Here is a 71,585-nt window from a genome sequence, read left to right on the forward strand (position 1 = left end):
TAAAAGTAGATCGGCCCAATGAGATCATGAAAGCAGAATTCTGCAGATTATATTTTATGTATCACTATTTATGTATATAGGTCATGTAATAAACAATATTATACTCATTGCTGGTCATTGTTGTGTATATCGCTCATTCTGGCTGGAAGGGTGTGGCTACAAGGTCACACGCACACCGCGTCACTTCCATTTGTACGGAAGACGTCAACACTACGTATTGCCCAACGAACAATTTTTTTTAGATTGGTTAATGTGGGCCATGATTTCGACAAACGAACGCCTCTCGGTCGTCGGATGACCGATCAGTTAATTTTCTAATCGTGTATTCCCACCTTAACAAAGGGGATGAGGGGGCGGAGGAAGCGAGAGTAAAGCTGGCCATACACGTGTAGATTTTCGTTCAAGAATTTTCATTTCAAGAATATTTGTTTGATTTTCTAATCTTTAGTGGGGTCAATTCGATGTTTGTTTTCGACCGCAGTGATGGGAAAATTCGAAGGGGCAGGAAGGAAAACTTTTCTCGATTAAACAAATTTTCGGCCAGTATAGGTGGTTATCATTCAGAAATGACATTCATTTTAAACTCAAATGTTAAAAGCAAAAAAGACAATTTTCGAATGACATTCGTCGATTCACCGAATGTTCAAAGAATTTTCGTACGACTTTTTGTACGAATATTCTCGTCCAAAAATGTACACGTGTATGGCCAGCTTAAGGAAGGGGAAGAAAGAGGGGTTAACAGAAGAGAGTAAAAAAGGGGAGTAGGGGGGTAGTGGGAGAGTAAAAAGGGCGGTCAATGGGGACGCATATAAGCAGGAAGGGGGGGGGTTGGCGGAGTAAGGGGGATGTATATAAACTCTTAGATTGTAAGCTCCTAGGATCAGGGCCCTCCTAACCCTCTTGTATTGAACTGTATTGTTGCTGTATTGTCTCCCGTTATATTGTAAAGCGCTGAGCAAACTGTTGGCGCCATAAATCCTGTATAATAATAATAATAATAATAATAATAAATCCTGTATAATAATAATATACAAATCCTGTATAAGAATAATATATAAATCCTGTATAATAATAATAATAATATATAAATCCTGTATAATAATAATATATAAATCCTGTATAATAATAATAATATATAAATCCTGTATAATAATAATAATAATAATAATATATCAATCCTGTATAATAATAATAATAATAATATATCAATCCTGTATAATAATAATAATAATAATAATATATAAATCCTGTATTATAATAATAATAATAATAATAATATATAAATCCTGTATAATAATAATAATATATAAATCCTGTATAATAATAATAATAATAATAATATATAAATCCTGTATAATAATAATATATAAATCCTGTATAATAATAACAATAATAATAATAATATAAATCCTGTATAATAATAATAACCAGCCAACGAGTAATAATGGAGACAGAATTATAATCACACAGGAAGGAGACAGAATGTAGCAGAGGTTGTCTGGTTATCAGTCAAGGGGGGGGAATCAACTCTTCCAGTTGCTGCTCTAGCTGCCAGTGGCATGGAAAGGGTCAATATGACACTGTCTGCGACTCTTGGAAAAACAAAGTTTATTGTTCTTAGTGATGGAAATTGCTATGAGTCATATTGATAGAATATCAGCGGAATTACTGCTCTGTTACATCAGACTGACAGCCATAGCCCCGCCCCCTTCCCATCCACCAATGCCATACACTGGTATAATGTCAACAAAGTTACTTCTTTGTTACATCAGACTGACAACCATAGCCCCTCCCCCTTCTTATTTACCCAATGATAGACAGGTCTTATGCTGGTCACGTATTGGTCATATACTGGTCAAGTTGTGGTCATATGCTGGTATTATACTGGTGTTCAGGTACAGGTCATGTACTAGCCATGTGCTGGTCATATACTGATCATGTACTGCTACTGCTCAAGTACTGGTCATCAACTGGTCATGTACTGGTAATATATTGGTCTTTTACTGGTTGGATACCGGTCATGATGTACTAGTTGGAAACTGGTCATTTACTGGTTGAATACTGGTCATGTATTGGTCATTTAGTAGTTTGATACTGGTCATGTATTGGTCATTTAGTTAGATACTGGTCGTGTATTGGTCATTTAGTAGTTAGATACTGGTCATGTATTGGTCATTTAGTAGTTGGATACTGGTCATGTATTGGTCATTTAGTAGTTGGATACTGGTCATGTATTGGTCATTTAGTAGTTGGATACTGGTCGTGTATTGGTCATTTAGTTAGATACTGGTCATGTATTGGTCATTTAGTAGTTGGATACTGGTCGTGTGTTGGTCATTTAGTAGTTGGATACTGGTCGTATATTGGTCATTTAGTAGTTGGATACTGGTTGTGTATTGGTCATTTAGTTAGATACTGGTCGTGTATTGGTCATTTAGTAGTTGGATACTGGTCGTGTATTGGTCATTTAGTTAGATACTGATCGTGTATTGGTCATTTAGTAGTTGGATACTGGTCGTGTATTGGTCATTTAGTAGTTGGATACTGGTCGTGTATTGGTCAGTTAGTAGTTGGATACTGGTCGTGTATTGGTCAGTTAGTAGTTGGATACTGGTCGTGTATTGGTCATTTAGCAGTTAGTGCTGAAGAAGTGCACACTCACCAGAACGCACAGGTATATGAGCGTTTTAAATATAGATTCCCCTTAGAATCATCAGCTGGACACGATATGATGGTGTGACAGCCTCCTTCCAGAGCTCCTAGATGTTTCTCTGTAGTCCCTTGGTAGGTGACCTGCGGACTTCTCCTTAAGATTTGTATACGATTCTTACCCCGCAGAGAGATGAGTGACTAAAATGGATACTCCCCAAGGGAGTCAAAACAAAACGTATCCATAGTGTAGTAGGTCATTTAAAAGAATTTATTGAAATCTCAGCAGTCCGTGTACACGGCAGTGTATAAACAATGTGGACTAACTGTCCAATGGTAAAGATGGCCGCCGGAGCTCCACGATGCTCCGGCGGTATGACGTCACGGCGTTCCTGGCTCCTCCTACGCGTTTCGTGCACACGCACGTCGTCTGGGGGGATTTGCCACTTCACACTCAGCCCTCAGTGCTCCCAGCCCCGTCTCTCCTCCCTCTGTGTACACAGAGGGAGGAGAGACGGGGCTGGGAGCACTGAGGGCTGAGTGTGAAGTGGCAAATCCCCCCAGACGACGTGCGTGTGCACGAAACGCGTAGGAGGAGCCAGGAACGCCGTGACGTCATACCGCCGGAGCATCGTGGAGCTCCGGCGGCCATCTTTACCATTGGACGGTTAGTCCACATTGTTTATACACTGCCGTGTACACGGACTGCTGAGATTTCAATAAATTCTTTTAAATGACCTACTACACTATGGATACGTTTTGTTTTGACTCCCTTGGGGAGTATCCATTTTAGTCACTCATCTCTCTGCGGGGTAAGAATCGTATACAAATCTTAAGGAGAAGTCCGCAGGTCACCTACCAAGGGACTACAGAGAAACATCTAGGAGCTCTGGAAGGAGGCTGTCACACCATCATATCGTGTCCAGCTGATGATTCTAAGGGGAATCTATATTTAAAACGCTCATATACCTGTGCGTTCTGGTGAGTGTGCACTTCTTCAGCACTATTTTGCACAACGCCTGATCACCAGGAGGATACGAAATAGAGGAGAGCACTAAAGTCACCCATTTTTATGAACTGTTATATTTGTTCAGTTATCTAATATTGATTCTTTGATTTATTCAATAATATGTTCTAGTTTATAGCGCTGCATCTTTTGATTTACATTGTTTTGAGGGTGTATGGTACCTAATGTTCAGCTGCTATTCCATAGATGCGCTCGTATTTATTCTTTTTGAGTAGTTGGACACTGGTCGGGTATTGGTCATTTAGTAGTTGGATACTGGTCATGTTTTGGTCATTTAGCAGTTGGATACTGGTCGTGTATTGGTAGGGTTGCCACCTCATCCCTCTAAAACCGAACACATTAATTACACAGGTTCTGAGGCTAATTTAATGGATATAAGCCACTAAGTGAGTTAAATTACCACCTCGGTTTTAAAGGGATGACATGGTAACCCTATGTATTGGTCAGTTAGTAGTTGGATACTGGTCGTGTATTGGTCATTTAGCAGTTTGACACTGGTCGTGTATTGGTCATTTAGTAGTTGGATACTGGTCGTGTATTGGTCATTTATTAGTTGGATGCTGGTCATGTCACAGCAGTGAAGGTGAATGGAAATACCCGGAAGATACAGTGGATATAAAAAGTCTACACACCCCTGTAAAAATTTCAGGTTTCTGTGATGTAAAAACAATGAGACAAAGAAAATAATTTCAGAACTTTTTCCACCTTTAATGTGACCTATAAACTGTACAACTCAATTGAAAAACAAACTGAAATATTTTAGGGGGGAGTAAACATCAAAAAACTAAAATAATGCGGTTACAATAGTGTGCACACCCTCTTATAACTGGGGATGTAGCTGTGTTCAGAATTAAGCAATCACATTCAAAAGCATGCTAAATAGGAGTTGTGACGGAACGCGGCGTCCGACCCCCGCCCTTTTAACCAACTTGTGACCGAAGGACTAGCCGATCTCGCACCACGCTGTCACTTGCGTAATAATGCCACTCTCAGCTGTGCCCTGCACAATGATTTTCCAGCTCACGGGACTACAATCTACGTGCCAGCAGCCTGAGAGCGATTGTTACTGGGTCAGATTAATTATGCAATTAACTCTTCACACTGCCACCACCATCTTTTTTACAGAGAAGGAGGAATCTCACAAATCTTAGCAGTAACACTATGATTTTAGCATAAGCGTCTGTAATACACACTGTCACCGCAGACAGGGATATTCAGAGGGTTATTACATACAAGAGCACTCTTCAAGAGACAGGGATTCTTTAGCTTGCATTAAAAACTTTAGAGACAGTTTCAACACTTTTCAAAATAGGATTTATTACTAAAAAGGTCAAAATGGTGCAATTAAAATATTTACAGAAAAAGAAGTTACAAAGATATAAAGAGAACAATAAAACAACAGAGAAATAAAAGAAAGGTGTCCTTGGTTTAAGCAGAGTCCAATTGTCAGAACAAAAAGTTTGCTTGGCTCTCAAGTCTGTGAGATATTTCCTGATTGATCTTAAATGAGAGTTGTCTTTTCTCCAGCCTGTCAGTCTTTTTCTATCATATTAAAGGGGTGTCGTCTGAGAACAAATGACCAATCATCCAGTTTGGGGATGGGGTGCTAGGAGGTAACCAAGTTTATGACCAAGTCGCCTTACAATTTCATACTGTTAATAACCTCCAATAGGTACAGGTAGCATCCTAGAAACTGGCAGATTAATATTCAGAATTATATTTCAAACGCAGGGATACCAAACACAGTGTACCCTTGTCACCCAGGAGGGAAGAGACTACTTCTTCTCTCTTCTAGGTGCTAATATAGTCATGTAAGGCCTTGTTTGACTCATATTAAAATGATCTATCTGAATATATACCTAATAATAATGTGCCCAGGTCCTGCTGAACTTTATGAATTGTAAGAAAAATGTCTAGTGGAATGTATGTGTTATGGCACGCTCTAGCCCTAATGGCCTAACATGTCATGACTGACTGAGTTATTGTTTTACGATCGGGCAGAGGAAAGTGGTTTTCAAAGCAGACCCCTTGCACCAGACTAATTAGCGGTTTACAGCCCTGGAGCTTCATCTAGCTGTGTTTTATTTAGGATAAGAGGCCCTTTTGACCTCCGTTCAACTTCCAGCTATAAATTCCATTCAAAAGGGAGGAGGGAGGACAGGAGAGACAACATGGCTGAGACCTAACAAGATGGCTGTCACGTACAGCGTCCATGTCTCTATTGCGCACAATCATCACAGGAGTGACTACACACTTGCCATCATTTAAAGTGCCTCTGATTAACCCCAAATAAAGTTCAGCTGTTCTATTAGGTCTTTCCTGACATTTTCTTAGTCGCATCCTACCTCAAAAGCCATGGTCCGCAGAGAGCTTCCAAAGCATCAGAGGGATATCACTGCTAAAAGGTATCAGTCAGGAGAAGGGTACAAATGAATTTCCAAGGCATTAGATATACCATGGAACACGGTGAAGGCAGTCATCATCAAGTGCAGAAAATATGGCGCAACAGTGACATTACCAAGAACTGGACGTCCCTCCAAAATGGATGAAAATACAAGAAGAAAACTGGTCTGGGAGGCTGCCAAGAGGCCTACAGCAACACTAAAGGAGCTGCAGGAATATCTGGCAAGTCCTGGCTGTGTGGTCCATGTGACAACAATCTCCTGTATTATTCCTATGTCTGGGCTATGGGGTAGAGTGGCAAGACGGAAGCCTTTTCTCACAAAGAAAAACATCCGAGCCCGGCTAAATTTGGTGGAACTTTTTGACCATAATTCCAAAAGATATGTTTGGCACAAAAACAACACTGCACATCACCAGAGGAACACCATACCCACTGTGAAGCACGGTGGTGGCAGCATCATGCTTTGGGGATGTTTTTTTTTAGCTGGAACTGGGGCCTTAGTCAAGGTGGAGGGAATTATGAACAGTTCCAAATACCAGTCAATATCGGCACAAACCCTTCAGGCTTCTGCTAGAAAGCTGAACATGAAGAGGAACTTCATCTTCCAGCATGACAACGACCCAAAGCATACATCCAAATCAACAAAGCAATGGCTTCACCAGAAGAAGATGAAAGTTTTGGCATGGCCCAGCCAGAGCCAGACCTGAATCCGATGAAAAATCTGTGGGGTGATCTGAAGAGGGCTGTGCACAGGAGATGCCCTCGCAATCTGACAGATTTGGAGTGTTTTTTCCAAGGAAAAGCGGGCAAATATTGCCAAGTCAAGATGTGCCATGCTACTAGACTCCTCCCCAAAAAGTGCTGGAATAAAATCAAAAGGGGCTTCAACAAAGGATTAGTGTAAGGGTGTGCACACTTATGCAACTATATTATTTTAGCTTTTTATTTTTACTTCCCTCCATCTAAAAGATTTCAGTTTGTTTTTCAATTGAGTTGCACAGTTGATAGGTCACATTAAAGGTCTCATTTTTTTACATCACAGAAACTGGATATTTTAACAGGGGTGTGTAGACTTTTTATATCCACTGTACATTTCTTCCTGTGTGGACGGCTTCAAGGGACAAATGCAGTGTGACATTCAGGGGCGGACTGACCATTCGAGCACTCGGGCACTGCTCGAGGGCCCGGGGTCAGTAGGGGGCCCTATGACATGCCCCTGGTACCTTTTATAGGCATTTTTGGGTGTGCTTTGAGTGTGGGCAAGGACACAGGGGCCCCATGATCCCCTATTGCCCGGGGGCCCCATGAGTTGTCAGTCCATCCCTGCTGACATCAGAGTTAGACATGTCTGTGATCATTCAGAATAAAGGTGTGATGGTCCATATATTATCCAACCCATTCCCTTCTACAGGAGGAAATCATTCTATGTGCATACTGAGATACAGGGGAACAGTAATGGATGTGACGCAGAGGGAGAAAAGGGTATCATTTTGGTGCACATTGGATTATAAGGGGGACAGTAACACATAGAGAGGGGGAGGAAAGGCATTTGGGGTGCACACTAGGTCATGGGGGGAAAGAAATGGATGTGAAACAGATGGAGGAGGAGGGGAAGGGAAGCCATTCTTGATGCACACTGGTTTATGGGGGACAGTCAGGGATGTGACACAGATGGAGCAAGAGGAAAGTCATTCTGGGTGCATGCTGGGTTAATGGGGGGGGGGCAGTAATGGATATGACACACGGAGGATGGGGGAGGAATCATGGATGCAGTCTAGGTAACTGGGGACTGGGGAGGGGAATCTGGGTACACCCTGGGTTAAGGGGGTACAGTAATAGATGTGACACATGGGGGGAACTAGGAAGTAATTCTGGGTGCACACTGGGTTATGGGCGAACAGTAATGGATGTGACACACGGGGAACTAGGAAGTCATTCTGGGTGCACACTGGGTTATTGGGTGGGAGGACACAGTAATGGATGTGACATACAGAAAGGAAGAGGAAAGTCATTCTGAATGCACACTGGATTATGGGGGGACAGTAATGGATGTGACACACAGGGGGAACTAGGAAGTCATTCTGAGTGCACACTGGATTATGGGGTGGGGGGGACAGTAATGGATGTGGCATACAGAGAGGAGGAGGAAAGTCATTCTGAATGCACACTGGATTATGGGGGTACAGTAATCGATGTGACACACAGGGGGAACTAGGAAGTCATTCTGGGTGCACACTGGGGTATGGGGTGGGGGGACACGGTAATGGATGTGACATACAGAGAGGAGGAGGAAAGTAATTCTGAATGCACACTGGATTATGGGGGAACAGTAATGGATGTGACACACAGGGGGAACTAGGAAGTCATTCTAGGTGCACACTGGGTTATTGGGTGGGGGGACACAGTAATGGATGTGACATACAGAGAGGAGGAAGAAAGTCATTCTAAATACACAGAGGTCATTCTGGATACCGTCTAGGTTACTGGGGGGGGGGGGCAGTAATAGATGTGACACACAGGAAAGATAGGGAAGTCATTATGTGAGCACACTGGGTTATGGTGGTAGAGGACTGGGTTACTTGGGGGACAGTAATAAATATGACACAAGGGAGGATGCGGGAAATCATTCTGGATGCACACTGGGTTATTGGGAGGGGGCAGTGATAAATGTGACACAAAGGGAGGATGGGGGAAGGGATTCTGGGTGCACACTGGGTTATTGGGAGGGGGCAGTGATAAATGTGACACAAAGGGAGGATGGGGGAAGGGATTCTGGGTGCACACAGGGAGGATGGGGGAAGGGATTCTGGGTGCACACTGGGTTATTGGGAGGGGGCAGTGATAAATGTGACACAAAGGGAGGATGGGGGAAGGGATTTTGGGTGCACACTGGGTTATTGGGAGGGGGCAGTGATAAATGTGACACAAAGCGAGGATGGGGGAAGGGATTCTGGGTGCACACTGGGTTATTGGGAGGGGACAGTGATAAATGTGACACAAAGGGAGGATGGGGGAAATCATTCTAGGTGAACACAGAGTTATTGGGAGGGGGCAGCAATACATGTGACACAAAAGGATGGGGGAAGGGATTCTGGGTGCACACTGGGTTAGGGGGGACAGTAATGGATTTGACACAGAGAAGATGGAAGTCATTCTAAGCGCACACTGGGCTATGGGGAGCAGTAACAAATGTGACACATAAAGAGGATGAGGGGAGGGATCTTGGCTTGCTGGGGGGCCGTACTTTGTGCTACACACGTCCAGTCTCCTCCCATCATACCCCGCGTGCCTGATGCAATGGCATGTAGGCGTGGCCCATGTCCCCTCAGTTATGGTGGGCGTGGTTGTTAGACTCCGCGGAAGCACCGGCCGGTTAGGCGGAGCAGTACTGGGGTGGGCGTGGTTATCAGAAAATCCAAACAAGCCAACGGTGTGTTGTTGGTGGGCGGGGTGCTGAGAGCGAAAACCGGTGACTGGTCAATGGGCGGGATCTTTCTGGGAGCGGAGAGCGGTGATTGGCGGAGGGGTGTGACCGGGCCTGCTCGGTATCCCCGGCCGGTGGGTAGCGGGAAGCAGAGGAGAGGATGGAGCCGCGGCTGTTGGAGTTGTTCGGAGGCGGTGGGGGGAGAGGGAAGAGCGGAGCCCGGAGCAAGAAACCCGCCAAGGGCAGGAACCGAGCGGGAGGAGCCGGGGGCAGCAAGAGCCACAACAACCCCCCCTACCTGCCACCTGAGGTAATAATATCGCCAATACCTGTTCCCTGAGGTAACAGCTGCCCCCTGAGGTAATAATAACGCCAATACCTGTCCTCTGAGGTAATAATGCCCCCCATACCCGTCCTCTGAGGTAATAATGCCCCCAATACCTGTCCTCTGAGGTAATAATAACGCCAATACCCGTCCTCTGAGGTAATAATGCCCCCAATACCCGTCCTCTGAGGTAATAATGCCCCCAATACCTGTCCTCTGAGGTAATAATAACGCCAATACCCGTCCTCTGAGGTAATAATGCCCCCAATACCCATCCTCTGAGGTAATAATGCCCCCCATACCCATCCTCTGAGGTAATAATGTCCCCAATACCCGTCCCCTGAGGTAATAATGTCCCCAATACCCGTCCCCTGAGGTAATAATGTCCCCAATACCTGTCCCCTGAGGTAATAATGCCCCCAATACCTGTCCTCTGAGGTAATAATGCCCCCAATACCTGTCCTCTGAGGTAATAATGCCCCCCATACCTGTCCTCTGAGGTAATAATGCCCCCCATACCCGTCCCCTGAGGTAATAATGTCCCCAATACCCGTCCTCTGAGGTAATAATGCCCCCAATACCCGTCCCCTGAGGTAATAACGCCCCCCATACCCGTCCTCTGAGGTAATAACGCCCCCCATACCCGTCCCCTGAGGTAATAACGCCCCCCATACCCGTCCCCTGAGGTAATAACGCCCCCCATACCCGTCCCCTGAGGTAATAACGCCCCCCAATACCTGTCCTCTGAGGTAATAATGCCCCCATACCTGCCCTTTGAGGTAATAATGCCCCCCATACCCGTCCTCTGAAGTAGTAATGCCCCCAGTACCCGTCCCCTGAGGTAATAATGCCCCCCATACCCATCCCCTGAGGTAATAATGCCCCCCATACCCGTCCCCTGAGGTAAAAATGCCCCCCATACCCGTCCCCTGAGGTAGTAATGCCCCCCATACCCGTCCCCTGAGGTAATAATGCCCCCCGAACCCGTCCTCTGAGGTAGTAATGCCCCCCATACCCGTCCTCTGAGGTAGTAATGCCCCCCATACCCGTCCTCTGAGGTAATAATGCCCCCCATACCCGTCCTCTGCGGTAATAATGCCCCCAATACCCGTCCCCTGAGGTAACAAAGCACCCCCGTCCCTTCAGGTAATAATGCCCCCAGTACCTGTCCCCTGAGGTAATAATACCCTCAGTTCCTGTCCCCCGAGGTAATAATACCCTCAGTTCCTGTCCCCCGAGGTAATAATACCCCCAGTACCTGTCCCCTGAGGTAATAATACCCTCAGTTCCTGTCCCCCGAGGTAATAATACCCCCAGTACCTGTCTCCTGAGGTAATAATACCCCCAGTACCTGTCCCCCGAGGTAATAATACCCCCAGTACCTGTCTCCTGAGGTAATAATACCCCCAGTTCTTGTCCCCTGAGGTAATAAGAATACCTTTTAACCTGTCTTCTGAGGTAATAATACCCCCCCCCCCCACACACACACTAGATATGTGGGGTAATAATGCCCCCCTTACTCGGTAATAATACCCCTATAACCTGTTATTTGAGACATTAATACTCCCTACTATTCTTTTGAGTTAGTAATACTACCCCCCCCCCTCCTTAAACACACAAGTTCTGTGGTGTAGTGTTGGCTCTGTGATCAGTGAGAGGTGACAGTGTTGTGTGTGCTGTGTGATCAGTGAGCGGTGACAGTGTTGTGTGTGCTCTGTGATCAGTGAGCGGTGACAGTGTTGTGTTGGCTCTGTGATCAGTGAGCGGTGACAGTGTTGTGTGTGCTCTGTGATCAGTGAGCGGTGACAGTGTTGCGTTGGCTGTGTGATCAGTGAGTGGTGACAGTGTTTCGTTGGCTGTGTGATCAGTGAGCGGTGACAGTGTTTCGTTGGCTGTGTGATCAGTGAGCGCTGACAGTGTTTCGTTGGCTGTGTGATCAGTGAGCGCTGACAGTGTTTTGTTGGCTGTGTGATCAGTGAGCGCTGACAGTGTTGTGTGTGATCAGTGAGCGCTGACAGTGTTGTGTTGGCTGTGTGATCAGTGAGAGGTGACAGTGTTGTGTTGGCTCTGTGATCAGTGAGCGGTGACAGTGTTGTGTTGGCTCTGTGATTTGTGACCGGTGACAGTGTTGTGTGTGCTGTGTGATCAGTGAGCGGTGACAGTGTTTCGTTGGCTGTGTGATCAGTAAGAGGTGACAGTGTTGCGTTGGCTGTGTGATCAGTGAGCGGTGACAGTGTTGCGTTGGCTGTGTGATCAGTGAGCGGTGACAGTGTTTCGTTGGCTGTGTGATCAGTGAGAGGTGACAGTGTTTCGTTGGCTGTGTGATCAGTGAGAGGTGACAGTGTTTCGTTGGCTCTGTGATCTGTGAGCGGTGACAGTGTTGCGTTGGCTGTGTGATCAGTGAGCACTGACAGTGTTGTGTGTGCTGTGTGATCAGTGAGCGGTGACAGTGTTTCGTTGGCTGTGTGATCAGTGAGAGGTGACAGTGTTGCGTTGGCTGTGTGATCAGTGAGCGCTGACAGTGTTGTGTGTGCTGTGTGATCAGTGAGCGGTGACAGTGTTGCGTTGGCTGTGTGATCAGTGAGCGGTGACAGTGTTGCGTTGGCTGTGTGATCAGTGAGCGGTGACAGTGTTGCGTTGGCTGTGTGATCAGTGAGCGGTGACAGTGTTGCGTTGGCTCTGTGATCAGTGAGCGGTGACAGTGTTGCGTTGGCTGTGTGATCAGTGAGCGGTGACAGTGTTGTGTTGGCTCTGTGATCAGTGAGCGGTGACAGTGTTGTGTTGGCTCTGTGATCAATGAGCGGTGACAGTGTTGCGTTGGCTCTGTGATCAGTGAGCGGTGACAGTGTTGCGTTGGCTGTGTGATCAGTGATCGGTGACAGTGTTGCGTTGGCTCTGTGATCAGTGAGCGGTGACAGTGTTGCGTTGGCTGTGTGATCAGTGAGCGGTGACAGTGTTGTGTTGGCTCTGTGATCAGTGAGCGGTGACAGTGTTGTGTTGGCTCTGTGATCAATGAGCGGTGACAGTGTTGCGTTGGCTCTGTGATCAGTGAGCGGTGACAGTGTTGCGTTGGCTGTGTGATCAGTGAGCGGTGACAGTGTTGCGTTGGCTCTGTGATCAGTGAGCGGTGACAGTGTTGTGTTGGCTCTGTGATCAGTGAGCGGTGACAGTGTTGTGTTGGCTCTGTGATCAGTGAGCGGTGACAGTGTTGTGTTGGCTCTGTGAGCGGTGACAGTGTTGTGTTGGCTCTGTGATCAGTGAGCGGTGACAGTGTTGTGTTGGCTCTGTGATCAGTGAGCGGTGACAGTGTTGTGTTGGCTCTGTGAGCGGTGACAGTGTTGTGTTGGCTCTGTGAGCGGTGAGCGGTGACAGTGTTGTGTTGGCTCTGTGATCAGTGAGCGGTGACAGTGTTGTGTTGGCTCTGTGATCAGTGAGCGGTGACAGTGTTGTGTTGGCTCTGTACCAGTGTTTGTGCTGTTTGCTGTGACTCAAATAACTGGGAGATCAGCTGATGGTTGTGTACTCGGGAGACGTGTCCATACTTGTCTGCTGTACAGAATATTTATAGATGGGGCCAGGTCTGTGTGGGTGCTATATATAGATCGCTGTGTGTAAACACTGACTTGCTGGGCATTGCTGGCCATATCAGCGGGCAGAGGAGCTGACAATCTCCTTCCACTGTCTGTACACAGGATGGAGTCGGCAGTCAGAGAGTTAAGTGTCAGACAGGGAACCTGGTGACGTGTCCCCTCCCCCTCCCTCATCTGCCCCACACTGATATCCCAACTGTGCTATTAACCCCTGCCTGTCTACCCTGTATCCCCAGTATTAACCCCTGCCTGTCTACCCTGTATCCCCATCATTAACCCCTGCCTGACACTGATGCCTCCATCATTAACCCCTGCCTGACACTGATGCCTCCATCATTAACCCCTGCCTGACACGGATGTCTCCATCATTAACCCCTGCCTGTCTACCCTGTATCCCCAGCATTAACCCCTGCCTGTCTACCCTGTATCCCCAGCATTAACCCCTGCCTGTCTACCCTGTATCCCCATCATTAACCCCTGCCTGACACTGATGCCTCCATCATTAACCCCTGCCTGACACGGATGTCTCCATCATTAACCCCTGCCTGACACGGATGTCTCCATCATTAACCCCTGGCTGACTTCCTGTCATTGATGTCCCCTTAGTTAACACTGTATGTCAGTAGCCCCATGTGTTCATTTAGGGGTGACATTGGCTCTACTAGGATGTTCCCCGACCCTCAGACAGTATTTGCCCCTTCTGCAGTATTTTGTGACACACCCAGAGGTGGAGCCTTGGTTCCCACCTGTTAACCCCTTCCTGACATATTGATGGTCACGCTGTCATCTCTGGCTCTGCCTGTTTATGGTGTCCAAGATTAACCCCTGCATGACTCACCAGAAACAAGAATGATAATTGTTAATGACTGTAATTCAGGCTCGTTAATTACCACACAGGAAATCCCTGAAGTGACTTGTCATTTGTTGTGAGATTAACCTTTGTGTTGCTGCATGTTGTGAGATTGGTGTTCAGGGGTCTGACTGAGTGTTCTGTTTTGTTTCAGGCAGAGGAAGGGAACATTGAGTATAAGGTTGGTATCTGTACTCCTCCTTCCTAACCTCCCTCCCTCACTGTCTGTCACCTCTGGACCTTCCCCTGTGCCTAGGATACCCATTTCATGTGACTCCTGCTTCCTTACCACCTCATTGTCTCACCTCAGGATTTTCTGCATGCATAGGCTACCCATATGTGACTCATCCTTCATGACCTCCCTCTCTCTGTCACCTCTGGACCTTCCCCTGTGCCTAGGCTGCCCCTATTGTGCATCTCCTGCTTCCTGACTTGACTTCCTCTTTGTGTCACCTCTTGACCTTCTTTTATGCCTAGGCTGTCCATATCATGTGACTCCTCAATCCTAACCACCCTCACTGTCTGTCACCTCTGGACCTTCCCTTGTGCCTAGACTACCTGAATCATGTGACGACTCCTCCCTAACTTCCCTTTCTGTCTGTCACCTCTGGCCCTTCCCATGTGCCTAGGCTATCTGAATCATGTGATACATTGTAAAGCGCTGTGCAAACTGTTGACGCTATATTATTATTATACAGTATTTATAAAGCGCCAACAGTTCGCTCAGCGCTGTACATTACAAAGGTGGACAGAACATGTGACAGAACAATACCAATACAATGCAAAACGTGAGGGGATCAAGGGCCCTGCTCTTTCGAGCTTACAATCTAGGAGGGAGGGGATGGTGGCACAGGAGGAGATAGCTGTGGGGGATGGAGTGGTAGGAAGAGTGGAGGAGGTTGGCAAGTTAGCAAGGGGTGGGGTAGGCTTTCCTGCAGAGGTGGGTTTTCAGGGCGCGCCTAAAGGAGAGGAGAGTAGGTGATAGTCTGATGGGTTGGGGCAGGGAGTTCCAGAGGATGGGTGACACCCTGGAGAAATCCTGGAGGCGGGCATGGGAGGAGGAGACCAGGGAACTAGAGAGAAGGAGGTCTTGTGAGGAGCGGAGTGTGTGTGTTGGGCAGTACTTGGATATTAGGTCAGTGATGTAGTTCGGGGCAGTATGGTGGACGGCTTTGTACGTCAGTGTTAGGATTTTGAATTTGATCCATTGTGCAATCGGAAGCCAGTGGAGGGATTGGCAGAGGGGGGTGGCGGAGATGGAGCGGTTGGAAAGGTGAATGAGTCTGGCAGCCGTATTCAGGATCGACTGAAGCGGGGATAGCCTGTGGCAAGGCAGGCCAGTGAGGAGGGAGTTGCAGTAGTCGAGTCGTGATATGATGAGGGAGTGGATGAGATATGATGAGGGAGTGGATGAGCTGTTTAGTGGTTTCTGGGGTTAGGAACGTGCGGATTTTGGCGATGTTGCGGAGGCGGAGTCTGCACGAGTTTGTTAGTGATTGGACTTGGGGCTGGAAGGATAGGTTGGAGTCCAGAATGACACCAAGTACTCTGGCCTGCGGGGCGGGTTTGATGGTGGCATTGTTGGATGTGATGGAGAAGTCAGTGGGGGGTGGTGTGCAGGCTGGGGGGAAGACTAGGAGCTCGGTTTTGGAGAGGTTCAGTTTAAGGAAGTGGAGCGACATCCAGTCTGATATGTCGCTCAGTAGGTGTGTGATTCGGGCGGAGACCGAGGGGGTGAGGTGGGGGGTTGAGCGAGAGATTTGTGTATCGTCGGCATAGAGGTGGTAGTTGAAGCCGTGAGAGTGTATGAGTTGGCCAAGGGAGGAGGTGTAGATGGAGAAGAGAAGGGGCCCAAGGACGGAACCTTGAGGAACCCCAACAGTGAGGGGGAGGTGGTAGCGTTATAGGTAATGCTGAAGGAACGTTGTGATAGGTAGGACGAGAGCCAGGAGAGAGCGGAATCTCTGAGGCTGAGGGTGTGTAGTTTTTTGAGGAGGAGGGGGTGGTCGCGGAGAGGTCAAGGAGTAGGAGCACTGAGTAGTGGCCATTCGCTTTGGCGTTTAGCAGGTCGTTGGAGAGTTTGAGTAAGGCAGTTTCGGTGGAGTGTAGGGGACGGAAGCCGGACTGTAGGGGATCGAGGAGGTGGTTGTCGTTGAGGTGAGAGCTTAGGCGAGTGTAGACTAAGCGCTCGAGGAGTTTGGATGTGAATGGGAGCAGGGAGATGGATCTGAGGTTGTTCGGGTCATTTGGGTCCAGGGAGGGCTTTTTAAGCTATATAAATCCTGTATAATTCTAAAATAATAATGTGATTCCTCCTTCCTAACCACCCTCGCTGTCTGTCACCTCTGGACCTTCCCTTGTGCCTCGGCTACATGAATCATGTGATTCCTTCTTCCTAACCTCCCTTGCTGACTGTCAGCTTTGGACTTTCTTCTGTGCTTAGGCTGCCCATATCATGTGACTCCTATTTTCTTACCGCGTTGGCTATCTGTCACCTCTGAACTTTCTTCTGTGCTTTGGCTTACCAACTTATGTGACTAATCCTTCCTGACTTGCTTGGCTCTCTGTCACCTCTGGACTTCCTCTCGTGCCTAGGCTGCCCATCTCATGTGACTCCTCCTTCCTGACCCTCTGCCCTGTGTGTCACCTCTGGACCTTTCCCTGTGCCTAGGCTGCCAATATCATGTGACTTCCTTCTTATCACCTAGCTAAAGCTGGTCAACCCATCCCAGTATCGTTTTGAGCATCTGGTGACCCAGATGAAATGGCGGCTGCAGGAAGGTCGTGGGGAGGCGGTATACCAGATTGGCGTTGAGGACAACGGGCTGCTGGTGGGACTGTCCGAGGAGGAAATGAAGGCCTCACTTCACACCTTGCATCGCATGGCTGAGAAGTACTGACCTCTCTGCTATATTTGATATGAATATTCTTGATCTATATTGTGTGAACATGTTCTGCAGCACTGGACAGTATAAGGATGTGTAAGAGCTATAATAACAGTATTGGGGAAGGTGCAGACACCCGTCAGTTCTGTCAAATGCAATGGATCTCAGTAGGACCCTTTCCTCTTGCAGTATTGTGCTTTGCACTCGGAAACAGCCAATGTGTACGCAAACTATCTGCCATTTCTATGGTCCAGTGAACACTGTAGGCAGCCAGGGGAGGGATGGTGCACTGTCTGGAGGATGTCCAGCATTACCAGCCCTTTGCTCCCAAGCCTGATTATCCCTGGCTCTCTCCTTTCATGTATTGTTTTCAGTTCTTTCAAACATATAGGCTCAGCATCACATGTGGGTAGTTTACATTCAAATACAGCCTGCCTAGGTACACCTAGTCTTCTGGACTAATATTCATCCACCAAGTCACTTTGATATTTGCATAAGCCTTCCCAAGAGCAAGCCCACTACTTGCCTCTGGGCTGGGGGTGTTTGGAGGTGTACTGAGGCAGATTGCTGTGATGTTTTTTGGAAACTATGTATGGCTTAGGAGAATCCCACACTCACCACATATACTGTACAATAAGTATTTGCTCAATTCATATGATGGTTCTGCTTTCCTCTTGGCAGCTCTTCCCAAAGCTTGCACCTTGAGGTTTCTCTTCTTTCACAGCAAGACAGGTTCTGTCCCAGTGGAAATTAGAGACTGTCTTCAGTCTCTAATGAGGTGAAATACAATGCTTCTGGTGGACCGAGATCATGTAAGTCTAGGCTTCCAGTCCTGAGGGAGGTCAGGAGCAGCACTTGTTTCCTATTGCAAGGAAGGGGAACATGTTTACTCTAATATAGTGCTTTTGTAATGCTGCCATATTGATTTGTGTGAACGTGAAATGAATAATCTACTTAATCTAGATTTGGAGGGATGGTGAATGTGGACAGGAGTTCTAGAGAAAGGAAGTGACACAAGGGAAGTCCTGTAAGTAGAATGTGGAGGAGGTAGTCTGTGAGAAGAATCTGCATTTCGATAAGGACTAATGAAAAGGCACAATACTGCAAAAGGTTTTAAAGAAGAATTACAGGCATGGTATATATTTACATAGTTATATTGGTCCAGCTTGGACCAGTGTAACTCTGTATACACCATACCTGGCCAATACCCCAGAAGCTGGAAATCCCTGAAGTGGATACCACCACTAAAACCCGGACCCTGCATTCACTATATCTTGTCTCCCACAGAACATGGAAGTGAAATTTATTTTAGTAAATCTAAACTGCTAAATACCTTTTCCCATCAGCAGTTAGAGCAGTCTTGTGACTTCTGTCAGTGTACAGCAGATTACTGGTTAATGGTTGTAGGAGGAGTTTTCTTTCTGCTCTAGCAGGATGCAAAACCCCTGACCCTCTGTCTGGACAGCGCTGATTGGCCCTGTGCTGATTCCATGCACTCTTCCCAAGGGAAAAAAAAACAAAAACATCTAGCAATACACACTAAACTGAGCATGTGCAGAAGGGCTGCGGGTTCAGTCTGCCTTATCAGTGTGAACATTTGAACAAAAGGAGGGGCAGAGAAGACAGGATCAAACAGCCTTTTTACACTGATGAATAAAAACAAACAAGGGCGCACTCTCATCGTGCATTACCGTGGTATAACACGTAATTTATTAAATAGAAAGGATGTATACTCACAAACCAACGTGATAATAGGCAGTATAGGTGATCCACAAAAACAGTCACAATGCAACTGTGTCTAATGATGCGAATAAGCTGACGCGTTTCGGGAGTTAAACCCCCTTCCTCAGAGCTAAGGAAGGGCAGCACCTCTTCGGTTGGCATTTGACAATTCCTTGGCTTGCATGAAGATTGGAGCGCTGGTTTCGTTTGTTTTTCTTTTGGAGCCTTTTTACACAATGCAGAAGATTAACCCCTTAGGTTCCATAGAGAGTATAACAAGCATGCTTTACTGCATATACCGGCTGATTTTACTGTTGTGGGTTTAGTTACCCTTTCAGTGATCTCCACTTGCTTCCAGGTCCTGTATTGTACAGCTGGCCTGGTGAGGTAGATTTCTCAGCAAGGGTGCCATTAAAAGAATGCTTTGCATTTTCTGAATGAATGCAAAGTGTTTGTGGATGAGGTGGTGAGTGAGACTTCACTGTTCCTCCTCTCCACCTCATCAAATCAGAAAAGGCTTTGCATTCATTCAGAAAATGCAAAGTTTTCTCTGAATGGTACCCATGCTGAGCTGCCAACCTTCTGTACTCAGAATGCAGCAGGCCATCCACTTGGCATGAGACCCAGGTAGCTGGTAGGAAATCATTGGAGTAGCAGTGTCTCCTTCAGTGATTTCCAGCTTTTAGGGAAACAGGCCAGATATGGTATATACATAATAGCTACCATGTTCCAAGCTTGACCAACGTAATTGTGTAAAAACTTACCATACCCGGAATTCATCTTTTATGTTGGTCACCAACCAAAACCTTTTTTTTCTGATAGTTTTGGAGAGGGTGGAGACGGTTTTGAGCTCTCTTCCTGTCCTGGGCCGAGTTGTATTCTATCCCGTCTTTCACAGTTTGTGTTGTGATATCCATGTTGCCTCTCTCTGTAGGGTTGGTGCTGATATCACAGTATTACGAGAACGTGAAGTTGATTATGACAATGACTCTCCTAGGAAGATCACAGAGGTTCTGATCCGGAAGGTCCCAGACAACCAACAGGTATGTGCACAGTACAATGACTCTGAGCTTCATCGTGTCTCTGTATCTTGCGGATCTCCACTCACACAGGATAATATACTTTGTTTCCTCAGTTTTTGGACCTGCGAGTCGCTGTCCTGGGAAATGTGGACTCTGGGAAGTCTACTCTACTGGGGGTCCTTACACAGGGGGAGCTGGACAATGGACGGGGCCGGGCCAGGCTCAATCTCTTTCGTCATCTTCATGAGATACAGTCTGGTCGCACATCCAGTATTAGCTTTGAGATCCTTGGATTCAATAGCAAGGGAGAGGTAGGAAGGCAGCAGGAAGGATGCTGGGGGTAAAGTTGTGTAAGGTAGCTGGGGGAGCGGGAGTGATGCTGTGGGAGGAAGTAAAGGGGAATGGGAGAGTTGCTTGGGGGGTGGTGTTGAGGGGAAATGGAAGAGGTGAGGGTGGAATGGGAGAGAAGCCGACGAGGGAGGAGAAGCGAGAGGGAAATGGGAAAAGTTGGTTAGTAGGGTGGGGGGTGCTGGTGTGTATGTTGGGGGGTGAAGAGGAATTGGTGCTGTTGACGAGAGGGAATGGGGTGATGAGGAATGGATAAAAAGGAACGTTGGTGAGAGTTGAGGAATGAAAGCTGCTGGTGGGGGTGAAGAGGAATGGGTACTGAGGAGGGCGGCAGGTTTTTCTGGTTCTGGTGATACAGTAGAAAGTCATGGTTCTCCATGGAGGTTGGTGCATTTATGTAACCAACATGTCTTCTGCCTCCTGTTATCAGGTGGTAAATTACAGCGAGTCTCGTACTGCAGAGCAGATCTGTGAAAGTGCCTCCAAGATGATCACATTCATTGATCTGGCCGGACACCACAAATACTTGAAGACCACCATCTTTGGCCTGACCAGCTACTGCCCAGACTTTGCCATGCTGGTAGTGAGCGCCAACACTGGGATCGGTGAGTGTGTTCTTGGACACCGTATCGGTCCCTGCTGAGCAGACCTTGTTATAATGTACCCTGCCTAATCCCCCAGCAAATGAATTTGTGTGTTTTCAGAGAAGGGTACTCAGGGATGTGGACATTTTTGAAAAAACTACTTGTCCAGGGATGAAATCAGTGTCACAATCTACTTGTCCCTCATGACAATCTGCTTGTCCAGATAAAAAAAATAAATTTGAACCAAAACCGTATTTAAATCTGAGGTGATTTTAGGAATGTCGGGGGCTTTTAAAAATAAAAGGAACTTTATGGCAACATAAAGGAGTAATAATTTTAACATTGCGCTGTTTATCTCCTCCTCCCCTCCCTGCCTGTCTCCAGCACTGCACCCGGGGACAAGCAGGGAGGAGAGAGACCTTGCAGTGTAGTGAGCACCGATTGGGTGCTCGTCAGGAACGGGGAGTGTTGGGCTTATCATTTATCCCTTTTGCTGCCAGAGCCATTTTTACGTTTTTTGCCCAAGTTTAAAGAATCGTTTTGGGCCTGAAGATTACACAAAACCCCCAAACATTATATATTTTCTGAAAGCAGAGACCCTAGAGAATAAAATAGTGGTAGTTCCAATTTTTCATGTCACATATTACCACAAAATTTCAGTAAAAATACAAGTAAGTTAATTTTAGGGCACAGAAAAAAGCAATAAAAATTTTTTGTAAAATATAAAAGATGAGGTTGCACTGAGTAAATAGATATCCAACTTGTGATACCTTAAATTTGCTTGCACCTTTGAAATTGCGAAGAACTTCAGTACCCTATATTTTCTAAAGGTGACACTTAAAGTCCCTAATAGGTCATCAGTATAGTGTATGTAGGAGGGCTGGTGCTAGAAGTATTGCTCTCATCCTGGTGTGTGCAGCGATATGTAACATGTATCGCAATCAACGGTTTCATGTGTAGGTGCTCCAGAGTGTGCGTTTACGTTTGTACGTGCGTATATGCGGGGGGGGGGGGGCTCAATTCTCTTTTTCTTTGTGAGGGGGAGGAGAGGGTATGTGCTTGGGTGTAACTTTTTCTTTTCTTTTTTAAGCACTGATCACTGTATTGGTGTCACTGGGGATGTCAGTGACACCAAGTCAGTTCACCCCCCAGTGTCAGAATGTCCGCCGCAGTCCTGCTATTTGTCGCTATCGCCGCCATTGTTAGTTGGAAAAAAAATTCCATTATCTGTACTGCCGTTTTTAACCATTTCAATACCGGGCAATTTTCCCCCTTCCTGCCCAGGCCATTTTTCACGTTTCAGCGCTCTCACACTTTGAATGACAATTGCGCGGTCATACAACATTGTACCCAAACTAAAATTTTATCATTTTCTTCACACAACTAGAGCTTTCTTTTGGTGGTATTTAATCACTGCTGGGATTTTTATTTTTTGCTAAATTAACAAAAAAAGACAGAAAATTTTGAAAAAAAAAACACGTTTTTCTTTGTTTCTGTTATAAAAGTTTACAAATAAATAATTGTTCTTCATAAATTTAGGGCGAGATGTATTCTGCTACATGTCTTTGGTGAAAATAACCCAAATTAGGATGTATTATTTAGTCTGTAGGAAAGTTATAGAGTTCACAAACTATGGTATAGATCTGAAAATTGATCAATCCTGAACTACTGACAGCCAATCTAATTTCTTGAGGTCCAAGAATGTCAGAACAGTACAGATATCCCCCAAATGTCAGGACGGTACAGATATCCCCCATATGTCAGGACGGTACAGATATCCCCCAAATGTCAGGACGGTACAGATACCCCCCTAATGTCAGGACAGTACAGATACCCCCCAAATGTCAGGACAGTACAGATATCCCCAAATGTCAGAACAGTACAGATATCCCCAAATGACCCCTTTTTGCAGAGTAGACAGTCCGTCGTACTTCATAAGAGGAATGGCGCGTTTTTTGAAGTTGTATTTTTTTTGTCATTTTTCGGAAAATGAAAAAATTAAAAAAATTATTTTCACTATTTTTTTTTACATACTGTCACCAGTGCAGTACAGCGTCATCATATAACTGGCATGGCGGTGAACAGGGACACTGACTGGTGACAGTATGGGAAAAAAAAAAATATATATATTTCTTTTTATTTTTTTTATTTTTCATTTGTTATTACATTTTTTTTTTTTAAGATTTTTATTTCATATTTTACTATGACCAAAGTAGTACAATGTTACCATAGTAACATTGTACTACTTTGGGGAAGTGATCAGTATTTTTTTTTTTTTTTTTACACAATTTGCTTATAGCAAAGAATTTCTTTGCTATAAGCAAGCATTTACCAGAATGAATCGATTCATTCAGGTTTTTTTTTTTTTTTTTGTGCTTAGCTGTGATTTGGCCACAGCTAATCACATGACATGTGCATGTGACCTGCTGTGACCATTTACAGCTAGGCACTAGTATACAATGGATGGCATGAATGAAGCCATCCATTGTATACAACTGTCATGTGACCTGCTGTGATTGGTCACAGCAGGTCACATGGCACTGGCAACGGGGGCCGGTACTCAGATCTGTCACCGGCCGTGTCCGAGGTACGCGGCCAGTGACAGATCGCGCCGCTGCGCGGCTCTGCAGCCGTGCGAACTGCGCATGTGCGGGAGCACGCCAAATGGCGTGCACCCGGAAAGGTGAAGCGTTTTTGCCGCCACCAAACGGCTATAGGACGGGCGGCAAATGGTTAAACACTATAACTTTCACATAAACCAATTAATTTACACGTATTGGGATTTTTTTTAGCAAATACACGGAGCAGAATAAACGCTGGCCTAAATTTATGATGAAATTTGATTTTTAAATTTTTTTTGTTGGACATGTTTAATAGCAAAATTCAAAAATATTGTTTTTTTTTTCTCAAAATTGTCAGTCTTTTTTTAATAGCGCAAAAAAATTAAAAACGTACAGGCAATCAAATACCACCGAAAGAAAACTCAATTTGTGGTAAAAAAAAAAGGCTGTAAATTTAATTTGGGTGCAGCATTGCATGACCGCGCAGTTGTCAGTTAAATTAAGGCAAAAAATGGCCTGGTCAGGAAGGGGGCTAAATCCTCAGGAGGGCTAGTGGGTAATGTTTGTTTTGCATACTTGCATACTGCATTGCATACTTTCCTGGCCTTGATGGGAAATCTTTGAATGAGGACCCGGAAGTAACATCATAACGTCACTTCTGGGTCAGGACAAGAAGGAGAGGGGAGCGGATGTGTCTGTCTCCTCCCTCCCCTCTAGCCAATGGCGGTGAGCTGATCCCGGGCCCGCAGATGGGCAAGCGGAGCCCGGGAGATAGTGGGCAGATCACATGGGGTGGGAAGCGAAGGCTGGCATTGTGTGGAAGCAATCGGGGGCATCACCGCCACCGGAATGCTTCCACCTACCTGACAGGTGAGCCCTGCTTCTTGTCCGCAGCAGGGATAAAGGATGAAAAGAAAATTACCTGCCCGATGCCCAGAACTACATGTCCCGGGCGTCAGGTGATATAAATTCTACATCCCTGGGTACTTCTAATCCTAGAGCATACAAAGACATTTTAGGAAATTGTGCGCTTCCAGCCTTGTGCTAACAGTTTGAGGAAGCTTCTTTTCTGTTTTAGAAGGCCATTTTCCTTTTCTGTTCCTGCATGACTGTTACCCTGTGCACAAAGCCATCTCCATAAAGACATAGTTTGACCAGTTTGGAATGAATGACCTCCACCCTCAGTGCCAATTATAAGGGGTTTCCACCACACCTTTTAGATTTCTACTTTGTATTATGGCGAATGTAACAGAGGAAGTGAGAACATTCCAAAGTGTGTGAGAAGAGAGATGGAAGCTTTAGCTGGGAGATCTCATCACTGAAATCCCTTGGAGGCATATGAGCCTATGAGAACCCTGTGGTGTCTGTTATTAGAAGCTGAATCACACTGAGGGTTTGGCGTGGTTCACATATATGCATTTTGCTTTTGATTCTTTCTCTTGTGCCTTTTGCAGTTTGCTTTGCTTTTTTTTTACACATGTTTTTGATGCGTTTTTACTGCATTTTATTCAGCTCTTTTTTTTTTTTTTTATTAAAGTGGAATTTGTTTTTGTTGCTGGGCAGAATAAAAATGCAAAACGCGGCAAAAACCGCACTACCATGCATTTCAGCAGCTTCTCCATTGAACTGTACTGTAGCAAAAATGCTGCTTTTTGCTTTAAAAAAAAAGTCCCTGACCCTTTCCAAAAATGCAGCGACTCAAAAAAGCCTAGATGTGAACATGTTCTATAGGAAACCATGTTAAATGGACTGTGGTGCGTGTGTGCAAAAAACACTAACAATTGCATTGGTGTGAACGGAGCCTAATAGTCAGGATGTATAAAAACCTCTGAGTGTATGAGACAGGAAATAAAATATTGAAGAAGCTTTATTATTGGTCATGTGATATCTCGCACACATCATGTAACCAATCACTCCCATCTCTCTGCAGCGGGAACGACGCGGGAGCACCTGGGTCTGGCCATGGCTCTCAAGGTTCCATTCTTCCTGGTGGTCAGTAAAGTGGACCTCTGTGCTCCACCCACAGTGGACAGGACACTCCGGCAGCTGGAGCGCACACTAAAACAGCCCGGGTGTAACAAGGTGCCTTTCATGGTGCGGACAGAGGATGATGCTGTCACCGCCGCTCAGCAGTTTGCACAGTCACCCAAGTAAGGACCCCTCCCAGGCCCAGATATTATTGGGCAGTCTCATGTCCCTATACTTTCATTTCTGTTTAATAGCCTTGTCAAATGACCCTCTCTGTGCCATCTACTTGTCTGTATAATAGCGATGTCACATGACCTTCACCTCTTGTGTCCTCATATTGTCTGTATAATAGCCCTGTCACATTTTCTTCTCTGCACCCCATATAGTTTGTATAGTATTCCTGTCACATGACCCTCCCTCTTGTCCCCCCATATTGTCTTTTTCATAGCCTTGTCACTTGACACACTTTGTGCCCACATATTGTTTGTTGAAAGGGAATGTATATTATTTTTTCTATAGTTTAATTATTTGCTTTAGGTTTTTAGGAAATAAAGGGTCTTTTTAAAATATTTTTTATACATCTTTCACCAAGTGAAAACATTTATAAACATACCCTTTTGTGTTTATATACTTTTTATGTAGTCTTTTATTTAGCCTGTAAGTGTCATTCTGTCCTTCTTTCCATTCCATAGAGGGGCATGTACTGACCTCCGTTCTGTACAGGGGCCTGTACTGCTGGTTTGAACTGCTGATTCAGCTTATAGTATAGATACAAAAACTTTTCCTTCTCGCTCATTGAGACCCAGGAATTCAATTATTCTTGGAATATACTTCCACCTTGAGGAGATTTTGACACTGACAAACCGAAAAGCGGTAAGCGAGCCCTGTTATAACCCTTACACCCAGCATGCCTCAGTTTTCTTGCTAGTGTCCTAGAGGGTTGGACACTTTTTCTTGAACTCTGCTGAAAAAAGTGTAACTGCTTGTTTGCTAGTGTTTAACCTTTTTGGAGACTGTAGGATTTTTGCTCTGTTGCTGGTGTTTATTTTCTTTTTGACTTCAGTCAAGGCTCTTGCATATACTGCTGCTTGAGACAGTCTCTACATAGCAGCTGCCTGGATTCTTCTTCGCGCTAGCATTAAAGGCATTACCCAGACTCTGCAGGACAAGAGGGGCTAGCCTGAAATTTGACATTTGGGCACTAAGCTCTGTGGTTTTGTGCATTCCAGACCTGAGTGTACAGTGTTGGCTGTGAAGCTCTTTTAAGGTCCAAAGCCCTGAAAGCACAGCCCCAGGTCTGACCCTATCTCTGATAATTCACTTAGTAAATAAGGCCAGTCAGGCTGTTGCACTGATGGGCACTGTTTACATTTTCTGCCACTTTTTCGCCCCACTGCTGCTTCTGCTTTTTAAAGCATCACTTGCGTCTCCAGTCAATTTCCAGTGCTTGCCTAAAGAAGTCGCATCTAAAACTGCCTTAATTTGTGAGTATTGACTTTTAATTGCATTACCGCTGGGCGGACGCAACATGTCTTTCTTAAGGAGAAAAAAAAAAAAAGGAGGACAGTCCTGCCACCACAGACAACCTCAGCCTGTACTCCTCTAGTGGTTTGGGGGGGGTATTTATCCTATAGGGCCAACAAGAATTGGCTACGACTGGTTCTTTTGCTGATAGTGTTCTGCCCATTTAGTATTCCCCAGAAGTACCCACTCTAAGTAGTGGTCCATTTACCATTCCTAGTGTGCTCTCCTGGTATTGCAAAACCCTCAGGAGACTCTCTCTGAATGGGGGCTCGTTTCCAGACTCCTATAGCCTGAGGACTTCTGCTGCACATTACCACCTGTAGGTCTTGCTTGGAGATGGCCTCTCCTGGGCATCATTCTGGTGTGTTTGATTGTCCAGTAGCTTTGTCTTCAGCAAGGAGTCCCCTTCTGGTGATTTTCTCATTTTATTTTTTATTTTTTTTTTTGCTCTATATCCTACCTGTTGAGGGAATAACCTACTCGCTCCCCTTTGGAGCTGATGGATGTTTGGAATTGCCCCTCTACTGTGGCCTCTCCTTTTCTTGTAGGCTATTGGACACCTTCAGCCTCCCTTTTGTTGTCGGGGTGTGTGGACTCAAGAAGAGATGTGAAAATGATCATGATGGAGTCCCAGATACTGTTTTGCTGTCCCATGCTAGGGATGGGATAATGCCTTCCAGTCGTCTTCTGCATCTTAACACCAGGAAGTTTCTTCTGGTTCACCAGAACAGACTCATCTCACCTCATTGGGGAATCCTTCTGTAGGTCAGTGTACTGACTGGGCCTCTGTTGTACATATCTTGAGTGCTACAGAATCCTCTCCTCAGGGTTGGTTTGGGATTTCTTCCATGGAAGGTGCTGCATGTGTTTCTGTTGACCGCAGCAGTTCTTTTGCTGACAAGGCTTTGCTTTCTGGATCTCCTTATCTGCCTGTTGACATGTGGAGCTTCCCCACTTTTCCTGGTTGGAAAGAAGCATTCACTGCTGAATGGCCCTGTAAACCACTAAACTTTCAGCAGGCAGAACATGCTAGGATCCTGCTGCAGGTGCTTCTTGTAGAACATAGTATAAAGCTGAAGGGTGCTCAGGAGTTGGGTCCTCCATCTGCAGTTGTTTTGCAGCCTTCTGAGGAAGTTCCTGTGGGTTCTTTTCTTGCTGCTTCTCTAAATCAGGCGATTGCTCCCAGTAGGGGGGCTGAGCTGCATGACCCTTGCTACTTGGTGCAGGAAACATGGGTCCTGGACTAGGTGATTGATTTCTAGAATCATGGGTTGCAAAACTAGCTAGGCAGGGTTGTAGTGTTATCTGACAGCTTTGGATAAACTCTAGCTGTGGAAAGGATTTCTGCTCATCCTTCAGGTAGCCTGTTGTGGCACACTGATTGGGTTGTGAGGCTCCCTTGGTCCTTCCTATCCTCTGTCTTTATGCATTCCACTAGCTTATTGTATTTCCCCTTCAGTATGTCTTGAGGGTGGGGTTCCCTCCAATCTTGGGGGCTTTGCTTTTTTCATCCTTTTGAGATGTTTTGTAGTGGCAGCACTCACACCTTTGCTACAAGATTGGCTGTTTGCCTAGGCAGCCCTTTTCTCATCATGGCACTTCTTTGCTTGCTTCTTGAGTTAAGAGTTCTAAGGCTTAGGCCTTCTCTGATTTTGACTGGCTGGTCTTTTGTTTTGGATTTTTTATGTTGTCTAAACTTTCCTCAAGGGATTTTTTTAGGGTTTCGGCCATGCAAATTGTTGGCCTTACTTGGTCTGGTCTGTGATTCCTCCTATTTTTGGTAGTGTTGTTTTTTTATTTGTTATTTTAGTGGATTGCTAATTGACGGTCATTGGCAGGAGGTAACGATCCTTCAGTTGGGCATTCCCCCTTTACTGTGGCTTTCTTATTCTGCTCTGGAACATCAGGTTGATCCTCTGTCTCCCTTCCTTAGGGCTTCTGCCTATCTTTCTTGATCAGGAGTTGGTATCTTCAGATACCACTCTCAGGTAATAGTCCTCTAAATGTTATGCTCCAGTGGCTGTTGTGTAACTCTCCGTTGATCTGTTTTTCGACATCCCACATTTCTGTGCTCCTTAATAGACGTTGAAGAAAATAAGATTTTTATGCTTACTGTAAAAACTTTCTTGTCGCCCATTGAGGGACACTTGTAGCACCTGGCTGTTTTCTCTGGCCCTTTGCATGGTTTTCTCACAAAACTGAGGCATGCTGGGTAGAGGAGGAGTTATATGGGGCTAGCTTATTGCTGTTTCGTTCGCCAGTATCCCAACCTCCTATAGGCAGCAGTAAGACTGACTGTAATAGAATTCTTGTGTCCCTCAATGAACTACAAGCAAAAGATTTTTACAGCAAGTACAAAAAATGTACTTTGGATGACTTAAGATCGGTGTGTACCTGGTTTTCATATAAGATCGTTTATGCCTTGTGTACTTGTCCTACATATCAGCTCCTTGTTATCTCATTACAGCATCACCCCGATCTTCGCCATTTCCAGTGTGACTGGAGAGTCTCTGGACCTCCTTAAGGTCTTCCTAAATATTCTGCCCCCTCTCACCAATTGCCGAGAGCAAGAGGAGCTGATGCAGCAGCTGCCGGAGTTCCAGGTGAGCAGAGTATCGGGGTGTCTTAAGATGACAAGGTGGGGAGATATGTCTTGTTGGCTAAGGGGCACATGCTAAGTTGTTGATGGCAAGCTGAAGCTTATGCTGTCTTGTTGCTCTTGTGGTGGTATGTCCCTACAAGAAATTTCAGTTTTGCATAAATAATACCATCATTGTAAAACCAAATTTTATAGTGTCACCCTGCTGCAGGGAAATCTCACAGTTGTGGAAGGGGAGGGGACACAAGCTGAGGCAGGAAAATCCCACCATTGTGGGAGGGAAGGAGATACAAACTACTGCAGGGAAATCTTCCCATTGTGGGAGGGGCAGAGATGTAAACTTCTGCAGGGAAATCTCCCCATTGTGAGAGGGACAGAGACGCAAACTACTGCAGGGAAATCTCACCATTGTAGGAGGGGCGGAGTCACAAATTATTGCAGCAAATCTCCTCCTTGTGGGAGGGAGAGAGATGCAAACTACTGGAGGGAAATCTCAATGTTATGGGAGGAGAAGGCGGCCAAACTACTGTGATGAAGTTGCACAGTTGTAGGAGGGGAAGAGAAACAAACTATTCCAAGGAATTGTCAGCATTGTGGGAAGGGTGAAGAAACTGTTCTGCGCAAAAAAAAAAAAAAAAATCTGGCATTCCTACTATATAGGAGCAGTGCTGTGGAGTCGTGTACGTCCTCCATTCTACAGTAACATGGGCTGCATCCTTGTGCTGTGTTTGTAGTGTTGTCTGCATGGCCAGGTCTTAGCCCATAGAGGAGTAATTTTTTTCAGAATACACTGATCAGCGTTGCCAGTTATAGGTGGCGGTGCTGATCGAATGGGGAAAATCCTGTCAGTGTGGCTGTACAGAACTCGATCCAAAGATTGACTTCTGTAAAACCTAGATTGTAAGCTCCAAGGAGCAGGGCCCTCAAATCCCTTTTTTATTGAATTGTATTGTTGCTGTATTGTCTCTGGTTATATTGTAAAGCGCTGAGCAAACTGTTGGTGCCATATAAATCCTGTATTATAATAATAATAACCTCTCTGTCCATACAAGGATCGAGATTCGGCCAGTCCCTGCTGAACTGGCCGAATTTTGATCCAAGTATGTCCGGCTTTAGAATTGTAGAGATCAGGGTTAACCCATCTGAGTAGGTGTGACTGACCTCTTGGATTGGATAGCAGTACCTCTGGATGTAATAGCATTGGTCTTTTCTTGGCAGGTTGATGAGATCTATACAGTGCCTGAAGTGGGGACAGTCGTTGGAGGAACACTTTACAGGTATGTCCTGGTGTTGACCATCATCAGTAAAAGAATCATGTTAGGCTTCTTTTTCCTGAAAGGTCTCCTTTTGTGACAAATACTGCTTCTCCATCTGAGGGGAGAAAAGTTGGGGGACATTTTATAAATACTATACTGGGGTCAGCACTGTGGCTACGTTAGTGACTTGGCATCACTGCACTGGGGGCCTTGGTTTGGTCACAGTTAGGGTCACTCTGCATTGAGTTTGGGTGTTCTTTCCATGTTATTCGGTTACTTACATGCTCCAGGTTTCTCTTACCATACAGGTACATAGTGGTGAATTACTCAATATCATACTAAATTGATCCTAGTGTAAATATCCATAACTTGCCAAGAGACCCCCATGGATAGCCAGAGTAGGACGCTGGTCCAAATTCAGTAGGCAGTACTACACTGTAGGCACCATAGTACAGTAGCAGGAGGTAGTTTCTGGGTCATTGTTCATACAGCTCTGACACCTGGAAATCATGTCCTGTTTCTTTTATCCTTTGCAGTGGGGTATGCAAGGAAGGCGAGCGCCTTGTGGTGGGGCCCACAGACTCTGGCAGCTTCCTTCCCTTGAAAGTTTGCAGCATCCAGAGGAACCGCTCCGCATGCCGTGTGTTACGAGCTGGACAAGCTGCGACCCTGGCACTGGGGGCATTTGACCGCTCTTTGCTCCGAAAGGTGAGTTTATACCGCAGGGTGTTTAGACTGCATTCTGCACTTACAGTACAGTTTTGTCGACTTAAAAAATTGTCATATGTGACAAAAACCCTTAGCCATTGGGGTTTCTCTATTGTCCAATGAGTGACACAGGAGTTTTAGAACAGTCCGGTTATGCTGCCATCAGGGTGGATTTGATTTAAATCACGATTTAAATCACTAGTCAGTAAGGCTTGATTTAAATCCTAGTTTTCTACATAGACTAATTCTTGCTGGTATAACTTTAATATGCAAGTAGATGAAGATTTTTAGAATAACAACTTTTCATATTAGATTTTTTATCCCCAGTTTAATAGGTTAATCATTCATATTTGGACAACTTTTCTGTTGTACTTAGGAAGGAGAAAAATAATCATTACCTTAATAATAACAATTTAAATAGATTTATTCAACTGAAACAATAACATTCCAGCATATGTTATTTGCTTAAACAAACATCCATGTTTGTTAACTAATTTGTCTAAACAAAATATATATATTTTAAGAAACTTAGACTGTCAGCCCCTTCCTCCTCACACTTAGTTTCAATTTCTTCTTGTGCAGATCTATTCCACTCCGAACAATCAGAAAAATATTGTTTCTATTCTATTCACTGAACTCCTTGAAATTTAGCACTGAAGGGGTTGATTCTGTATTCATAGGTTTGTAGAAGTTAGGATGAAGGTATTTTTCTTAACTCTTCATGTTATAACATTTTTGCTGTGAAGAAGAGGCATGTGATCTCCGCTGAGACAAATTCAGTTTTGAGAACTGCAAAAGTAAACCAATCATCTGTGATAATATCTTGTAGGCAGAGAAACTGCCCAATAATCTTACAAAAACCTCTGGAAGAGCATGACATTGTGAATGGATTCATGGAATTTATTTACCAAAAAAATTAAAAATATATATAGCCTTATTCTACATAATTAAAAAACTAATCTTTATTTCATGATGGAATAACCTTTGGATGGTAATATATTTTCCTCAAAAAGCATTTTATTTTAAAAAAATCCGATTTAAATAGAAAAATCCGATTTTTTTATTTTTAAATCATTGATTTTTATCCACCCTGGCTGCCATCTACAGAAGCATGGGACATAACACAAATCAAGTTCACTAAACATTCTCATAAAAGATATCATTGGGTAAGTGTTCATGCTGCAATTAAAGGCAAAAAGTGTCCTGAATGCCCCCTGATACAGAGGGATTTACCTTTTTCTCTGAATGTTAATTGGAGACACAGCAGAGCACAGAGGTAAGCCCTAAAAAAAACAAACGGAAGGGTAAGCTCCTCCATTTCTGAACTGTACTCCCTCTGGAAGAGAGCTTCGCTTTGGTCTTTTTTTCTGCTAGGTTCCACCCTTATCAGTTGCTGCTTGTCTCACGCGTATGATTAGAATATACTAAGGTGTTGTATGTTTGGGGTTTTTTTTTGTTTTGTTTTGTTTTTTGTTTTTTTTTTAGACTTCTATTTTCCAGATCTTCCATATAAACATTGACAACATTTGACCACATTGTTTGTCTGTCATGGCTGAGGCCAGTTTTGGTGTCTGAGTTTTGCAATGGAGCTCCATGAGTGGATGGATGGTGTTGGATGTTCAGAGCTTTTCTTAATTACCGCTTAGTGGTGGTGTTGGTGTGCCTTGGCACTAGGTTGGCAAGTTGACACACAAAGTGGACTTCCACAGTCACCATGGGCTATGATTGGAATATGTAAATCTAGAATTGAAGCTCAACACTGATGTTTTAGTCCACAAACTAGTTTATTCCAGCGCAGGGGAGGACTGACATTTCCTGGGGCCCCCGGGCAATAGGGGATCATGGGGCCCCTGTGTCCTCGCCCACACCCAATAAAGCCAATGAAAGGTACCAGGGGCATATCATGGGGACCCCTACCGACCCCAGGCCCTCGGGCAGTGCTCGAATGGTCAGTCCGCCCCTGTTCCAGCGTAAAATCATATAAGTGTATACCAAACCAACACATTTTAGAGCCTTAACAATGGAATAGTGTATGTGAACTTGGTAGCAGATACTTTGCTAATTATGTAACTGTACTGGTACCAGCACACTCTCGTCAGCAGCTGGTTGTTGGCTGCAAGTCCTGATGAAGGGAACAAGGCTTAGCCTCTGAACACATTAGCTTTGTATACCCTTTTCATCTAGGTTTACATTGGTGTGACTTGGCCTGTTCGTAGCTTTGCTCGAGTGCTTCTTGTTTTACCCTCTTATTTTGGGAGATAAAACAGAGAAAATGTCTGGTTCTGCTACTTACTCCTAAACTCTTACACCCTGTGTAGAAGGGGTACTGCACACAGATTGAGGAGCTTATTGTTGTTCTTGGTGTCTGCTTAGTGTCCCTTCCAAGTAACATCCTACCTCTCCTGACTTGTGTGCTCATACTTTTCTCCCTGGCTCAAATGATGGTTCTATCTACTCCTGATGTCACTTCCTGTGCAGAGGGTACCATCCACAGAGGGAGGATCTGAGCCCTTTTGCTTAGTGTTAGTCCTTTAAGTAATATTCTAGCTCTCCTGGGTTTCTTCATCTTTGCTCATACTGCTTTTGCCCACCCAGGGTATGGTGCTGGTCAGTCCGGAGATGATGCCCACGGTTTGTTGGGTCTTCGAAGCCGAAATTGTCCTTCTCTTCCATGCTACCTCCTGCAGGCGCGGAGTGCAGGTCACTGTGCACGTAGGAAATGTCCGACAGACAGCCATCCTGGAGCACATCCATGGAAAGGTAAGACGGAACAGCAGCTTTCCAAGACTTTCAACCTTTGTCCTCTTTTCTCATCTCTGGTTTTGGCATTATTAGTCCATTAGGGCCATGTCACACTTGCCAACTTGTCACTGGTGACGACTCTCCAGAATCCATAAAATGTGCAGAGTTCTTGCCTCCTTCCATGGTGTCGCTCCCTTGCTGACAAAAAATTGAGATAACTTGCTGGGCTGGAGTGACGCCTCAGTTATCCAGCCAGTGAGGGAGCAATGCAAGGGAAGAACATGAATATTTGTCTGCCTTCTATAGATATCCCTTCACTGGCCAGTTGCCCCTGTTGACAGAATTGTAAGTGCGAAACAACCTTAGAAATACACCTTCGCCTTTAATTGGTAGTTCCTTGATCTGTGGAATTGTTGACTGACAGAGTCATCGATTACAAAAAGAAAAAAGTAACCATTAAAAATAAAATAAATAAAAAACAGCAACTTCCCTCTCATGACCAGAGGCCACTTTTTAACAGTTCACTGAGAAAGTGCTTAGAGATGTTTATTTATTAATAAACATGGTGATTACATAATAGGGAACCTTGCTGATCGATTACTGGGAATTAATTGAGACCAGAGCTGTGAGTTGCGGTGCAGCCTCAAAACAAGGAGCTGCTTTATTTCCACACTGGCAGATCGATGTAGGTTCCGTCAGTGGAACTCCACCTAATGTGTTTACAGCCCAGTCAATGTCCCTTCTCCAGATTCCTCCGTTGTGCAAATAATGGATTAGGCCATGTTTAAGGTGGAGTAAAATGTTCAGAATAATCTTCAATGAAACAAGAAATATCAGAAAGTTCCTGGAAATGTGGATACTTAGGAGCTCACTTAGTAGTTTTTACTTTTTTTTAAAGTCCATGTTTGAGACCATGGAGTCATTTATTAAAACTGCATGGTGCAAAATCTGGTGCAGCTCTGCATAGAAACCAATCGGCTTCCAGGTTTTATTGCCAAAGCTTAATTGAACAAGCTGAAGGTAAAAGCTGATTGCCTGACTACCATGCACAGCTGCACCAGATTGTGAGTGCTCCAGTTTTAGTAAATCTCCCCTGGTGTCTCATGTAACACCCATATTTAGGGTGTCCCATGAAGCGTGGTCACATACACTGCCCCTGCGTATCTGAATAGCATTGTGCTGGAGATGGTTGTTGCTGTTGGAATTTGGTGGCTTCTTCCTCACATCTGTATCATCGTGGTCTGGAATCTCTAAAAATTATTTTCTACATGTTTTACCTGCTACCACAACAGAGGGACCCTCTAGAGTGCGCTGGCAATCTCTGCTCCCTCTTCAACACAGTCACAGGGCTTGTGCCTGCACATGCTTGCTATCTCCCCCTTTACCCAAACTCCCTCCCTAAAGTGTATGCCGGGTGCAGTCTGTGAGCAAGGTGGGGCTTCTAGACATGGCTGTTAATTACCCCCAAATCCATTTCCAGGGATATATTATAGCCATGTGTCTAAGCTGGAGGAGGCGGGACACATCAGCTTGGTGACATCACACCAATTTGAAGTGGATGGGGGAAAACGAAAAAAAAAAACCCCCCAGAACTGTGCATTGTATCTGTGATGCTCTGATTGCAAGTGCAATGCTTTGCAGGCTTCATTGTAGAAATCAGTAAATGCACATTTAATAATAGCTCCCGCTGGTACCAATCTGTCAGGAGCCGCTGCTATCATGCATTTCACTGGATCGGATTAAGCTCAGGTAAGAATAAGGGGGAGAGCTGGGGGGATCCTGCAGCACAGAAGGCTTTTTACATTACTGAATAGAATGCATTAAGGTAAAAAACCTTAAAGCGGAGCTCCAGACAAATTTAAAAAAAATAAGTCAGCAGCTACAAAAACTGTAGCTGCTGACTTTTAAAAAAAACAGCCACTTACCTGTCCCTCAGTCCCGCGGTGTTTCCCCCACAACCTGTTTCATAAGCCGTCCTGTATTCCAGGAGGCCGGCATCTTCAGTGTGGGCACCCGGCTGTGGCAGCTTCTGGATTCACAGCCGGGTACCCACTGCGCATGCGGGAGTAGTGCTGTGCTTCCTGAATGGTCCTGTAGTCTTCTGGGACCTGTCACATTTCCCAAAGACTACAGGGAGAGAGGGAGGACACCTTCCGTTTCCGATCGCGTAGGCGATCGAAACGGAAGTGGGAGCAAGAACCTGTCAAATTCGGGTACCCGCTCCCCAAAAGTGCCAATCCTTATTGAGGAGCAGTCCTTAAAACGGAACTTCCCCTTTTGGGTGGAGCTCCACTTTTGAATCAAAATATTTTTTATGTGAAAAACCATGCCACTGGGGAAGATACAATTGTGACAGATAATTCTCAAATGCCATATGCAACATATGAGCCCTTTCAAACAGTTTGCATTCCGATCAGCAGGGGATCCGCTCACAAATCCCCTGCTGATCGTAGCAGAGCGAGGCAGATAACAGGTTCGTGTCTGCTCAGTTTTTGTATAGCGGACACAGTCCCCGCTCTGCTCTAGGGTTGGCTGGAACTAATTGGACACCACCTGTCTGTTTATACTTGGCTGCCTCCGATATGGACTGCCCAAACAGAAGAGGACACAGTCGTCATTCAATTTTTTTTTTTTTCTTTAGTGGGCCTGATCAGACCCAGAGGTAGACAGGTGTAAATGGGTGTAACACACGCTGATCCATAGGCATGCATTTTCCATCTGATCAGACCCACCTGAGAAACTGACAGGCAAACCTGATAGGATCGCCCTTATGAAAGGACCCTAAAGTGAAAATTTCAGTCCATAAATCCCAAACTGTGAATATCACGTGTCCCTCGATCCAGCGGTGTCCTCACTGCAGCCAGGTTCACTGGCCATCCTCTCTCCTCGTCGCCAGCATCTTCAGTGTGAGCAGCTGCAGCTTCACAGCCGGGTGCCCACTGCGCATGCACGCGTAGCGCTGCAATTTGTGAATAGTCCCATAGTTTTCTGGGACCTGTCACATGTCCCAGAAGACTATGGTGAGGGAGCAAGGACAACTTCCACTTCCGATCACCTAGGCGAATGCAGTGGAAGTGGGAGCTGGTACCTGTCAAATTGAAGTACAAATCCCCACCACCACCACCACTCCCCAAAGGTGCCAATCCTTAACGGGGAGCAGGGGACGAAGCTTTAAAGTAGGAGCTTCCCCTTTTGGGTGGAGTTCCACTTTAAGGCTTTAGGACCACTTTTAATTTTTGCAAAAGATGGACAAGCCTTTTAATCAGAAATTGTCCAGGTTTCTAGACAGAACTGTGTGAATACATAGAATTCAGAGATTTAACTATCAATATCTTTCTTAGCTGTGTGTCTCTTCCATCCCTTAGGATGAGCTGCGGACAGGAGAGAAGGCCGTTGTACGCTTCCGCTTTATCAAGCACCCAGAATATTTAAAGCCGGGGACCAAGCTCCTGTTCAGGGAAGGAGTGACGAAAGGCATAGGACATGTATGCAGCCTACAGGCCATAACCACTGAGAGCGGTCATCTTTGACCTGAAACTTTGCCCAGGTGGCACCCTCAAACCATAGTGCCGGAGAGCCAGCCAAGGAAGATTTTCCTGTGGAGTTGGGTTTTTTTCTTCGGGAATTGCTGATCTGGTTCTCACAACAAGGGCCCATCGTACCCCAGGAAACTCTGGTCTGGTCCCCACACCAAGGGTCCATGTTTACCATGGGAATCATCGGTCCACTCCTCACACTGAGAGCCCATCGTACCCCAGTAATCACCAGTCTGGTCCTCACATTGAAGTCCTCATTGTACCCCGATTTTAGCCTTTCATCATCTTTGTGACTTTTACTCCTTCCTGTTGGCCCACTTTTAAGCTATGACAGCTCTTTTATACGAACTGTTTTTAGACTTCCCCATTTTTCTACTGTTCTTAATTATTTTTTTTAAGACAAAGAAAGGCCAACAAGGACTTTTTTCCCGTCCTTCTCACCCTTGGTGGTACTGAGTGATCCGCTATTCAACCAGTAGGAGTTGTTTCTGGACCGGTGCCCCGTGGTAATGGTTGTTTTAGGACAAGTCCTCACAGTGGCTGCAGTCTAGTCCATATAAAGGAGCAAGTCAAGAGGATGAGATGAAGAACTGCAATCCCTGCACTAAGTTGTAGTTTTTTTTTCTCGTCAAATTTGGATTCTGTTCTATGTTATTCAGAGTGAATCTCCCTTTTCCTTTTCTCCAAAGACCCTTCGTGTTCAGCTCATCAAACGAGGTAACAACTGCTGTGCAGAGAATATGGGGAGCAGTGAGTGGGACGTAATGGGACAGTGAACCCTGAAGCTGCTGGTTAGTCAAGTGGCTCAGCTCCACTGCACATGTGGCAGACTGTGCCCAGCAATGTGAATCAGAGCTGCAGCTTATGTTGCGATCACTGGCTGGTCAGTAACTTATGTGTTGGTCAGTGACCAGTCAGTGATGTTAGGTTGGTGGCCAGTCAGTGATTTGAATCATAGCTTCAAGTCATGTAGCCATTGGTGATGTGAATCAAGGATCTGGCTCATGTAGCGTTTGGACATGAATCAGAATTCTGGTCAAGTAGCAGTCAATTGGCTACGTGAGTCAGAGCTTCGGCTCATGTAGTGAACTGTGGCTGAATGGCTGTGCAAAATAGAGCCGTGACTCTTGTAGCATACAGTGATGTGATACAGAGCTCTGACTCATGTAGTGGTTAGTGATTGGCTGGTGACATGAATCGGAACTTCAGCTCATGTAGCGGTTGATAGCCAGACACTGATGTGAATCAGAGCTTCTGCTAATGTAGCAGTTGGACATGAGTTGGAACTTCAAATCATGTACAGGTTGGCGGCTAGTCGCTGATATGAATCAGAGTTCCGGCTTGTATAGCAGTTGGTCGGTTATGTGAATAGAAGTTCCGACTTGTGTAGCCAGCAGTGATATGAACTGCATCGGAGCTCCAGCTCGTGTAGTGGTTGGACACAGATCGGAACTTCGACTCGAGTAGCCGTCGGTCGGCCTTGTGAATCAGAGTTTTGACTCATGTAGCAATCAGCAGCCGATTGGTGACATGAATTGGAGCTTCAGCTCACGTAACAGCTGGATGTGAATTGGAGCTCCATCTCATTTAGTGGTCGGCGATATGAATCGGAACCTCTGCTTACATATCTGGCTCACATAGCAGTTGGTAGCCAATCATGATGTGAATCGGAGCCTAGCCTCATGTAGCAATCAATGATGTGAGCTCCAGCTCGTGTAGCATTCAGCCAGATATGTGAATCAGAGCTCTGGCTCGTTTAGTGGTTAGTAATGTACATTGGAGCTCCTTGGTTTCTATAGCAGCCTGTGGCTGGTCTTTGACTTGATTTGGAGCTCTGAATAGTGTTCAGGGGGCTGTCAGGTCTCTCCAACTGCTCCTCCTCCTCTACACACATGCAGTTGTGTTTTGTGTGTTCATAGTTTTGCACGTTATGTACAGATTAAAAGAAAAAATTTTATTGAGATGTTTTATGTGGTGATTATTCACTTTCATTTGTCTACAACAGGAGTCTCCAAACCTTATAAAAAGAGGGCAAGTTCATTGTCCTTCAGTCTTTAAAGGGGCCAGACTGTCCCGTGGGAGTAGAAAATGCCCCAGTGTCAATGGAAGTAGGAAATGTCTCAGGCCTGATGGTCGGTAGGAGTAAAAAAAATTATATAATGCCTGTGGTCAGCAGGAAAAGAAACAGTGCCCCATTTCTGGTATCTGTGGGAGGAATAGTGCCTAGTCATTTATAGTATTGCAGGGAATTAACCCCATTGTTGGTGTCAGAGGCAGAAATAGTCCCCCATTGTTGGTGTCAATGGAAGGAGTAGTGCCCCATTCTTGTTGTCAATGGAAGGAATGCTGCCTCATTGTTGGTGTCAGTGGGAGGAATAGTGCTCCATTGCTGGTATCTTTGGGAGGAATAGTGTCGGTCATTTATATCAGTGGGAGAAATAGCGCCCCATCGTTGATGTCAGTGGGAGGAATAGCGCCTTGTATCAGTGGGAGTAACAGTACTCCAAGGGTTGGATAAAGGCATTGCAAGGGCCACAGTTTGGAGACCACCAGTCTACAAGAATAGAGATGAAGAGTTTAGCACAGCGTTTTTCAACCATTTTTACCCTGGAGGAATCCTTGAAATAAATTTCAGTTTCCAGGGAACACCTGCTAAAATAATCATCAGGAGGGAAAGAATGCCTCTTACATTGGTGGTCAGTGAAAAGAATGTCCCCTTTATAGTGGTGGTCAGAATACCAGTGAAAACAATCATTGGTGTCTGGACCTAAAACTTGAGGGTGCAAAATCTGCTGCCTCTGTACATGGTAGCCAATTGGCTTCTAACCAGCTTGTTCAGTTAAGCTTTGAGAGAAAAAAAAAAAACCTGGAAGCCGTTTGGTTTCTATGCACAACCGCACCAGATTTTGCACTCTCCAGTTTTAGTAAATCAAGCTCAGTGTGGGCACCACAGCATGGAAGGTTAATCTGCCCAGCTCAAGGAACCCCCTAGCAACCTCTGGAGAAATCCTAGTTGGGAATGATTGATCCCACAGGTTCACTGGACAGTATGCACCAATGAGATTTCTTTGTTTAGTAAAGTGTAATCTGAGTGGTTCCTACAGGTTACAGTCTTTTGTAGTGTTGTACTTATGGAAGCAGGCCATACATGGAGCAAATTTCTTTCCTGCAACTGGGGGTTGCAAGAAAGAAATTTTGCTTAATTTCCCCATCAACACAGACCAAGTTGACAGGGGAATCCCTCCTGCCAAACCATTGTGTTCTCCCAGCTCATTTGTGTCTTGATAAGGCAAAACTGAACACCTTGTACATATTTGGAAACATTTGTGGAAGCTGGCTTAGAACTGGCTGATGGAGCCTGCAGCATCTAGCTAGTAGATGAAGGGCTCCTTTTATATCTTAACCTCACCCACAGTGTGCATTAGGGGGAATCTCCCATGGTGAACAATGTACAGAACGTTGAACCTGCCAGGTCTGCTGCTACAACAGTTTCCTAACAATTAGGCTGACGATACATTATGATCTTGATTGTAACTCTAAGCTTCAGTCTTGTGGGTGTGCTGGAAGCCTTCCATGTTCTCTCTCACATGTGTCTCCAATCAGTACATATATGTACACCCCTATGTATGTGGTCTTCGAGGGACAACATTTCTTTAGACTGACTCTTAACCTTTTTTTTTTTTTTTTTCTACTTCTTCCTCAATGACAACCTGGCTCCCTGTCCACCCGCCACTCTCTGGAACAGGAGGAACTTTTGTCTACCTTGCGGATGATTGGACAATCTGCTTTTCAGATTCTTGGGTGCAGGAGGGGCTGCCTTCTAGAGCATAAAAATCATTAAACCGGAGTTCCGCTCACCCTGTCAGAAAATAAGTCAGCAGCTACAAAAACTGTAGCTGCTGACTTTTAAAAAAAACAGCCACTTACCTGTCCCTCAGTCCCGCGGTGTTTCCCCCACAACCTGTTTCATAAGCCGTCCTGTATTCCAGGAGGCCGGCATCTTCAGTGTGGGCACCCGGCTGTGGCAGCTTCCGGATTCACAGCCGGGTACCCACTGCGCATGCGGGAGTAGTGCTGTGCTTCCTGAATGGTCCTGTAGTCTTCTGGGACCTGTCACATTTCCCAAAGACTACAGGGAGAGAGGGAGGACACCTTCCGTTTCCGATCGCGTAGGCGATCGAAACGGAAGTGGGAGCAAGAACCTGTCAAATTCGGGTACCCGCTCCCCAAAGGTGCCAATCCTTATTGAGGAGCAGTCCTTAAAGCGGAACTTCCCCTTTTGGGTGGAGCTCCACTTTTGAATCAAAATATTTTTCATGTGAAAAACCATGCCACTGGGGAAGATACAATTGTGACAGATAATTCTCAAATGCCATATGCAACATATGAGCCCTTTCAAACAGTTTGCATTCCGATCAGCAGGGGATCCACTCACAAATCCCCTGCTGATCGTAGCAGAGCGAGGCGGATAACAGGTTCGTGTCTGCTCAGTTTTTGTATAGCAGACACAGTCCCCGCTCTGCTCTAGGGTTGACTGGAACTAATTGGACACCACCTGTCTGATTATACTCGGCTGCCTCCGATATGGACCGCCCAAACAGAAGAGGACACAGTCGTCATTCAATTTTTTTTTTTTTCTTTAGTGGGCCTGATCAGACCCAGAGGTAGACAGGTGTAAATGGGTGTAACACACGCTGATCCATAGGCATGCATTTTCCATCTGATCAGACCCACCTGAGAAACTGACAGGCAAACCTGATAGGATCGCCCTTATGAAAGGACCCTAAAGTGAAAATTTCAGTCCATAAATCCCAAACTGTGAATATCAGAAAAGCCAAGAAAATCTTCCTTGTGAACTTCCACACTACAAGTGGACAACAAATCCACTCTTACCTGAAGGCAATGACCGAGTGGTCAGATCAGCACAGGCTGTGCATCTGGCTCCCAGGATAGACAGCAGCTCCTATTAGCTTCCAGGACAGACAGCGGCTCCTATTGGCTCCCAGGATAGACAGCGGCTCCTATTAGCTTCCAGGACAGACAGCGGCTCCTATTGGCTCCCAGGACAGACAGCAGCTCGCTCCTATTGGCTCCCAGGACAGACAGCAGCTCGCTCCTATTGGCTCCCAGGACAGACAGCAGCTCGCTCCTATTGGCTCCCAGGACAGACAGCAGCTCGCTCCTATTGGCTCCCAGGACAGACAGCAGCTCGCTCCTATTGGCTCCCAGGACAGACAGCAGCTCGCTCCTATTGGCTCCCAGGACAGACAGCAGCTCGCTCCTATTGGCTCCCAGGACAGACAGCAGCTCGCTCCTATTGGCTCCCAGGACAGACAGCAGCTCGCTCCTATTGGCTCCCAGGACAGACAGCAGCTCGCTCCTATTGGCTCCCAGGACAGACAGCAGCTCGCTCCTATTGGCTCCCAGGACAGACAGCAGCTCGCTCCTATTGGCTCCCAGGACAGACAGCAGCTCGCTCCTATTGGCTCCCAGGACAGATCAGCTTCTCCTCAGACCCAAAGTAATGCGTCACACGGTTATGCCATATAAGTAAGGTACAAAGGAAGACAAGGAACATTGCCATTAGTGTCATTCTGCATAGAAATCATTTTTATTAAAACAGCTTAGAAACTCAACTGCAGGTACCAAAATCACAGATGGAGCAGCATTTCGTCATCAGGGGTCTTTAACCTCTTGCCGACCGCGCATAGCCGAATGACGGCTTCACCGCGGCCGGCCAGTTCTGAGTGGACGTCATATGACGTCCTCCCAGAACGCGCTCTCCTGCGCGCCCCAGGGGGCGCGCACCCGGCGATCTCCGTGATCGCTGTGTCCTACGGACACAGCTGATCACGTGATGTGGTGAAAGGCCGATCCCACCGGCCTTTTACCACGTGATCAGCGGTGTCCAATGACACGCTGATCACAGGGAAATGCAAGTGCCGGTTCTCGGCTGCACTTTCCTCACGCTGTCAGATCGTGAGGAAAGTACTGCCGAGGACCGGCAGTTGTCAGAGCGGGGATCGGCACCGATCATCAGGGCACTGATGATCAGTGCCCTGATGATCGGTGCCCAGCAGTGACACCCGCAAGTTCCGCCCAGCAGTGCCCCCACCAGCCCCGCCCACCCGTTCCCAGCAGTGCCCCTACCTGTGCCCAGCAGTGCCACCTACCTGTGCCCAGCAGTGCCACCTACCTGTGCCCAGAAGTGCCACCTACCTGTGCCCAGAAGTGCCACCTACATGTGCCCAGCAATGTCACCCACCTGTGCCCACCCACCTGTGCCCACCAGTGCCGCCCACCAGTGCCACCCACCTGTGCCCACCCACCAGTGCCGCCCACCAGTGCAGCCCGTCAGTGCCGCCAGTCAGTGCCGCCAGTCAGTGCCCAGAAGTGATGCCAGTCAGTGCCGTCTATCAGTACCCATCATCAGTGCCGCCTATCAGTGCTGCATATCAGTGCCGCCTATCCGTGACCCCTAATTAGTGCTGTCTATCAGTGCCGCCTATCCGTGCCACCTCATTAGTGCTGCCTACCAGTGCCCTTTAGTGCTGCCTATCAGTGCCCATCAGTACCGCCTATCAGTGCCCATCAGTGCCGCCTCATCAACGCAAATCAGTGAAGGAGAAAAAATACCTGTTTGAAAAATTTTATAAAAGAAACAAATAAACTTTTTTTTTTTTTCAAATTTTTTGCACTTTTTTTAATTTATAGCGCAAAAAGTAAAGCGCCCAGTGGTGATTAAATACCACCAAAAGAAAGCTCTATTTGTGAGAAAAAAATGATCAAAATTTCATATGGGTACAATGTTGCATGACTGCGCAATTGTCAATCAAAGTGCGGCAGCGCTGAAAGCTGAAAATTGGCCTGGTAAGGAAGGGGGTATAAGTGCCTGGTAGGCAAGTGGTTAAAGTGGAACTAAACCCATCGATATACCCCAAAACCCCATTTGCAGTCTGTGCATGCTGTGAATGATAACTGTCACAGCTGCTTGCTCTCACAACCATATTGACAAGCTAACAACTAGCTGGTGTCATAACCGACCACATGTGCAGCACCATAGCAACTGCAGATCAAATAGAGCTTAAGATGACCACTTCCTTGACTGTAAGAGGGTTTAGTTCTGCTTTAATTCCCAGTGAGATTAGGCAATCACTCTGTTATAAGCAACAGGCGTATACGAAGCGAAAGCACTGAGCAAACATCAGCCCCTGATTAATCACACAGCTCACACACATCTGGATCCCTAAACCTACAACAGCTGCCAAAACCTGGAATTGAACCAAGGACCTTTAGATCTTCAATCTAACGCTCTCCCACCTGAGCTATTTTGGCAAGTTGTTGATTCCTCTAGGGACGTATAAATCTATATAGAAGAATCAGGACCTCTTTCCTCCTGCTGGTGACCCCTCTAGTGATATAAAGATCTATATAGAGGAATCAGGACCTCCTTCCTCCTGATGGTGACCCCTCTAGTGATATAAAGATCTATATAGAGGAATCGGGACCTCCTTCTTACTGCTGGTGACCCTTCTAGTGATATAAAGATCTATATAGAGGAATCGGGACCTCCTGACGTGATCCCTCTAGTGATATAAAGATCTATATAGAGGAATCGGGACCAACTTCCTCCTGCTAGTGATCCCTCTAGTGATATAAAGATCTATATAGAGGAATCGGGATCTCCTGACGTGATCCCTCTAGTGATATAAAGATCTATATAGAGGAATCGGGACCAACTTCCTCCTGCTAGTGATCCCTCTAGTGATATAAAGATCTATATAGAGGAATCGGGATCTCCTTCCTCCTGACGGTGATCCCTCTAGTGATATAAAGATCTATATAGAGGAATCGGGACCTCCTTCCTCCTGACGGTGACCCCTCTAGTGATATAAAGATCTATATAGAGGAATCGGGACCTCCTTCCTCCTGACGGTGATCCTTCTAGTTATATAAAGATCTATATAGAGGGATCAGGACCTCCTTCCTCCTGATGGTGATCCCTCTAGTGATATAAACTTCTGTATAGAGGAATCATGACCTCCTTCCTCCTGATGGTGATCCCTCTAGTGATATAAAGTTCTGTATAGAGGAATCAGGACCTCCTTCCTCCTGATGGTGATCCTTCTAGTGATATAAAGATCTATATAGAGGAATCAGGACCTCCTTCCTCCTGATGGTGATCCTTCTAGTGATATAAAGATCTATATAGAGGAATCAGGACCTCCTTCCTCCTGATGGCGACCCCGATAGTGATATAAAGATCTATATAGAGGAATCAGGACCTCCTTCCTCCTGCTGGTGACCCCTCTAGTGATATATAGATCTATATAGGAGAATCGGGACCTCCTTCCTCCTGATGGTGATCCCTCTAGTGATATAAAGATCTATATAGAGGAATTGGGACCTCCTTCCTCCTGCCGGAGACCCCTCTAGTGATCTAAAGATTTATATAGAAGAATCAGGACCTCCTTCCTCCTGCTGGTGACCCCTCTAGTGATATAAAGATCTATATAGAGGAATCAGGACCTCCTGACGGTGATTCCTCTAGTGATATAAAGATCTATATAGAGGAATCGGGACCTCCTTCCTCCTGATGGTGACCCCCTCTAGTGATATAAAGATCTATATAGAGGAATCGGGACCTCCTGACGGTGATTCCTCTAGTGATATAAAGATCTAAATAGAGGAATCAGGACCTCCTTCCTCCGGCCATTGACCCCTCTAGTGATATAAAGCTCTATATAGAGGAATCAGGACCTCCTTCCTCCTGCTGGTTTCCCCTCTAGTGATATAAAGATCTATATAGAGGAATCGGGACCTCCTTCCTCCTGCTGGTGACCCCTCTAGTGGTATAAAGATCTATATAGAGGAATCAGGACCTCCTTCCTCCTGCTGGTGACCCCTCTAGTGGTATAAAGATCTATATAGAGGAATCAGGACCTCCTTCCTCCGGCCATTGACCCCTCTAGTGATATAAAGATCTATATAGAGGAATCAGGACCTCCTTCCTCCTGATGGTGATCCCTCTAGTCATATAAAGATCTATATAGGAGAATCAGGACCTCCTTGCTCCTGCTGGTGATCCCTCTAGTGATATAAAGATCTATACAGAGGAATCGGGACCTCCTTCCTCCTGCTGGTGACCCCTCTAGTGGTATAAAGATCTATATAGAGGAATCAGGACCTCCTTCCTCCTGCTGGTGACCCCTCTAGTGGTATAAAGATCTATATAGAGGAATCAGGACCTCCTTCCTCCTGCCGGAGACCCCTCTAGTGATCTAAAGATTTATATAGAAGAATCAGGACCTCCTTCCTCCTGCTGGTGACCCCTCTAGTGATATAAAGATCTATATAGAGGAATCAGGACCTCCTGACGGTGATTCCTCTAGTGATATAAAGATCTATATAGAGGAATCGGGACCTCCTGACGGTGATTCCTCTAGTGATATAAAGATCTAAATAGAGGAATCAGGACCTCCTTCCTCCGGCCATTGACCCCTCTAGTGATATAAAGCTCTATATAGAGGAATCAGGACCTCCTTCCTCCTGCTGGTTTCCCCTCTAGTGATATAAAGATCTATATAGAGGAATCGGGACCTCCTTCCTCCTGCTGGTGACCCCTCTAGTGGTATAAAGATCTATATAGAGGAATCAGGACCTCCTTCCTCCTGCTGGTGACCCCTCTAGTGGTATAAAGATCAATATAGAGGAATCAGGACCTCCTTCCTCCGGCCATTGACCCCTCTAGTGATATAAAGATCTATATAGAGGAATCAGGACCTCCTTCCTCCGGCCATTGACCCCTCTAGTGATATAAAGATCTATATAGAGGAATCAGGACCTCCTTCCTCCTGATGGTGATCCCTCTAGTCATATAAAGATCTATATAGGAGAATCAGGACCTCCTTCCTCCTGCTGGTGATCCCTCTAGTGATATAAAGATCTATACAGAGGAATCGGGACCTCCTTCCTCCTGCTGGTGACCCCTCTAGTGGTATAAAGATCTATATAGAGGAATCAGGACCTCCTTCCTCCTGCTGGCGACCCCTCTAGTGATATAAAGATCTATATAGAGGAATCGGGACCTCCTTCCTCCTGATGGTGATCCCTCTAGTGATATAAAGATCTATATATAGGAATCAGGACCTCCTTCCTCTGGCCGTTGACCCCTCTATTGATATAAAGATCTATATAGAAGAATCGGGACCTCCTTCCTCCTGATGGTGATCCCTCTAGTGATATAAAGATCTATATATAGGAATCAGGACCTCCTTCCTCTGGCCGTTGACCCCACTAGTGATATAAAGATCTATATAGAGGAATCAGGACCTCCTCCCTCCTGCTGGTTTCCCCTCTAGTGATATAAAGATCTATATAGAGGAATCGGGACCTCCTTCCTCCTGCTGGTTTCCCCTCTACTGATCTAAAGATCTATATAGAGGAATCGGGACCTCCTTCCTCCTGATGGTGACCCCTCTAGTGATATAAAGATCTATACAGAGGAATCGGGACCTCCTTCCTCCTGATGGTGATCCCTCTAGTGATATAAAGATCTATATAGGAGAATCGGGACCTCCTTCCTCCTGATGGCGACCCCTCTAGTGATATAAAGATCTATATAGAGGAATCGGGACCTCCTTCCTCCTGATGGCGACCCCTCTAGTGATATAAAGATCTATACAGAGGAATCAGGACCTCCTTCCTCCTGCTGGTGACCCCTCTAGTGATATAAAGATCTATATAGAGGAATCAGGACCTCCTTCCTCCTGATGGTGATCCCTCTAATGATGCATCCTAGAATTCTATCATCTTTCCCCACTGTTTGCACATTTTGCAATCATCTGAGATAAGTGCCCCCAAATCCTTTTCCTCTGTAGTGTTGGCCAACACTACACCCCCGATGTTGTACTCTGTCAAGGGATTTTTTTCCCTTGGTGCATTATTTTACATTTAGAAAGATTGAACTGCAGTTTCAGCATTTTGGCTAATCTTTCAGCAATGCCAAATCATGTTCCATGTTACAGACCCCTCCAGGGATATTAACCCGATTGCCAGTAGTGTGTTTAGATTTTGTGCTGCCCTCCCCAATGAGAGAGTTCAATAAGTGTGTGTATGTATATATGAATCTCTCTCTCTTCCCTTTCTCCCTCTCTCTTCCCCCCTCTCTTTTTCTCCCCCCCCCCTCTCTCTCCCTCTTTCTCCCTCCTTCTCTCTCTCCCTTTCTCCCTCTTCCCCCCTCTCTCTTCCCCCTTCCCCCCCCCTCTTTTCCCCCTCTCTCTCTCCCCCCTCTCTTTTCCCCCTTCCCCCCTCTCTCTCCCCCCCTCTTTTTCCCCTACCTCTCTCCCCCCCTCTCTTTCTTCTACCCCTCTCTCCCTCCCCCCTTTCTCTCACATTGCTGTGGCAACCTATTACACACTTTTCATGTTGTTCTAGTGAAGGCATACAGCCTAATGCAACAAATGGGCTCTAGCCATATTCTGTAAAGATCTCTGGTGTACAGTTCCGCGCAGTTGCAGGTGCGCACCATCTAACCCATCCTGACAGTTGCCCAGAACTGAAGGAGGAAGACCAAATGGTCCTCCTCCAGCTCTGAGTAACTGTCAAGCTGGATTAGCTGCATGTAGCTGCCTGAAGGAGGAAGACCAAACAGTCCTGCAGCTCTAGGAATTGGTCAGGCTGGATAGACAGCGGCTAGAACACAGCTGCTACATGCGACTATCCCATAATGTTCCAGTGGAAGTGGACAGCCTCACGCTAGCTGCTGTCTGAAGAGCACTGGTGTGCAGTTGTGGAATTTATGAAGTCTTACTGGAGCAAAATTAGGGCAAGTCCACCTACCTAGGTTACACCTAGATCAGGCATCACTAAATGGCAGACCTCAGTCCGCATCCAGACCAGGCTACTGTCCCATCTGCTTCGCTATTTAGCAACTCTTTCTTCCCCCAGCCTCTGCCGCTGTCATTATCACAGCAAAGAAGAGCCGGAGGCAGAAGCGGGAGCAGGAGCTGCTGCAATTAATGTTTCCAGTTAACCAGCTGGCGATTGGTTGCTAGGTTTCAGGGCGGTCCTAGCAACCAATCATGAGATTGTTAATAGGAAAATAACAAAAGCTGATGAGGCTTGTGATGTGAAGTGGGGGTAGAGTGGCTGGGGGCCTAGAAGTTGAGGACAGGGCTACAGGGATCTGTGACGTGAAGTGGAGGACAGAGATGTGAGGAGTTGTGATGTGAAGGGGCAGTAGCAGACACTGCCTTGGAGGAGGGGTTTACAGTTACCGTACGTCCGTTAATTCTGAGATTCAATACCCCCTGATCTATCTGGAGGTCCAGCTTGTGAGATAATCCTCCCAGCTTCTAGTTCTGGCCAGTTGATTGGGCGGAAGAAAGAATGGGATCTTAAATGTCTTACCAGCCCTCGTCGAGCCTCTTGATATTTACAGAGAAGCTGTAAAACAAAAAAATAGACAGTTGGGTCAGTATCAATACAATTACAGTTTGTGGATAGTATAACCCCCATGTGTAATATGTCACACACAAGAAAACATGTATATATACTCACTCTCCATAAAACGTCTTTGAGGTCAGAATCCATTTGTGGTGGAAAACGTGGATGGATGCAGATTATGGCCTGGTCCAGGTCCATTTTGCAGGTTATAAATGGGTGGTGGCGCGTTGCCATCAAATACAGTATGATGCCAAATGAGAAATAGTCTACAGCCCAGTTGTAAGGCTGGCTGAGCAAAACCTGTAGAAAGATCCAGAAAAGAGGAAGGGTTAAGATATCATTGAACAATAGTGAGTACAAACATTACAATGAAGTCAAAAGATGAATAGAATGTTTCTTACCTCTGGCGCCACAAACGCTAGTGTTCCGACGGGGTCGTGTAGCATGGATCCGCTGGCATCTATTGCAGCCAGTCCAAAATCGGCAATTTTAATACAGCTGTCTTCGCCCAGGAGGATATTTCCTGGTTTTAGGTCTCGATGCACGATGCCCCTGGTGTGGAGGTATTGAAGGCCGCAAAGGATCTCCGCAGACATGTATCTGAAAAATAAAACATCAATTATGTTAGAAACCACCAAGTTTTTAACCTAAAAGATGGGGTTACGTCAGGTAAATGGACACCAAGCATGTCAAGCCCTTCAAATTATGAGCAACTATGACATGATGATCCCATAGCCGAGCCGGGCCCAGATGTCCATTTGGTCATCTACAGAGCCAGTGTTCAGCTTCTGCAATGTGTCTAGGTTTGGTTGGAACACCCATTTGAGCATCTGATGACCATGTCGTCAGGTTTATGGCTCTTTAAACCGCTTCTGCTCCGTTATCCCCATTGGTAGATCCGTGAAGGATACCACCTGATCATGGATGGAGGGGCGGCAGTGCCTGTGGCCTCAGGGCTCCCTGACTGGCTGATGCTGAATGGTTATTTTGGTAACTAAACTGCTGCAACTAGCATTATATTCCGATGTAACTAAATCAAGGAAATGTCACTATTTACTACATGTGATTTCCCTGCGGTATGTCAGAAAGGTTACACCAAATCTACAAACTACCCATGTCTGTGGTTCTGGCATGGTCTGTTTTAACCCCTTTTTTACAAGTACCTAGGTGTATATAGGTACTGGGCCTCAGCTGGAAGATCCCAGCCGTGTAACTGTCCTACCGCAATGGCCAACCACCTTCTTACCCTAGAATAAGCTCTGTTATCACTTACCTTAAGACGCCCGTGCGCAATGGTGCGTAGGTATTTATGAGTCCTTTCAAATCTCCACAGCTCGCGTATTCCATGGCGATGTATTGATGACTCTGTATAAAAATAAGAGAATGGGAAAAAGTTAAATTATAGCTGTGCTGTTTGGCACTCAGTAAAACCCTTAAAAAAAAAACCCCACTCTTTCTTTACCTATATATTCATCCTGTTTTATATAAGAAGTTTATAAATTAGCAAGGGACTACTTAGCTGCTGTTTAGACCAGGAGTGCTCAATCTGTGGACCGCGGAGCCCTCTGATGTGGCCTGCGACCTCCAACCAGAGAAGCGCATGCCTATGCTCTTTAATGGCGGGTCGGAAAGCCCCAATCACGACCAATGGGTTACCGACTCGCCATTCGAGAGCATCAGAGTGCATCTTGCTGGCAGCAAAGGAAGCAGGCAGCCATGGAGGAAGCAGGAGCCGCATAAGGTGCTGCTTCTTCTGTGGCGCCGGCTCCTGTCCCAGATGGAGTGATATCACGTGCACTTCACCTGGGACCTTTCTAGCACCTTGGAGAGCGATGCCAGCAGAAGCTGGATGTGGAAAAGAAGCTCAATGTAGTAAACATCACATACACTGCATGTTAGCAATGGGCATATTAGCACCTATAAAAGGGCTAACAACTATTAGGCTGCTCTCACACTGCTCTGCACCCACAGCTTTCTTTCCTGCAGGTCAGCTGAACCTAGCCTAAGTCTCAGCTCACACTAGCTTTGTCAGCGGGCATCAGACAGGCATTTGGGAAGCGTCTTTAACGCTTCTCAAACGCCTATGAAAATTCTGCACATAGCAGCACACAGTACTGTTCACACTGAAGCGTTAGCGTCACGGCAAAACTGACGCCTCGTGTCGAGTCAGGAGGAGTTGAAACCTCTCATTCAAGTCTATGGTGCCGCTCTGGAAACGCCTGGCAGGCGTTTGCGGAGTGTTAATACCATTTAACTTCATTATAGGAGTTTGTGGTGTGGTTTTAACGCTTGGCAAATGCCTATCAACCGCCTCAAAACCGCGTTTGTGGAGCGTTAAAAATGCTTCCCAAACGCTATAGGGGCATTTGGCAAGAGTTAGAAATAAAGTGAAGTGTGAACGAGCCCTTATACTTCTATTATATCCTGAGGAATTGGTGCGCTTTCAGAACACACCTTCAAGATATAATAGAAGTTGATGGCAAAGTGCAGCACACCCGCAGGAGAACTGCGCTGCACCCACGGTGTGGGGTAAACCGCAGCACATTGATGTGAAAGCCTTATGGGGGGGTTCAGGACAGTCAGGGGTTGTTTCCATTTGGGGGGTGTAAAACCCCATAGCTCCCCAGGCACACTGCCACCTCTCTGCATATCGCACCAAGACCCCCTCCAAGTAGCAGTACCTAGTGTGGACGGCACTCCCTTAGGTACAACGTAAACATCCATTGTTCTGTGCCAATGACTGTCACCTTTGTACTGGTCCAGGAAAAGGAAGGGGATCTCATGATAACACACATACAACAGGCTAAACAAGTGGGAAAGGGTAACTGTATACTTACCATTGTATGGAAAGATCCTAAAAACCGGATGATGAAGGGACAATCTCTGGTCATCTCTAGCGCCTGAAGTTCTGTCCTGTTGCTTTGGTAACATAATATATCTGTCTTCTTCAATGCCAGAGTCTGGCGACTGGCGATGTGACATGCCAAGTGGACCTAAAGGAAAAAGAGAGTTAGAACATATGTCCATAATACTACCCCCCCCTCCCTTCCCAAGTTCTCTAGCATGTAATCTAACCTGCTGGTTAGACATTTTTTACTATGAAGAACATGCTACACTCTGTAGACAAAAGGCGAAGCTTTAACACAAGGGTAAGGAAAGTAAATCCGGACTTAGGTGGATCAAATCTCAGCCTGTTCAGCAGGGACTGCGGCCTGAGATTCGATCAATCAATGGACAGGCTGGTTATACTGAAAATGATCCATCAATCGACTTCAGTACAACCAGCCTGTCAGATTTATTTTCCAGCGATCACGGCTGGTGCCTATGGCCACCAGCAGTGATCATTGTGTTCTGCCAGCAGGGAAGGCTCCCCAACAGCAGAACACAAAAGTGCTGCGGGAGGGATTCCCCCATCAAAACTGAGCACCCTTTTCAGTGCGATCTATAAAAGAGTCCGGTGCGGATTCATTCAGTGGTTCAAGTGCGATTCCAATGCCAATTGCTAAAGGGTATGACATTGGAAATTGCACCTCAACTGGGCTGAAAATGGTACCGGACTTTTTTTTTTAATCGCATTGCGGCCGGCCCACACGTGTGAACAGGCTTCATAGAAAAGGATATTGGTTCACATGTCATGCGAATCGGATGCAGTTTAAAACGCATCTAATTTACATATATGTGAACCGGGGTTCACTGTGTTGATGGGGGAGTATAGCAATTTTCTTTCCTTCAACCTGTGGTGGAAGGAAAGAAAATTGTATGCTCTATAAACTGCTTTAGGCCGGCCATAGTCGGTTTAAATCTCGGACGGTTCATTAGGAGCCGGCCGAGATTTGAATCGTGTTTGGGCAGGCTGAATGTACAACCAGCCTGCCGGATTTACACCGTCTCCTCCTGGCGGGGGAAGCTTCCCCTGCCCGCTCCCACCTTCCCGCTAGGAAAAGACAATAGCTTGGTAGGAGGGATTCCCCTGTCGGCGCGGTTTGTGTAGGTGGGGAAATCATGCAAATTTCTTTTCTTCAACCTGTGGTTGCAGGAAAGAAATTCCCACCGTCTATGGCCGGCATTACCGTCACTTTTTGAAAAATAAAGATCCTTATCCCGGCATGTCGGCTTTGTAACATTGAGACTTTGGGCTGTCATAGAGCCCTTCGGGTAATGTGTCTGATCTCTTACCTCTCCAAAACTCCCTTCTCCCAGTAAGTTGTGAACTCTGAAGTCCTTCAAAGTCAGTTTGGTTTTGTGTAGTCCTAGAGAAAAGAAAAAGAGAAATTGTCAGTAATACATCCATACATAGACCACTCAGTCATGTTACATAGAATCTACCGTGTTTCTTTAATTGCCTATATATAACATGTAACCTGTAAATACTTGTTACGTCATGGAGGGACAATTATTAAAGTGATAAGGCCTTATTCACACAAGCACTGTGGACCATACAGCGTGAGTTGGCGCTCGGGGCTGCTCCTGCACCCCTGAACGTCTGTTAGGAAAAGCAATTGTGTCCCCATAGAGTAACATAGGCTGCCTGTATGTGGCTCCAGATGCATAAACAAACTGCCCATTCATGCTGTAGGGGCCCCGGCACCCATGTGAATGAGCCGCAAATGTGCAAAAAATATTAGCATTATATGGTCCTCCAAATTAAAAAACAATAAACCCATTGAGGACTGCGTCTTCTGTTTTGGCGGATCGGATCGAAGGTAGCCTGGGTGAAAGCGGACAGCATAGTCCATTTACACCCGGCCACCCATAGAGCAGAGTGGGGTCTCTTCTTGTCCGCTCTGCTCCAATCAGCAGGGGATCAGCTCCCAGATTGTCTGCTGATCATAACAGAATCCCCCCTGTGTGAAAGAGGCCCTAAAGTAACACCCCAAAAAAATGTCATCTATTGTATGAATATATTGAATGCAGTGGCAGCATTTTCATCATTGCAGGATTTTATGCCTGGTGATCAGCCAATAACAAATCTCCTGTCTTAGGGTGGTGACATTCACTCCTCCACTGGACAGCTGCATTGTCCATCAGTGGAGAGGGTGGTGTTGGATGGACTAGTAGATTTAACCAGGCCATAGATAATGCAATTCTCTTTCCTGCAACTGCAGATTGCAAGAAAGAAAATTGCTCGATTCCCCAATCAACACCGACTCATCCCCTACTGCAGTGCTATTGTGTTCTGCTTGCAGGGAGCCTTCTCTGCTGGCAGAACACAATGATTACGGCTGGTGGCTTTATCCCCGGCAGTAATTACATGCACAAAAATCAGACAAACTGGCTGTACTGAAGTTAATTAATGGATCAACGTCAGTACAGCCAGCCTGCCCATAGATGGATCAAATCTCAGCCGGGTTCCTGCTGAACCGACCGAGATTTGATCCATCTATGACTGGCTTTAGACTTTACATAAGTGATTAACAATGTAAAGTTCACACCAGATAACCCCTATTAATTACAGCAATAGTTTTTTCCTTTTAAGATAAAGGATTCACATAAATGAATAAACACCCCTGTTAGTGTTAAATGGTTTGTCCCAACCCTCTAAATACTAGCTTTTCTGGACAGCGTGATCTGTTAGTGGTGCTACAGGCTGAAGGTTCTTTACCCTAATGCATTCTTATTAGTAAGGTAAAAAACGTTCTGCATGCAGCTGCCCCCCCCCCCTAATATTTACCTGAGCCCCATCTCCACCCAGCAATGTGCACGACAGCAGTGGCTGTGTCGGCTCTCTCCCTCTTCATAGGCTAAAAGACAGCAGGGGGAGCCATTGGCACCTGCTGATGTCAATCACAGCCAGAGAGGAGGGGGTGGGGCCAAGGCACGCTCTGTTTATCAATGGACACACAAATCAGGGCTTGGGAATAAGCCCACATGAGTCCCCCCCCCCCCATAGCAAATGGCTTGCTATGAGGGCACTTGGCAGGGGGGAGGAGACAGAACAGAAGGATCGGGGCTGCTCTGTTTAAAGCCATTACACAGAGCAAGTAACAGAACACGTTTGGTATTAAAAAAAAATTAAAAAAAAAGCATTTACAATTTATCTAAAGGAGCTGAAAAACAACAGAATTCCTGGCCAGATCACCAAATAAAGAATGCTACTTACAGCCGATATATGTCTAAAAAAAAAATGTTCTATCTATCTATATATACATATATATATATATATATATATATATATATATATATATACACACACATATACACACACATATACACACATATATATATATATATATATATATATATATATATATATATATATATATATATATATATATATATATATATACACACACACATATACAGGAAATACAGCCATTCTGTATATAAATTCTATCTCCTGTATTTTTTCTATAGGAATGGTATTGATCTTACTATACATTGTAAATTAATTGTCATGGTCCTTACCTGCTGGAAATACCCCAACCTGAGGCATATCAAAACAGGGGCAATATCCATTTTGTAGTTCCTGTTCCCCATCCCTTTGCAGGGTGGTAGAATCTGGTTCGTCATTTTGTTGGCGGTCCTCTGGTGAGGAATCCGCTGGTCTCTTTCTCTTCAGTAGCCAATAGGCAGCGATGCCAAGTAGACTGAACATGGTTGCTTCCTCTCCTGTCGGTGGTCAACAACCAACTATTTTCCAGCCTGGGCTCTGGCGTGAAATCAGCAGCTGCAGGCGCGCAGTGATGATGTCACAGTGAGCAGTCACATGACACGCCCATATATGGTGTTGTCTTTGAACTGAGCCTGATGTCAGTTAGAGGCTAAAAATAGAACTCCTTGTGCTTGTGCTGGAGCTGTGTGAATTGAGTCTTGTGGGTTGTAGCGACAGAGGCTGGGGTAGGCCTGGATTTTCTATCACATAGAAGAATATTATATCTGATATTTAGGAAATGGAGATGAACACAACACGGCAGGTGCACATTGTCCTATTTTGTGGGGGGGGGGGGGGCCCATTTAACATGGATTGTTTGTGGGGTTTGCTGTAAAATTTTGGCAATTGGTTGGCTCTAAGGACATCAGCCCAGCCTGTAGAGGGGACAGGGGGTTTGCAGAATTGATTTTTGGCAGTTGGTTGGAGCTGAGGACAGCCTGCTCATGGCAAACTGGCAGTTGAAAAAAAAAAATCATTGGGGGGAGACTTCAGACTGAGCTCCCTGTATACAGGTCTAATGTGTACTGGGGAAATCTGTGATATCTGGCATGCAAAGGGAAAGGAACAGAAATCGAATCTGGAATGGCAAGCCATATCCTTCATCAGCACATTGAGGGAGAGCATGGGACCAACGAAACATACCAGTATATAAAATGGTATTAAATTGGAAGTAACCCCATTGATGTAATGATTTCCCAAAACAATTACAGGCAAGGCATGCTGGGAATGATAGTTGTCATGTTTGCTTGTGCTGCCAGCCAAACTATCGAATGGCTGGGGTCCTAACTGATCACTTGTGCAGCCCCATGGCAACCATAGATTAAACAGAAGCTAAGATGGCAGCTTCTTTGGCTGTAAAGGATTGGAGGGTTTAGTTCTACTAACATCACATACAACATACTGACGTGTGAAAGAACGGCAAATGATCCTAAAAATGCAATAAATGTTATTTATTTTATCTGAAAGGGCTCATTCATACAATGCTTGTGTTTTAAGACCCCCGTTCACATCTGTGTGTTTTAGTATTGTAAAATGCACTGCAATGCTGCGCTGCACATGCTCGTCTAGGTGAGAATTGCAGACGTGCAATTTGCATTTTTAAAGGGGGGGTGGGGTTAGTTTTATGGTGAAGGTTCGCTTTATAAACAAAATCCTTATTCTCCAAAAACAATCCATAAACATCCACTAATTAATGGCCTTGTAATGTATTTTTAATGAACTTGTTTCTTGCTTATACCAGTGCTAACAAACCGGGTACAAGGTTGGCTAGGAAACTGAACGCAGTGACCCGCTGTCACAAATTGATCCAACTACGCTCTGCCCAAGGAGACTTAACATCGGACCCCACTAAGATCACATCTTCCTTTGTGAACTTTGTCTCTACATTATATGATAGACCGGCTCCCTTCCCAGATGATCGCATGGACCAATATTTCCAGGACCTTCTCCTTCCTGCGCTCTCCCAGACCGCCCAAGAAACACTGAATGCTGACATATCTGCACACATCCCCCACCTCCTGAGCTCAGATCAGAGCGGCAGAATGCCTCCTATGAATAGGAACCGAATCTAAATAGAATATTTCTATCAGTAATCCAGGTGCTCATTGTAGACCTTTTAAGCTCTGAGGAAGAAGGGACCCCCCCTTCGAAACGCGTCAGTTTGACCAAGATTTTATCTCCCTTCCGGTTGGGACTCGCACGTGTCTTTTAACCCTGTGTTGGTTATGGATATTATATGCCTTTTTTACTGCTACTCTTGTGAGTAGAATTTATCAATAAATTCATGAACTGTTTACTGAGGTAATGCGCAAGGTTGATGCGCTCTTTTCTTTTGTTCTCTACTGCTGACATATCTGAAGTGGAGATAACTCGAGCCATCAAATCCATACGCACCTCCAAGGCCCCTGGACCGGATGTCTGTGTATTTCAATGTCCTAAAGCAGGGCTCTCTACCTTCCGCTGAGTCTTTACGAGCACATATAACCATGATTCCCAAGTCTTCTGAAGAGGCCTTTGATCCACAGGACTTTCGCCCCATCTCCTTACTGAACGAAGATGTGAAGATTTTAGGTTTCCTCATCAAATATCTGCGCTCCCTCGTTCACAAAGACCAGGTGGGTTTTGTGCCAGGCCGTCAAGCCAGTTCTATTCGGAAAGTGATCCACTTGATCCATTTACTGAATCACCACAAGATCCCATGCTTTCTTCTCTCCCTTGACACCTATAAAGCCTTTGATTCCCTGTTTTGGGATTATCTCCGTTATGTTTTGGAAAGATGGGGCTTCTGGAATTCAATTGTAACTTGGCTCTCCGCCCTTTTCTCCTCCCCCATAGGTTCAGGGTAAATATTTTGGTCACTTTTCCACCCCATTTCTCATATATCGAGACACCAGGCAAGGGTGTCTATTATCCTCGATTTTATTCATTTTAGCGCTTGAACCCCTAGCCATAGTGCTTCGAGACAGCCCCAACATCATGGGTATGCCCTACGCAAGCACACATTACAAGGTGAACCAATTTGCAGACGATGCTCTCTTAACATTAACCACTTCTGCCCCAGCCACTGCAAATATACGTTTGCAGGGCGGCACGGGCAGGCAAAACCACGTTTTAAAACGTGGTTTTGCAAAACAGGTAGGGGGCGCGCACCCGCCCTACCTATCCCACGGGTGTCAGCAGTGGGTCTCCGCCGCCGGGTCACGGCTGGTCATTACAGGCCGTTTCCCCGCGATGAGTGGTGATCGCTGACAGAGAGCAGGGCTGCATTGTTTATACACAGCCCTGCTCTGTGTCAGTTCCCTGACAGCTCGTGACAAGCTGAAGAGGGAGAGAAGAGTTTCTCTCCCTCGATCAGCCTGTCCCTGTCCAGCACACACCCCCGCCCCCTAGTAAAACACTCCCCTCACACAGTAAACTCTAAAAATGTTAACCCCTTTCTCCCCAGTGCCATTAGTACAGTGTCTGTGGTTTTTTTTTCACTGATCACTGTATTGGTGTCACTGGGGATGTCAGTTCCCCCCCAGTGTCAAAATTTCCGCCGCAGTCTTGCCATAAGTCGCTGACGCCGCCATAAGTTGATGATCGCCGCCATTATTAGTATAAAAAAATTTAAAATCCCAGTATCTTTCCCACCATTTGTAAACGCTAAACTTTCATGTAAACCAATTAATTTACACGTATTGGGATTTTTTTTAAGCAGAGACATGTCGCAGAATGCATTTTGGATGAAATTTGTGACAAAATTTGATTTTTTAATTTTTTTTACTGGACATGTTTAATAGCAAAAAGTCCAAAATATTGTTTTTTTTCTCAAAATTGTCAGGCTTTTTTTTTTTATAGCGCAAAAAATTAACGCACAGGCGATCAAAAACCACCGAAAGAAAGCTCAATTTGTGGGAAAAAAGTATGTAAATTTAATTTGGGTGCAGTGTTGCATGACCGCGCAATTGTCAGTTAAAGTAACGCAACGCCGTAACACAAACCTCTTCTGTAACCGCTTCCTGACCACCCTACAGCAGAAATACTGCTACAGGGAGGCATGGGTACACAAAATCACACATATATATATATATATATATATATATATATATACGTGATTCGCGCTCCCGTGGTTTTCACACCCCTCCCAGATAGCGTCAGATTGCCTGTCAGTACACCAGTCATCACATTTAACCCCTTGATTGCCAGGAGCACGCTCATGTACAATAAACCGCCATTGCTAGTATAGTGTCTGAACGGGTCAATATCTTTGATCAGGTCAGCACTATACCAGCGTTCACATTAGTATAGCGTCCCCAAAAACGCAGTGTTAGCGGGATCAGCCCCGGCACCTGCCAACACCTGCGTTTAGCCCCTACGCTTACCCCCCCTTCTCCCCCTGCAAGTGCAGTGTCAGTAGGTCACTGTCACTTGATACATTGCACACAAAACTGCAGTGTTGGCAGAATCAGGCCTGATCTCTGTTAGCACTTGCCGGTAAATTTTGATGACTCTCATATGCAGCAGAGTGCCAGTACTAGTGCCGCTCTACCTTTTGGTGAACTGTCGAGTACCAGCGGTCTAGTACATCCTGGTCTTTCACATACCTCCTTGATTTTTGGAGCTGTTTTTCACGGAATATCTGTATGCGTTGATTGTGGATCAAAGCAGTTTATATGTACAACAATTTATTGCCGCCAACCCAAATTCAAACCTTGCCAGACCATTCGCATGGAAACTCATTACGGTTTTCAAATTTACATTTTTTTTGGGCCTAACCCTCAACATGGGCATTACTAAAAGAAATGAATTGCGGTTGTATTGGTCCGCAGACCCGATTCATCATATGCCGTGTTCTCTGCTGCCATGGCCAGGCATAGATATGAGAGTATAATGTGTTTTATGCATTTCAGCGACAATACACTCTGTCATCCTCGGGGTAACCCTGAATTTGACCGGCTCCACAAAATTCAGCTCCTCGCAAATCACTTTAACCTAAAATTTGCAGATGTCTATACTCCCCAGCAAAATATCTGCGTTGATGAGTCCCTTATTAATTTTTCTGGCCGCCTTGCATTCAATTTCTCCCCTGCAAGCGTGCCAGATATGGGGTCAAGATGTAGAAGACCTGTGAGAGGACAACAGGCTATACTTATAAGTTTCGGATTTACGAGGGAAAAGATAGTCACGTGGAGCCCCCGGATGCCCAGACTACATGGGGAGCAGTGGCAAGATAGTTTGGGACTTGGTGTCATCGTTTCTCCATATGGGGTACCACTTATACGTGGACAATTTTTATTCAAGCGTGCCACTATTTAGACATTTATTCAATCTTGGAACTGGCACTTGTGGCAAAGTGTGACCTAATGTGTGCCCACCATTAGAAGTGGGTGGATGCAGGGCGGTATATTCTAATGGTGGGCATACCACACACTTTTTCTGGCAGAGATTTCTTCTCATTTTTTCATTCAGTCCACTGGCTGCATACAAAAAAAAAAAAAAAAAAAAGAACATAGCATATATAACCAAGCAGTGGGAGATGATGTCCCCCCTCCCCCGCTGCCTTCCACGGCCTTCTCGGGCAGTCCCTTGCCATCAGGGGAACCTGAGAATGCAGCCAGTGTTTCTGCCAGCTGACCATAGAGCTGATTGGAGACCAGAATGGTGCCAATCCTCTCTATAGTCTAACAATTCGGAAGCTACAAGCATTTCATCACTTCAGTTTCGCAGGATATAAACAGCGCCATTTGTAAATTGGGAAAGCATCTGATCACACGGATTTTGGTTTGATTAGATAATGTAAGGGCAGAGGAGATATCTAGAGTCTGATAGACCCCAGATTTCTCAAAAAAGAATATATGAAAATGCCCATTGAAGTTATAGGGGTTATTTGCATTCCCTGTTATAGCAATAAAAGTGATAAAAAAAAAATGAAAGGTACAATGTAAAAATAAAAAAAAATAAAAAAAAATTGCCCCTCCCATGCGCGCACAAGCCTAGACCCTGTGCTGTTATGTAAACAGCTGTTGCGCCATGCATGTGAGGTATTGCCGTGAACGTCAGATCAAGGGCAGTAATTCTAACACTAGACCTCTTCTGTAAATCTAAAATGGTGGCTTTTAAAGCGCTGCCTATGGATATTAAAAATTTTGCAGTTTGTCGCCATTGAACGGGACATGTGCAGTTTTAAAGCAGGTCATGTTTGGTATCTATTTACTCGGCATACCATTATCTTTTATATTTTACCAAACAATTGGCCAATATATTGTGTTTTTGTGCATTAAAAGTAAAAAAAAATTGCTTTTGAAAAATCGCTGCGCGAGTACTATGTGCCATAAAAAATTGTAGTACCCACCATTTTATTCACTAGGGTGTCTGCTTTAAAAAAATATATAATGTTTGGGGGTTTAAATTAATTTTCTAGCAAAAAATACAGATTTTTTTCATGTGAACAAAAAAGACTGGTCTTCAGGTGGTTAGAAGAGTTAATGATGTGTGGCATAAACTTCTAATGCTGGGAGGAATGTTGAATCAATAGAAGAATTTATTTTTTTACCACAAGTTTTTGGAAAATGACAAAAATAAATATATATATATATTTTTTTTTTTTACACAAAATTGTCACTTAAATGATTTACTGCTCACACATGCCATGGTTATATGTGGAATTACTCCCCAAAATACATTTTGCTACTTTTCCCAAGTATGGGGGTACCACATGTCGGAGACTTTTTGGCAGTCTAGCCAAGTACAGGACCCCAAAATCCAATAAGCACCTTCAGGCTTTTAAAGGGCTTTATTTCCTCATTACACTTCCAGACTACCTATCACAGTTTCGGAGGCCTTGAAATGCCAGGATAGCACCTAACCCCCCCAAATTACTCCTTTTTCGAAAGTAGACGCCCCAAGGAATTTGATAAAAAGCACGGTAAGTATTTTGCAGATCTCATATGTTGCCACATGTTTTTGGAAAATGAAGAAAAAAAACAAAAACTTTTTTTTATTTTTTTTATATTTCAAAACCTTGTGAGAAAAAATGAGATCTACAAAATACTCACCATGCCTCTTTTTAAATTCCTTAGCGTGTCTACCTTCCAGAAAGGGGTCATTTGGGGGGGTTTGGGGCTATCCTGGCATGTCAGGGCCTTCGAAACTGTGATAGGTAGTGAGGAAGTGTAATGAGGAAGTTACGCACCTTCAGGCTTTCAAAGTGGTCATTGGATTTCAGGCACCTGTATGTGGCTAGGCTCCCAAAAAGTCTCACACATGTGGTATCCCCATACTCAGTAGAAGTAGCAGAATGTATTTTGGGGTGTAATTCCACATATACTCATGGCTTGTGTGAGAAATAAATCATTTAAATGACAACTTCGTGTAAAAAAAATAAAAAAATGTTTTTGTCATTTTCCAGAAACTTATGGAAAAAAAATAAATCTTCCATGGACTCAATATGCCTCTCAGCAGATAGCTAAGGGTGTCTAATTTCCGAAAAGGGGTCATTTGAGGGCGTTTGTACTATTCTGGTATTTTAGCACCATAGTTTGTAGACGCTATAAGTTTCACAAAAAGCAATCAATATACACTTATTGGGATTTTTTTAACCAAAAACATGTAGCAGAATACATTCTGGCCTAAATTTATGACGAAATTTTAGTTTTTTTAGATATTTTTTATGACCAAAATGAGAAAATATTGTTTTTTTTTTAAAAAAAATGTTTTTCTTCAAAACTTTTTCTGGTTATAGCGCCAAAAATAAAAAGTGCACAGGTGATCAAATACCACCAAAAGAATGCTCTATTTGTGTTAAAAAAAGGACATAAATTTAATTTATGTACCGTATTGCATGACCGCGCAATTGTCCGTTAAACTAGCGCAGCGCTGTATAGCAAAAAAATGACGTAACATGCAGTATCTATACCATAGTTTGTAGACGCTATAACATGCACACAAAGCAATCAATATACACTTATTGGGATTTTTTTTACCAAAAACATGGAGCAGAATACATTTTGGCCTAAATTTATAACTAACTTTGAGTTTACTATATATTTTTTATAGCTGAAAGTAAAAAATATCATTTTTCTTCAAAATATTTGGTCTTTTTTTGTTTATAGCGTGAAAAATAAAAAGCGCACAGGTGATCAAATACCACCGAAAGAAAGCTCTGTGTGAAAAAAAGGATGTAAATTTCGTTTAGGTGCAGCATTGCATGACCGTGCAATTATCAGTTGAATTAGTGCAGCGCCGAGTAGCAAAAAGAGGCGTGGTCATTAAGGGGGGTAAATCCTCAGGAGCTCAAGTGGTTAATTCCCAGTGAGATTAGGCAATCACTCTGTTATAAGCAACAACGTATAAGAAGCGAAAGCACTGAGCAAACATCAGCCCCTGATTAATCACACAGCTCACACACATCTGGATCCCTAAACCTACAACAGCTGCCAAAACCTGGGATTGAACCAAGGACCTTTAGATCTTCAATCTAACGCTCTCCCACCTGAGCTATTTTGGCAAGTTGGTGATCCCTCTAGGGATGTATAGATCTATATAGAGGAATCAGGGCCTCTTTCCTCCTGCTGGTGACCCCTCTAGTGATATAAAGATCTATATAGAGGAATCGGGACCTCCTTCCTCCTGCTGGTGACCCCTCTAGTGATATAAAGATCTATATAGAGGAATCGGGACCTCCTTCCTCCTGCTGGTGACCCCTCTAGTGATATAAAGATCTATATAGAGGAATTGGGACCTCCTTCCTCCTGATGGTGATCCCTCTAGTGATATAAAGATCTATATAGAGGAATCGGGACCTCCTGACGGTGATTCCTCTAGTGATATAAAGATCTATATAGAGGAATCGAGACCTCCTTCCTCCTGATGGTGATTCCTCTAGTGATATAAAGATCTATATAGAGGAATCGGGACCTCCTCCCTCCTGATGGTGACCCCTCTAGTGATATACTAACAATAAAAATCCTCCTGCGATCAATGGAATCCCTAAAAGGTCAGAAAGCCGCTAACACTCAACCTGATACCCAACAGTAGATAATCAATAATAAAAATAGTGCAGCGCTAACTATATAACATCATGATGAGAAGAAATATGAAACTCTGATGATAATAATCTCAATAATCACAATATAAAAATCACACATCCAATGGTGCAATAGGGTGACCCAATAATGAGATCATAAGATGGAATGAATCACAGTAGACTAGACGTGACCCCAATCCCACTCACTAATGTGAATAGTGAGCATTAAATCAGTATCACAGGTGAAAAAAGTCCATACATAAGATAATGGTGCTCCACTCCACGCGATAAAAATAATGCAAGTGATCACACAATACACTTCAAGTGATGGTGAGTGATAATCCTCCTGTGGCTAAATTGCCCCCTCACCTCCACTCTGCGGCCCAAAAGGACCTACACGCCTTTAAGATTACTCGGGATCTTGATCCACACAATGACAGATATCACCAGCTGCTTTCCTATGGACCTTTTATCCGGTAAGGTAGATTCAGGATTGACTGGCTCTTGGTCTCAGCAGGATATACCTCTTGCCAGATTCATCCAACCTAGCCACACAGGTTCAGCCTCTCCTGTGGCAAAGCTCTTTCCATACAGGTTGTAAAGCTCCTAGAAGAATGAAGCCTCCCCCATATCCAGGTACTGGGGTTGTAGGATGCTGGTCCATCACTTGAAGTGTATTGTGTGATCACTAGAGGGGTCACCATCAGGACCTTTCACTTGTGATACTGATTTAATGCTCACTATTCACAGTGAGTGGGATTGGGGTCTCGTCTAGTCTACTGTGATTCATTCCATCTTATGATCTCATTATTGGGTCACCCTATTGCCCTCTAGTGATATAAAGATCTATAAAGAGGAATCGGGACCTCCTCCCTCCGGCTGTTGACCCCTCTAGTAATATAAAGATCTATATAGAGGAATCAGGACCTCCTTCCTCTGGCCGTTGACCCCTCTAGTGATATAAAGATCTATATAGGAGAATCAGGACCTCCTTCCTCCTGATGGTGATCCCTCAAGTGATATAAAGATCTATATAGGAGAATCAGGACCTCCTTCCTCCTGATGGTGAGCCCTCTAGTGATCTAAAGATCTATATAGAGGAATCGTGACCTCCTGACGGTGATTCCTCTAGTGATATAAAGATCTATATAGAGGAATCGGGACCTCCTTCCTCCTGATGGTGACCCCTCTAGTGATATAAAGATCTAAATAGAGGAATCGGGACCTGCTTCCTCCAGCCATTGACCCCTCTAGTGATATAAAGATCTATATAGGAGAATCAGGACCTCCTTGCTCCTGATGGTGATCCCTCTAGAGATATAAAGATCTATATAGAGGAATCAGGACCTCCTTCCTCTTGATGGTGACCCCTCTAGTGATATATAGATCTATAGAGAGTAATCGGGACCTCCTTCCTCCTGATGGTGATCCCTCTAGTGATATAATGATCTATACAGAGGAATCAGGACGTCCTTCCTCCTGCCGGTGACCCCTCTAGTGATATATAGATCTATACAGAGGAATCAGGACCTCCTGACGGTGATTCCTCTAGTGATCTAAAGATCTATAGAGAGGAATCGGGACCTCCTTCCCCCTGATTGTGATCCCTCTAGTGATATATAGATCTATATAGGAGAATCAGGACCTCCTTCCTCCTGATGGTGATCCCTCTAGTGATATATAGATTTATATAGGAGAATCAGGACCTCCTTCTTCCTGATGGTGATCCCTCTAGTGATATATAGATCTATATAGAGGAATCAGGACCTCCTTCCTCCTGATGGTGACCCCTCTAGTGATATAAAGATCTATATAGAGGAATCAGGACCTCCTTCCTCCTGATGGTGACCCCTCTAGTGATCTAAAGATCTATATAGAGGAATCAGGACCTCCTTCCTCTTGATGGTGACCCCTCTAGTGATATATAGATCTATAGAGAGTAATCGGGACCTCCTTCCTCCTGATGGTGATCCCTCTAGTGATATAATGATCTATACAGAGGAATCAGGACGTCCTTCCTCCTGCCGGTGACCCCTCTAGTGATATATAGATCTATACAGAGGAATCAGGACCTCCTTCCTCCTGACGGTGATTCCTCTAGTGATCTAAAGATCTATAGAGAGGAATCGGGACCTCCTTCCCCCTGATTATGATCCCTCTAGTGATATATAGATCTATATAGGAGAATCAGGACCTCCTTCCTCCTGATGGTGATCCCTCTAGTGATATATAGATCTATATAGAGGAATCGGGACCTCCTTCCTCCTGATGGTGACCCCTCTAGTGATATATAGATCTATATAGAGGAATCGGGACCTCCTTCCTGATGGTGATCCCTCTAGTGATATATAGATTTATATAGGAGAATCAGGACCTCCTTCTTCCTGATGGTGATCCCTCTAGTGATATATAGATCTATATAGAAAAATCAGGACCTCCTTCCTCCTGATGGTGACCCCTCCAGTGATATATAGATCTATATAGAGGAATCAGGACCTCCTTCCTCCTGATGGTGACCCCTCTAGTGATATAAAGATCTATATAGAGGAATAAGGACCTCCTGATGGTGACCCTTCTAGTGATATAAAGATCTATATAGAGGAATCAGGACCTCCTTCCTCCTGATGGTGATCCCTCTAGTGATATAAAGATTTATATAGAGGAATCAGGACCTCCTTCCTCCTGATGGTGACCCCTCTAGTTATCTAAAGATCTATATAGAGGAATCAGGACCTCCTTCCTCCTGATGGTGACCCCTCTAGTGATATATAGATCTATATAGAGGAATCGGGACCTCCTTCCTGATGGTGATCCCTCTAGTGATATATAGATTTATATAGGAGAATCAGGACCTCCTTCTTCCTGATGGTGATCCCTCTAGTGATATATAGATCTATATAGAGGAATCAGGACCTCCTTCCTCCTGATGGTGACCCCTCTAGTGATATAAAGATCTATATAGAGGAATCAGGACCTCCTTCCTCCTGATGGTGACCCCTCTAGTGATCTAAAGATCTATATAGAGGAATCAGGACCTCCTTCCTCCTGATGGTGACCCCTCTAGTGATATAAAGATCTAAATAGAGGAATCGGGACCTCCTTCCTCCAGCCATTGACCCCTCTAGTGATATAAAGATCTATATAGGAGAATCAGGACCTCCTTCCTCCTGATGGTGACCCCTCCAGTGATATATAGATCTATATAGAGGAATCAGGACCTCCTTCCTCCTGATGGTGACCCCTCTAGTGATATAAAGATCTATATAGAGGAATCGGGACCTCCTTCCTCCCGATGGTGACCCCTCTAGTGATATAAAGATCTATATAGAGGAATCGGAGACCTCCTTCCTCCTGATGGTGACCCCTCTAGTGATATAAAGATCTATATAGAGGAATCGAGACCTCCTTCCTCCTGATGGTGACCCCTCTAGTGATATAAAGATCTATATAGAGGAATCAGGACCTCCTCCCTCCTGATGGTGACCCCTCTAATGATGCATCCTAGAATTCTATCTTCTTTCCCCACTGTTTGCACATTTTGCAATCATCTGAGATAAGTGCCCCCAAATCCTTTTCCTCTGTAGTGTTGGCCAACACTACACCCCCGATGTTGTACTCTGTCAAGGGATTTTTTTTCCTTGGTGCATTATTTTACATTTAGAAAGATTGAACTGCAGTTTCAGCGTTTTGGCTAATCTTTCAGCAATGCCAAATCATGTTCCATGTTACAGACCCCTCCAGGGATATTCACCCTATTGCCAGTAGTGTGTTTAGATTTTGTGCTGCCCTCCCCAATGAGAGAGCGAGAGAGTTCAATAAGTGTGTGTATGTATATATGAATGTCTCTCTCTTCCCTTTCTCTTTCTCCCTCTCTCTTCCCCTTCTCTTTCTCCCTCTCTCTTCCCCCCCCTCCCTCTTTCTCCCCCCTTCTCTCTCTCCCTCTCTCTTTCTCCTTCTGCCTTCCTCTTTCCCCCTCTCCACCCCCCTCTCTCTTCCCCCCTCTCTTTTCCCCCTTCCCCCCTCTCTCTTTTCCCTACTCTCTTTTCCCCCTTCCCCCCTCTCTTTTCCCCCTTCCCCCCTCTCTCCCCCCCTCTTTTTCCCCTACCTCTCTCTCCCCCCCTCTTTCTTCTACCCCTCTCTCTCCCCCCCCCCCCCTTTCTCTCACATTGCTGTGGCAACCTATTACACACTTTTCATGTTGTTCTAGTGAAGGCATACAGCCTAATGCAACAAATGGGCTCTAGCCGTATTCTGTAAAGATCTCTGGTGTACAGTTCCGCGCAGTTGCAGGTGCGCACCATCTAACCCATCCTGACCGTTGCCCAGAACTGAAGGAGGAAGACCAAACAGTCCTCCAGCTCTAGGAATTGGTCAGGCTGGATAGACAGCGGCTAGAACACAGCTGCTACATGCGACTATCCCGTGATGTTCCAGTGGAAGTGGACAGCCTCACGCTAGCTGTTGTCTGAAGAGCACTGGTGTGCAGTTGTGGAATTTATGAAGTCTTACTGGAGCAAAATTAGGGCAAGTCCACCTACCTAGGTTACACCTAGATCAGGCATCACTAAATGGCAGACCTCGGTCCGCATCCAGACCAGGCCACTGTCCCATCTGCTTCGCTATTTAGCAACTCTTTCTTCCCCCAGCCTCTGCCACTGTCATTATCACAGCAAAGAAGAGCCGGAGGCAGAAGTGGGAGCAGGAGCTGCTGCAATTAATGTTTCCAGTTAACCAGCTGGTGATTGGTTGCTAGGTTTCAGGGCGGTCCTAGCAACCAATCATGAGATTGTTAATAGGAAAATAACAAAAGCTGATGAGGCTTGTGATGTGAAGTGAGGGTAGAGTGGCTGGGGGCCTAGAAGTTGAGGACAGGGCTACAGGGATCTGTGACGTGAAGTGGAGGACAGAGATGTGAGGAGTTGTGATGTGAAGGGGCAGTAGCAGACACTGCCTTGGAGGAGGGGTTTACAGTTACCGTACGTCCGTTAATTCTGAGATTCAATACCCCCTGATCTATCTGGAGGTCCAGCTTGTGGGATAATCCTCCCAGCTTCTAGTTCTGGCCAGTTGATTGGGCGGAAGAAAGAATGGGATCTTAAATGTCTTACCAGCCCTCGTCGAGCCTCTTGATATTTACAGAGAAGCTGTAAAACAAAAAAATAGACAGTTGGGTCAGTATCAATACAATTACAGTTTGTGGATAGTATAACCCCCATGTGTAATATGTCACACACAAGAAAACATGTATATATACTCACTCTCCATAAAACGTCTTTGAGGTCAGAATCCATTTGTGGTGGAAAACGTGGATGGATGCAGATTATGGCCTGGTCCAGGTCCATTTTGCAGGTTATAAATGGGTGGTGGCGCGTTGCCATCAAATACAGTATGATGCCAAATGAGAAATAGTCTACAGCCCAGTTGTAAGGCTGGCTGAGCAAAACCTGTAGAAAGATCCAGAAAAGAGGAAGGGTTAAGATATCATTGAACAATAGTGAGTACAAACATTACAATGAAGTCAAAAGATGAATAGAATGTTTCTTACCTCTGGCGCCACAAAAGCTAGTGTTCCGACGGGGTCGTGTAGCATGGATCCGCTGGCATCTATTGCAGCCAGTCCAAAATCGGCAATTTTAATACAGCTGTCTTCGCCCAGGAGGATATTTCCTGGTTTTAGGTCTCGATGCACGATGCCCCTGGTGTGGAGGTATTGAAGGCCGCAAAGGATCTCCGCAGACATGTATCTGAAAAATAAAACATCAATTATGTTAGAAACCACCAAGTTTTTAACCTAAAAGATGGGGTTACGTCAGGTAAATGGACACCAAGCATGTCAAGCCCTTCAAATTATGAGCAACTATGACATGATGATCCCATAGCCGAGCCGGGCTCAGATGTCCATTTGGTCATCTACAGAGCCAGTGTTCAGCTTCTGCAATGTGTCTAGGTTTGGTTGGAACACCCATTTGAGCATCTGATGACCATGTCGTCAGGTTTATGGCTCTTTAAACCGCTTCTGCTCCGTTATCCCCATTGGTAGATCCGTGAAGGATACCACCTGATCATGGATGGAGGGGCGGCAGTGCCTGTGGCCTCAGGCCTCCCTGACTGGCTGATGCTGAATGGTTATTTTGGTAACTAAACTGCTGCAACTAGCATTATATTCCGATGTAACTAAATCAAGGAAATGTCACTATTTACTACATGTGATTTCCCTGCGGTATGTCAGAAAGGTTACACCAAATCTACAAACTAC

The 71,585-nt window shown here is 45.3% G+C and overlaps 2 protein-coding genes and 1 long non-coding RNA gene across 4 annotated transcripts; 1 reads left to right on the top strand and 2 right to left on the bottom strand.

Annotated features, from left to right (window-relative positions):
* Positions 1 to 9,595: 9,595 nt before the first annotated feature.
* GTPBP2 (GTP binding protein 2) lies at positions 9,596 to 39,685 on the top strand. Of its 2 annotated transcripts, none has more exons than XM_089660650.1 (12): positions 9,596 to 9,814; positions 14,424 to 14,450; positions 16,978 to 17,162; positions 19,811 to 19,919; positions 20,012 to 20,209; positions 20,677 to 20,851; positions 25,322 to 25,541; positions 29,351 to 29,486; positions 30,701 to 30,759; positions 31,275 to 31,446; positions 34,042 to 34,206; positions 37,554 to 39,685. In XM_089660650.1, exons 1-12 carry the CDS (start codon positions 9,665 to 9,667, stop codon positions 37,716 to 37,718), a joined length of 1,761 nt encoding a protein of 586 aa, XP_089516776.1. In that variant the 5' UTR covers positions 9,596 to 9,664; the 3' UTR covers positions 37,719 to 39,685. The 2 variants fall into 2 exon arrangements, with proteins under 2 accessions (XP_089516776.1, XP_089516777.1); XM_089660651.1 differs by lacking the exon at positions 9,596 to 9,814 and adding an exon at positions 13,462 to 13,542.
* Positions 39,686 to 50,012: 10,327 nt separating this feature from the next.
* On the bottom strand, positions 50,013 to 51,531 carry LOC149437764 (protein kinase C theta type-like). The gene is made up of 4 exons (XM_089660653.1): positions 51,445 to 51,531; positions 50,573 to 50,771; positions 50,286 to 50,471; positions 50,013 to 50,171 (listed from the first exon to the last, which is right to left on the bottom strand). The coding sequence occupies exons 1-4, from the start codon at positions 51,516 to 51,518 to the stop codon at positions 50,013 to 50,015; spliced, it is 618 nt and encodes a 205-aa protein (XP_089516779.1). The 5' UTR covers positions 51,519 to 51,531.
* Positions 51,532 to 53,033: 1,502 nt separating this feature from the next.
* Positions 53,034 to 70,769, bottom strand: LOC149437765 (uncharacterized). Its single transcript, XR_016308012.1, has 4 exons — positions 70,588 to 70,769; positions 70,438 to 70,473; positions 54,348 to 54,421; positions 53,034 to 53,164 (listed from the first exon to the last, which is right to left on the bottom strand). It is a non-coding gene; the product is annotated as an uncharacterized LOC149437765 (long non-coding RNA).
* Between the last annotated feature and the right edge of the window lie 816 nt (positions 70,770 to 71,585).

Source organism: Staurois parvus, unplaced genomic scaffold (genome assembly GCF_062004578.1).
Source record: "Staurois parvus isolate SC_StPar_1 unplaced genomic scaffold, SC_StPar_1.0 ptg001257l, whole genome shotgun sequence".
Taxonomy (NCBI): Eukaryota; Metazoa; Chordata; class Amphibia; order Anura; family Ranidae; genus Staurois; species Staurois parvus.

Excerpts from the sequence above, each read along its gene's own strand:
- GTPBP2 (XM_089660650.1), top strand. The coding sequence starts at position 9,665 with ATGGAGCCGCGGCTGTTGGAGTTGTTCGGAGGCGGTGGGGGGAGAGGG. Across the intron at positions 20,210-20,676 it reads GATTCAATAGCAAGGGAGAG|GTGGTAAATTACAGCGAGTC; the intron begins GTAGGAAGGCAG and ends TCCTGTTATCAG. Across the intron at positions 31,447-34,041 it reads ACCGCTCTTTGCTCCGAAAG|GGTATGGTGCTGGTCAGTCC; the intron begins GTGAGTTTATAC and ends TTGCCCACCCAG.
- LOC149437764 (XM_089660653.1), bottom strand. The coding sequence starts at position 51,518 with ATGGAATACGCGAGCTGTGGAGATTTGAAAGGACTCATAAATACCTAC. Across the intron at positions 50,472-50,572 it reads TAGCGTTTGTGGCGCCAGAG|GTTTTGCTCAGCCAGCCTTA; the intron begins GTAAGAAACATT and ends ATCTTTCTACAG. Across the intron at positions 50,172-50,285 it reads TCAAAGACGTTTTATGGAGA|CTTCTCTGTAAATATCAAGA; the intron begins GTGAGTATATAT and ends TTTGTTTTACAG.